The following is a 72,089-nucleotide window of genomic DNA, read 5'->3' as shown; positions in this document are numbered from 1 at the left end:
GAATAACCTCACATATCATGTGTTGTTGCTCCTCTAGATTAGTGGCGCTAGATGTAGATCGTATGACTTCTAACCAACCTACTGTTGGAATTAGGGTTGCAGGAATGCACACACAACTTCAAGAAGATAAGGAAGCTTGAGCACAACACAGTAGTGTATTATGAGTGCCAAAAATAAAAGATAACAAGCCCTAGAAGATAATGGGCGTATATACAATGCACGGGGGAAAAAACCTCCTAGTGAGGGAAAAAGTGCCCCGGCGGTCCTAAGTGTGTTCACACACATCACTACTATAATATGGTAACAAATCCCCCCTGGAGTGATGCGGTGAACAAGAGCTAGCACTCATGTATAGGGAAGTGTCTAGCTATGTGGACGAATCCACAAAAGGGAGTAAGCCCAAAGCTTTGCGAAAAGCTTCGAACTTCTCACGAGGCAGAGCCTTTGTGAAAAGGTCTGCAAGGTTATCCTGTGTTGGCACATAAGCCAAACTGATCTCTCCTGCAGAGAGTCTCTCCCTGACATAATGGTAGTGCACCTCAATGTGCTTCGTACGAGCATGGAACACTGGGTTCCGCGCAACTGCCAATGCGCTCTGACTGTCAGTGAAGATGGTGGTGGCAGATGGCTGCCCAACACCCAAATCAGCCATAAGGCGTCTGAGCCACACACACTCAACCGTAGCTGTGAAAGCTGCCCTGTACTCAGCTTCACAACTAGAAGTGGCCACAGTAGGCTGCTTCTTGCTCAACCATGATATGCATGAGCTTCCAAGCATGAAGCAAAAACCACTCGTGGACACGCGTGTGTCATAACAACCAGCCCAGTCAGAATCTGAAAAAGCATGTAAATCTGGCGGCAATGATCCCCCCTTGGGATAAAACAACCCAAGATGCCGAGTACCACTCAAATAGCGAAAGATACGCTTCACTGCCTGCCAATGCTTAATGCCTGGGCTATGCATAAATCTGCTCACCTGTGAGACTGCAAACTGAATGTCTGGCCTCGTAATGCATACATAAATGAGGCAACCAACAGCTGTCTGATAGAGTGTGACATCAAAGTGATCTCCAGCATCATGAAGACTCAACTTCAAACCTGTCTCCATTGGAGTAGCAATAGGTTTGCAGTCTTCAAGGCCAAATCTCCGCAACAATGTCTCAATATACTTTGTCTGACACAAAGCAATACCTCCATCACACTGCTTAAATTGTATTCCCAAATAATGATGCAAATGCCCCAAATCTGACATCTCAAAAGAGGCATTCAAATCAGCCTTAAAATCAGCAATATGACTCTCATTTGGTCCTGTGAGCAGCATGTCATCGACATAGAGAGCAATGATTAGATGTACACCATCCACACGTTTAACATACAAAGTGCTTTCTGTTGGACTATTCTGAAACCCATGTGCAGTCAAATATGCATGTATCTTTTCATACCAAGCTCGTGGAGCTTGCTTTAAACCATATAAAGCCTTTTTCAACCTGCACACTTTGTTTTCCTGCCCTCTTTGAACAAAACCACGAGGCTGCGATACATACACTTCCTCATGCAAATCTCCATTCAAGAACGCAGTCTTTATGTCCAACTGATGTACATTCCAACCATTATGAGCTGCCAATGCACAAATGCTACGAATGGTAGTCATACGACAAGTGGGAGCAAAGGTCTCATCAAAATCAATGCCCTTCTCTTGAGCATAACCTTTTGCAACAAGCCTAGCCTTATGGCGATCCACTGTGCCATCAGGCTTACGCTTCAATTTGTATACCCACTTAGTGCCAATGGCCTTCTTGCCAAGGGGCAAGTCACATAAAGACCATGTACCATTCTTCATAATAGCATCGTATTCTGCTTGCATAGCAGCCATCCAATTTTCTGAACTTTGTGCCTCATCAAATGAAACAGGCTCACTTTCATCGCACATACTAGAAACAGCCAATGCATAACAATCTGATGCATAAGAGGCACCATGAGAGCCAGAACGAGTGCGACTAGACAAAGGGGCATCCAACTTGCTGTCACGCAAAGTCTGCACCAGCCATCTAGGCATATTCCTAGAGCCCTCAATCTCTTGTCTTTCATCCTCAAGTGCATCATGCACATCTGCATCAGATATAGGCTGATCTGTGCCATCATTTAAAACCTGCATAGGCTGAAAAACTGCCTCATGAGGTATTGCACTTGACTGTGCACCACTGAAAAGAGGCAACAATGTATCATAGACATCACGTGAGCTGATATCTGTCTCCTTAGTACATGAAACCAAGGGCTGAACTGCATCTTCCACAAATACAACATCACGGCTAACCAAAATGCGCTTTGTCTGTGGATGATACAAACGATAGCCTTTGCTCTCAGCACTATATCCAACAAAAATACATTTGACAGCTTTGTCATCCAATTTTCTGCGATGTTGCACAGGCACTAATGCATATGCCAGGCAACCAAAAACACGTAAATGGCCAACAGATGGCTTGCGGCTATGCCAAGCCTCATATGGAGTGACAACCTGTAATGCTTTGGTGGGACACCTGTTTAGTACATAAGTGGCACACATGACAGCCTCAAGCCAAAAACCATGTGGTAGACTTTGACTCTTAACCATACATCTTGCCATTTCCATGAGAGACCTGTTTTTTCTCTCAGCCACACCATTTTGCTGTGGTGTATACAGCACTGTACATTGGTGTTTTATCCCACGCTCAGCCAGAAATGCATTAAATTCTGAAGACATATACTCCCCCCCTCGATCTGAACGGAGGGTGCCCATCTTACTTTCTGACACATTTTCAGCCATAACCAAAAACTGTTTGAAGCACAGAAACACTTCGGACTTTGCCTTCAAAGGATATACCCATGCATGCCTGGTAAAATCATCAATGAAAGTCACGAAGTAAAGGTAGTTTCCAAATGATGGAGTTTGCATGGGACCACAAACATCACTGTGAACAAGCTGCAATCTGCGTTCAGCTCTCACTGATCCATCTTTGGGAAAGGAAGCACGCTGCATTTTACCCAATATGCAGCCCTCACAAACATGCTTGACAGGTGCCTCAAGCTTAGGCAAAGAAGACACCATTTCAGATTTCTGCAGGCGCAGCAAACTTGCAAAATTCAGATGACCAAAACGTGCATGCCACAGTTTTGCATTTGAAATAGCCTGCGTATCCATAATAGCACATGCTGAATCCTCTACACATTTGCCATCCATATTGAGCTTATACAGCCCTCGACATAGTGAACCAGATGCTACAATGATGTCACCACAAGAGAGATCATGAACAGTACATCTGTCATCCACAAATTTTACAACCAAGCCTGTTTTGGCAAATGCGGAGACTGACAGCAGATTCTTTTTGATCCCTGGCACATACAATGCATCAAAAAGTGTAAAGGTGTTGCCATTTGCAACATTCAGCACAATCTGTCCAACTCCTTCAACGGGATAAGAGGAGTTATTGGCACAAGTGACAGTATTCCCTGTGGGAGCAGACTCAAGGAAAGTGAATAAACTGCGCTGCGAGGTGATATGCTTAGTGGCACCACTGTCAAAGTACCATACATCTGAATCTACTGCAGACATACATGTGTCATGCAAAGATGGGTCATAACTGCACTGCGCATTGAATGCCCATTCTGTATCTAGCACAACATTAGCAGATTCATTGTTAGAAGGAGAGGCATCTGCAACAGCCATACCAGCCTCTTTCTTCTTAGCCTCTTTCGCAGCCAGCTTAGGACACGCTTTGATGACATGATCATTTCCCTTACAGTACTTGCAAAATGTCTTCTGTTTGTCACCCTTCTTCTCATCTTTGTCTTCCTTCTTTGGTTGCGCAGCATTTGCAGATTTCTGCTTACTAGAAGAAAAGCCAGCTTTACCTTTCCCGCTTCTCTGACTAGCAACGAAAGCTTGATCTGCGACACGCATAATATTCCTGTTTTGCCTTGACTGGTCTTCTTGCAGCAAAACAGAAACTAACTCCTCAAATGATAAGGCATTGGGATTGCCTTTCATCATCAAGCGAAGAGTGGAAGCAAAACCCTGATAAGAATCTGGTAGACCATTCAAAACAGTCTGCACAAGTGAACTGTCTGACAGGATTTCATCTGCAGAAATGAGCTGCTCTTTGAAATCCTTGATCTTTGTCAAAAAGCTATCCATAGAATCACCTTCGTTCATATGCTCACTCTCCAACTGTTTTCGGAGATAAGCAACACGAGCCTCATTTCTTGCCTGATACAATGTGGCAAGTACATCCCAAGCATCCTTAGAAGTCCTGCAGGAGCGAATATGTGGGATAATGGTACGTTTGACAGACAGCGCAATCAAGGCATGAGCCTGCGCATCTCTACCATCCCAACGAATCTGCTCTGCTGAAAGTGGTGGTTCTCGAACAGCTGCTACAGCACTTGTGCCTGCACCATCATCAACAGTACCTGTTTCTGATGTGTTTGCAGCATTCCCAGCCACAATAGGACGTGCATCAATACCCTGCACAATGTTCCATAACCCCTTTGCTACCAATACATGTCGCATCATATATGCCCACAATGGATAGTTGGTGCCATCCAACTTATCCTCAGCAGCCAACATGCGGAACACATCATTGTTGTCAGCCATGGCCAATGACTGTACTACTAGATGTAAATGCTGTGTGTAAGAGGTAAACCTGTATAAAATTGACCTGTGCTATGCAGCACAGCCCAAAACAGACGAATGGGCACCTGTCCTGCAGATTTTAATCTTGACAGAAAATCTGCACAGTAGGACGATTTTGCCTGCGCAGTACTTGGAATGCAAAAACGGAGGGCGAAATGATCTCAGATCATAATTCTGAAATGACCGAGCCCTTCGGGCTTGCCCACGGCATATACTAACCTGCAGACGCTCGTGAAACCTCGTCGCAATCGGAGGAGATGAAGCGGCAGGTGCCGGTGATGCTGCCCGGGAGGAGGAAGCCTGCTCTGATACCAATTGTTGGAATTAGGGTTGCAGGAATGCACACACAACTTCAAGAAGATAAGGAAGCTTGAGCACAACACAGTAGTGTATTATGAGTGCCAAAAATAAAAGATAACAAGCCCTAGAAGATAATGGGCGTATATACAATGCACGGGGGAAAAAACCTCCTAGTGAGGGAAAAAGTGCCCCGGCGGTCCTAAGTGTGTTCACACACATCACTACTATAATATGGTAACACCTACATGGTATGTGTAACCTGTGTATAGGTCGGTTAGAGTCTCTGTGTGTAGATCATATTCCCAATTTTCATTGAGAAATATCCCATCTAGACTTGGTGTGCCAAACGGTTCTCTTGAAGTGGACGCAATGTCACTTCTTATAGATTGGCTTCTAGGGACCTCTACTTTAGGAAGAGCATCGGAAGGTGGTAGCTCAGTAGGGCCCTCATTAAACGAAGTGGGTAGAATATCCACATGGACACTCTTTGGGAGGGTAGGGTCTACATGAGATGTGAATGGCAAATCCACTACCCCTCCTTCTTCATTTACTTCGCTTGTCGCATGTTCAAAGCGTGTAGCTCTACTAAAGGTCTCTATTAGACGACTAAACATGCTAGATCCGGGTTGTGGGGCCCAAACTGGCATGTTTTGGCTTGTCTCCTCAGGGTTCTTGGTAGGGTGTCCTTCCATGGCTTCTGAGTCAGAGGACGAGTCACTAGCCGCTATTCGTGGATCTTGGGTTGCACTCCCTTGGGTTCTAGCCGAAGGCTAAGATGCCAACGTGGAGGGATGGTGTGAGCCTACGTAAACTGAAACGCTTTCTAGTGGCTCAGGCTCCAGTACCCGACCAGAGCGTAGATGCATGTGACGTGGGTACCCTACGGGCGTTGGGGACTACCTTTGAAGCCCACACAAGTGGTTTCGTAGGTGTTTCGCACCCCGTTTTTACTTGTTTTTGTATTATTTTTAACCTGTTTCTAACCCCCTTACTTATGGTCGAACCTGAACTAGGACGTGTGATAGCTCAAAACGAGCGTATCATTTAAAGGGTCCTAGCGTGCTTTACAGCACAGTGTTCGCCTATCCAGAGCTCCTGTGGTCCTCAAAACAGTCTGTTTTCTTGTGGGGGAAGGGGTGAAGGCCTATTTGCTTGTGGAGGAAAGGGTGAAGGCTTTATCCCACATGCTCACTTCACTCCTTGGGGAGTGGACTACATATAGGGCACAACTTCCCATAAGCTCTCACTTGAAAGAAAGCTATGGAGGCTCACTCTCCTATATATATATATCAAAAGACCGAGACCGAGGCCGGGGTCGAGGTCAATTGGGGGTTTTTCTTTTCAAAAAAAAATTCTCTAAATAAAAAATCTTTCCTCTCTACACGTTTGGTTTTTTTCTTTCTTCAAAAAAATTAATTTTTTATTTTTATTTTTATATTTTTTTCCCAAATTTTTTTTTTGGGATAAGTTTTCTAGGGTTTCTTTCTAGGGTTCTGACTTTGCTGCGTCGCAGTTCGCACATAGCACAAGCCTGGGGATTCAGAATTCTCCCTCACACGCAGAAGACAACAAAAGAAACAGAAATGCAGAAGACAAATTGCAGAACACGAAAACACCTCAACAACAAACACACAGTCGCCTTTCCTATAATGTAAATTTCACTTCACGCAGCAGCCCGAGCTGCAAACTAGAGCTTGGTGCAGGGCATCTCCCCGGTAGCGGTGCCAAAAATGTGCGCTTTTGCCGCATAGGTCGTAGCTGGGGACTTGCCGAACACCGTATGCGAGCCACAAATGGCTACAAGCATACAACCAGGAAAGTAAGCTCAAACAGAATGCAAAGGTGTGTCACTCACCGTGCTAAAACCGCCGCCGTGAAGGATTCCCGCGTTACAGTGAAGGAGCCGCCGTCGCCGCTCTACCACCTCGCCGCCGTCGTGCCGCTACACAGTGCTCGATCGCTCTCTCACTCTCTCTCTCTCTCTCTCTCGCACACACGCAGGAGAAGGAAACCAAGAGGATAAGGCAAGAGCACTCTTGTATTCAACACATGAGAATTAGGGTTTTAGGGTTACATTTGACTCTTATAGGTGACTTGGCCGTTCACACATGGGCGCCCATACATGGCTGACCCTAACCCTTATCCTATTGATATTCAAGGTGCGCCTCTCATCGGCGATCACCCAATCCCTTTATCCTTTGCATATGGTGCCGACAAGCCCGGCCCATGACTCAGAATAGTTAAACTAATTACATGACGTAAAACATAGTACGTCTCATTGTCCGTCATAGGTTAACATCAACATATCTTTTGTGGTCACCTCATAACTATCTTTCTTATACAAAGAGGCCCTAATGTGCAAAAGTACGTATACCTTGGAGTCACTTTTTGTCCCAAGTTCTGCATGACTATGTTTAACACTGAGAGCATGCCTCTCTAGCCTGTCTGGAGAGAGAGTGTTTCCAGGCACATTTAGAGGAGCCTAGAGCTCAGTATTGGCTCTTTGACACTTTAGTATGGCTAATAACTATGTACGGTGTAGCCTTTTGGGGGCTAGCCTAGGGAAGGATGAGTGGAGGAGCATACAGAGGCTACAAATGATTATGTTTTCATGCATGGTCAAGAGTAAGCCATCTCTACTACATGACATTATATGTGCAGAGTTTTGGGTGACCCCATTGGATATAGATGCCCTCGTTCAAACCAGCATTCATGAAGACACTTAATAGAGATCACCTCCCAAAGCTTGCACTAGAGTCTGCTGCAATTATATTTTGCAGTTATATCGTGAAAGGGAGAGGGAGAAGATGAGATGAGTTGGATAATCCTCCTACTTGTCCATATGGCCACCTCCATCAACAAACATGCATGGTATTTAGAGGCAGTTGAGTGGTTTCATGCACATGGAACATATAGATAGACCATCTCCCCCCCCCTTTCTATACATCCTAGGTTCCCCCTACCTCAACCTCTCATGATATGATGAGATCAATTGGATCATCTGTTTAGATCTACTTGGACTTTACATACATTAGACATGGGTGTCCACCAGCAGGGATTGATAAGAAGTGTTGTGTGTATTACGATTGGCCAGCTCAGGGTAGAGACTAGCAAAGCCGAGAATATCCCACAAGAGGACAAGATATGCAAAGTAGTATGCACCATGAGAGTGATAGAGGATGAGGCCTATTACATGTTCAATTATCTCGCTTAATACAAGATGCAGGGGATATTACGCTAGGGATTTGGGCCAGTTGCATGGGTGATATAGAATGAGGATCAAAGATGCCTAGGCTTGTACTTGATGTAGCTCAGAAAACACATAGATGTAGTTTTGAGAAAGCATGCTGAGAGAAATCCCCAACTCCAACAATAGGACACCTCCTAGAGAGCCATCACAGATTTCTTTGTGATACACGCATCCACATCAGAGTTCACCACACATGCTAGTGCCTCTACTTTGACTTCAAAGCCCACCACCCATACCGGCACTTTGACCCCATGCCTCGTAGTAGGAGTTCTTAGTGAGAGAAGCCAATCCATTCTACGAGCTAGACACCATCGGGCGGTTAGTGAGAGATCCCAATCCATTCTACAAGCTAGACACCCTTGACCCACAACATCAAGACCCTCCACTACACAGAGACACATCTGGGAGGTTCTTTGCCAACATGACATGCTCCAATCACAGGCACAACCCTCTTTTTGTTGTGAGATTGGTACTAGGAAAGGAAGATCATAGGATAATCACCTGCTATCTAGATGTATATTTTTCACTTTTTTTTCCCTTTCCTTTTGTTGGATATTCGGAGTTGTATGTGTGGGAACACTCACTTACATGTGGGTAAGTGTGTGTGAACCCACTCTTAGAGTGGTTAGGCTAATATCTAGATGCTACACTTGTCTAACATGAGCAATAATGTCATTCAGATGAGCCTTTAAGGCTATAAAAACATTGTACTTGGTGAGGCTTAAAATCAATCATATCAAATCATGGAGTCGTGCAATCATTGTGTTCTCTTTTGAGCATGATCATCTGTTAACCCATGGCGGACATGGCGACGTACTATATTTTACGTCATTAATTTAAATATTCTGAGTCATGGGCCGGGCTTGTCGGCACCATATGTTAAGGATGAAGGGATTGGGTGATCGCCGATGAGAGGCGCACCTTGGATATCAGTAGGATAAGGGTTAGGGTCGGCCGGCCATGTATGGGCGCCCAAGTGTGAACGGCCAAGTCACCTATATGAGTCAAATGTAACCCTAAAATCCTCATTCTCATGTGTTGTGAATACAAGAGTGCTCTTGCCTTATCTCTTGGGTTTCCTTCTCCTGCGTGAGAGAGAGAGAGAGAGAGAGAGTGAGAGAGCGATCGAGCACTGTGTAGCGGCACGGCGGCGGAGAGGCGGTAGAGCGGCGACGGCGGCTCCTCCTTCACGGCTGCGACGCGGGAATCCTTCAAGGCAGCGGTTGAGCGGTGAGTGACACACCCTTTGGCATTCTGTTTGAGCTTCCTTCCCTGGTTGTATGCTTGCAGCCATTCGTGGCTCGCATACGGTGTCCGGCAAGTCCCCAGCTACGACCTGTGCGGCAAAAGCGCACATTTTTGGCGCCGCTGCTGGGGAGTTGCCCTGCACCAAGCTCCAGTTTGCAGCTCGGCTGCTGCGTGAAGTTTAATTTACATTGTAGGAAAGCGACTGTGTGTTTGTTGTTGAGGTGTTTCTGTGTTTTGCATTCTCTGTTTTTGCAATTTGTCTTCTGCATTTTTGTTTCTTTTGTTATTTTTCCGCACCGCGTGTGGGCGCACGATCGGTTATTTGGTTTTCTGCGTGTGAGGGGGTTTCTGAATCCCCAGATCTGTGCTGTGTGCACGAACTGTGCTGCGGCCAAGGCTAGAAACCCTAGAAAACTTATAAAAAAAACAGAAAATAAAAATTCTAAAAAATAAAAAACAAAAAAATAAAAAATTAAATTTTATTTTGAAGGAAAGAACCGAACGCGTGGAGAGGAAAGATTTTCTAATCAGAGAAAAAAAATTTGAAAAGAAAGAACCCCAATTGACCCACGACCCCGGTCTCGGTCTCGGTCTTTTGATATATATATATAGGAGAGTGAGCCTCCATAGCTTTCTCTCAAGTGAGAGCTTATGGGAAGTCGTGCCCTATATGTAGCCCACTCCCCAAGGAGTAAAGTGAGCATGTGGGATAAAGCCCTCACCCTTTCCTCCACAAGCAAATAGGCTTTTGCCCCTTCCCCCCAAAGGAAACGGACTATTTTGAGGACTACAGGAGCTCTAGATAGGCGAACACGGTGCTGTAAAGCACACTAGGACCCTTTAAATGATACGCTCGTTTCGAGCTATCACACGCCCTAGTCCAAGTTCGACCGTAAGTAAGGGGGTCAAAAACGAGTTAAAAACAATCTAAAAACAAGTAAAAACGAGGTGCAAAATACCCAAGAAACCACTTGTGTGGGCTTCAAGGGTAGTTACCAACGCACCTAGGGTACCCACGTCACATGCATCTACGTTCTGGTCGGGTGCTAGAGCCTGAACCACTAGAAAGCGTTTCAGTCTACGCAGGCTCACACCATCCCTCCACGTTGGCATCTTGGCCTTCGGCTGGAACCCAAGGGAGTGCAACCCAAGATCCACGAATAGTGGATAGTGACTCATCCTCTGACTCGGAAGCCATGGAAGGGCACCTTACCAAGAACCCTGAGGAGACAAGCCAAAACATGCCAGTGTGGGCCCCACAACCTGGATCTAGCATGTTTAGTCGTCTAATAGAGACCTTTAGTAGAGCTACACGCTCTGAACATGCGACAAGCGAGGTAAATGAGGAAGGAGGGGTAGTAGATTCACCATTCACATCTTATGTAGACCCTACCCTCCCAAAGAGTGTCCATGTGGATATTCTACCCACTTCGTTTAATGAGGGCCCTACTGAGCTACCACATTCCGATGCTCTTCCTAAAGTAGAGGTCCCTAGAAGCCAACCCATAAGAAGTGACATTGCGTCCACTTCAAGAGAACCGTTTGGCACACCAAGTCTAGATGGGGTATTTCTCAATGAAAATTGGGAATATGATCTACACACAGAGACTCTAACGGACCTATACACGGGTTACACATACCATGTAGGTTGGTTAGAAGTCCTACGATCTACATCTAGTGCCACTAATCTAGAAGAGCAGCAGCAAATGATATGTGAGGTTATTCATAGAATTATCCAAATTGAGAGGCAAAATAGGGGAATGAACTTAGGTTCCACTGGCCCTATGAGATTCTTGGATACAGGCAAGGCCAAACAACCAACCCTATCACAATTGGAGACCCCCTCGGTGAGTCCCATAGACCCTTCATATGTTGTTTCGCCTAGAGTCTCAATGCAGGTTGAGCCCACGAGTAGTAACTTTAGCTTTCCAACCTTGGCTCAACTTTCCATTAGGGAATCCGTAATGCCTACCCCAATGATGAGCATAGCTGAAAGTGCACCTGTTACCGCTGTAGTTAGTACGACACCGCTACCTAGTGGAACAGTACCTGCAACAGTGCGTGCCAGTGCCTATCGACCCTATGTACCTATCGCTACTCATGCTCAGGTAGCTCCTACGCCTCTTAGTATGCCAATGGCGTATGCTCCACGACCACCTTATCATAACCATTATCCAAGAGGAGCTAGGCCTAGCCACATATCATATCCTACGTCATTTGCCAACATACTCAGACCAACGCCAACTCCTATCAGCCAGGCTATCCCAGAAGTGCCTCCACCAACTATGCCTGCTCACTTAGGTGATCTCGCAGCGTTTGCTCAGACGATCGGACGATCCATTGCGGAAAACATGCGGCGCATGCCTGAGAGAGAACCTAGAAGCAAGGCAGTACAAGTGGCTAAGCTCACTCAAAACTTCAGTGGTAACGAGGATGTTAGGAAGCACATTGAAGTCTTTGAACACGTGTGTGATTCCTTGGAAGAGCACAATGAGCTGCATAAGTGTAAAGCCTTAGGCTTAACCTTGAGTGGGAAGGCCGGAGATTGGTATCGAACCTTAAGGGTTGAAGAGCGCACTCACTACCCCACTCTCAAGAGATTGTTCTTGAAAGAATACATACGTGAGGGTGTGCTTTGGGGGGTAGCATCTCAACTTCAAAAAGCTGAACGCGAGGAAGGGGAGTCAGTGAGAGACTTTATAAGTCGATTGAAGCATCTAAATTCTCGCTGCACTCCCGATGAACGCTTCAATAACAACCAACTCCTCGATAGATTCATCTGAGGATTGCGCCACGAGGACATTTACAATGGCCTAGTCATTAGAGGTCTTACAACGTGGGAAGCAGTCACGGCCAATGCAATCCAGTTAGAAGACAACTTGATGATTGCAGGTAAAAAGGTGTCTTCAGAAACAAAATCTGTTAGTTCGCAAGTATCTGGGCACGAGCCAATGACGGTAAAACCTATTGCCAAGGAGCCCAAGATATCTGAAATGTCTGTGATCGACCTTACTAAGGCTCTCCAAGAATACTTTAGGGGTAATCGAGCTCCTCAGAATAGCCATATGTACCCAAGGAGAGAGCAACAATGGTGTTCGGTGTGCTTAGGACCACATAGCACGAGTGAATGTCCCACATTCAGAGTTAAATTCAATGGGAATTGCAATGCATGTGGTAAGTATGGCCATCAATCTAAAGATTGCCTAACACTTAAGCGAATGTTGGCAAACCAGGCACCACTAGCTTGGTCAAACACACCTCAAGTACCCGCGCTAATGCCTGCACAACCTATCGAGCAACCGTCACAGCACATAGTTCCAAGGAATCCGAATGTAGTCCAGTCTGTGCCGTTACCACCGCCAGTGCTAGGACCACAACCTCCACATCCAAGGATTACCCCTGTAAACCAGATGGGTTGTGAGTCACATAGTGCATGTGGGGATTATGAAGAGGAGATAGACCCCACTGTTCCATACGGGATTAATACGTTTGAAATGATTCCCCAGTACTACATGGAGGATCATTTCGGGCAAGTCAAGCCTGTATATCAAGCGGCTGCTCTCGCCACAAGAGGGCAAAACCTTAATACCATGGCGAGGAGACCACCTCTTCAATGTTACGAGTGTGGTGGACCACATCGTGTAGCGGAGTGCCCTAATAGGCTACAGAAGATCGCTACTCAGATGCAACCAAATCAAGGGAGCACATCAGGAATGCCGGTACTTACATGTAATCGTTGTGGCATAGATCATTTGATCGCTCAATGTCCACATAATCCTAATGCACCCAAGATTACGCCATTGAATTTGGTTGAGGTCACCAACCAAGCACGAGGAACCACACCAGTTGTACCTGCGAATGTAGTTACACGGTCAATGCTTCAAAATCAAAACTACATTCTTGAAGAGAGGGATACTGCATCAATCGCTCAGGCAAAGAAAAAGAAAACACGACCAAAGAGATCGCTTAATGCCACGAGCTCCAAGCCTAGTTCAAAGACTAACATAGGGACAGGAGACGACCCCGTGTATATGAATGATCCTGAAGATGATTCTGATTCAATAGAAACCATGGGGACCAAAGCCACTACCTTAAGGGAGGAACCCACTCGGGAGCTCAATAAAGGAGAATCAAGCGAGTACATAAATAAGGGGAAACAGAAGGAAACTTCCTCGGCCCCACAACCAAGTCAGTTAATGCCCTCTCGACCACCCAAACTGACTGAGACTCCCCAAGACAAGCCACGTGGGCCAAAAACCCTCAAGAAAAAGATTGGTACTTACCCAAACCCAGTTGAGGAGATTGAACAAGTGCAACACTTAAGGGGTTTGGTGGAAGAAACACAAAGAGAACTGGAGCCAAACCTGAGAAAAATCAAAATTCCAGACACAGTGTTTCCTACGCAAGTTCAACCTCACTGGAACCATAAACCGTTAGCTATACCGAGTATCATTCGGGAAGAAAGTGAGGATAGGACATCCGGAAGTGGGCAAACACCCTTCTTGCTGGAAAGAATGTTTAGTGAGGGAATGCCTGACCCCATCGAAGAGGAGGTGATTCCATCTTCACCAATCCCTAGTCAAGGGGCGATGTCTCGAAAAGTACCGTTGAATGTGTCTAAGCTAATGGATTTCATGTCCTCTGAGATCAGAACCACGATCATATCCAAATTATACGGAGATCCTGAGTTATTCTTAGCTCTTCGGGCATTTCTCAATGGAGAACTAAAGGCGGGGCTACCACAATTTGCAAATATGGATAGACCTGACACGCTTCAAGATGAAGGGGAGCATTGGAATCTACAACCCAACTTAGATGAAGATTCAGTCGTTGAAATACCTGTTAACAAGTTGGGACAGTACTTTGAAGGTGACGAATCTAATGCAACCCTCCCCATTACTACCAAGGGATTAACTCTAAAGGGAATCCTTGATGGTAGTGCTGGAGTGAGCATTGTGACTAAAAACTGTTGGGAATCTATGGGAAGGCCTCACCTCGAAGTCACAAACATAGTGGTTAAGATGGCAAACGGAACCATAGCTAAGCCTATTGGAATGTTAAGGGACCTTAAGATCAAGGTTCTGGGATACAAGGTAAAACATACCTTCATTGTAATGGATTTCTCCAAGCATCCTATGTCATATCAAATGATCTTAGGACGTCCTTTCATGAGGGAAGCACAAATGGTGCATGACTGGTCGAAAAACCATGTCTATCTACAATTCCAGGACTCTGTCATTCGAGTTGATCTTGAGAATGGTCGTGCACATCCTTTAGGAAGCAAGGTTATCATTGATAATCGATCGGATACCACTATTCACTCTGCCCCATTAAGGTATTGCTATACATGCAAAAATGAGACTGATGATGGGAAAGATTCTCCTTACATGGATGTCCTACCAGGTATGACTGAGTCGGATAACGTGGATTGGGTACACCTAGCGGCAACCATAGACACATGGGGAAATAGAGGCACAAGTTGGGTAACACCTGAGGGGCAAGATATGCCACCGTTAGTGCCAATAAACATGATAGGTGTTATGCACTTGACCCTTGATGGCGAGAAAGTGGCAAACTCCACCGACACTGAAAGTAGCAAAGACTCTGACCAATGCAACTCTGAGTATGAATCTCAAGAAGAAACTGACCCTGAGCCTGATGGGAAAAATGAATCAAATATTCACCCAAATGTGGAAGCAAGGTGCTCAAGGCCTGGAACAGTGGCCTCCTGCAGTTCGTCCGAAAGTGAAGATCGACCAAGTGAGTCCGAATCTGATAGAAACAAAAATCAAAGACTTGGTAAGAAGAAAACGAGACATAAGCGCCAACGCTATCGAGCTAATGTACGCACTGCAATAAACAAGGAAAGATCCACTGCAGAATGGCTTAGTTATGTAGGAGCCATTGATGCTCATCGGAAGATAGCGGATAATTGGGGACAATACCTCCAAAGTGTCATGTGGTGTATTCCGCAACCTCATGACGTCGCCCAATTAGAAATCGAAGAGAAGCCAAAACTAAGTCGTACTGCAAGAAGGCGGCAAAACCAAGAGTTGGCTCAACAACAAAAGGAAGCGGAATTGAAAGAAAAAAATCGGGCACAACAAGAACCAGTAGACTTACACCCCGCTCCCGAGCATTTCAAATCATTCACCACAGGGGAACGTAAGGTAGTCTACACAAAAGCCCAACGAACGCCTACCAATGGGAGTAGCGGTGTCTACGATGGCCCTGCGGTAGTTAAGGAGATAGACTTAGCAGATCCGGCTGAGGAGTCTAAACCAGTTTTTATTGCTCAAGACCTCACCAAGGCGGAAGAAGCTGCACTTACGAAGCTTCTTAAAGAATTCAAGGACATATTTGCTTGGACATATCATGATATGAAGGGTGTTCCACCCTCGGTGGTGCAACACACGATTCCAATGATTAGCACTGCTAAACCAGTCCAGCAACGTCCCTACCCAATGAATCCTAAGTACGCAAAGATTGTACAAGAGGAAATTGAAAAGCTTGTAAAATGTGGATTCATATACCCTATTGAGCACTCAGAATGGGTTTCTCCGATAGTCATCGTGCCAAAGAAGAATGGGAAACTCAGAGTGTGTGTTGATCTCAAAAAGGTTAATGCAGCCACCAGAAGGGATCATTACCCCTTGCCATATTCTGAACATGTGCTTGAAAGAGTGGCAGGCAAGGAGGCATATAGCTTTTTAGATGGGTACTCGGGTTACAATCAGATCACAATTGCAGTCAAGGACCAAGCTAAAACAGCATTTATCACGGAGTTTGGAGTGTTTGCCTTTCGCGTCATGGCCTTTGGCTTGACCAATGCACCTGCAACATTCCAACGATTGATAAACACGGCCTTTAAAGGAATATCTAAGGGACTTCTGTGAAGCCTTCTTAGACGATCTTTGTGTTCATTCCTCTTGGGATGAGCACTTGATGTGTTTACGAAAAATATTTGAAAGGTGTAGATTATATCGCATCTCCTTGAATCCTTTCAAATGCCAATTCTGGGTTAAACACGGAGTTATCTTAGGGCATATAGTGTCCAAAAATGGGATTTCCACTGACGAGAGTAAAATCAAGGTCATTCTGGAATTACCCCCACCCACCAACTATAAGGGAGTCCAACGCTTTATGGGCCACGTTGGTTATTATCGAAGGTTTATTCTCTTCTTCGCCGAGATAGCTCGACCATTGTATAAGCTTCTCATTGAGTTTATTTGGACCGAAGAATGTGACCGTGCCTATGAGCTATTAAAGAAGGCCTTGGCGAGTGCTCCAATCTTGAGAATGCCTAACTGGGATTTACTCTTCCATGTGCATATTGATGCATCAAACTTTGCTATTGGGTGTGTGTTAACTCAACCTGGAGAACACAAGCTAGACTACCCCATTAGAGCTTTGCCAGTCGCCAATTGAACGATGCTGAGATGAACTACACCACTACGGAGAGAGAAGGGTTGGCAATGATATATGCAGTAAGGAAATTTCGTTATTACCTCCTTGCCACCAAGTTTGTTTTCTATGTAGATCATCAAGCATTGTTGTATCTGGTAAACAAACCATGCTCCACAGGAAGAATCACACGATGGCTATTGATTCTTCTTGAGTTTGATTTCACTGTTGTTGTGAGACCTGGCAAAAAACATGTTATGGCTGATCATTTGTCTCGCATACCTAATGGTGAGGCTCCTACGGGGGTTGATGATGACTTACCGGACACTTCCCTGTTCATGGTGGAGACAATGCCTGAATGGAGTGAGAAGATTGTTAACTTTTTGGTTAATGGCTTCCCACCCAAGGAGCTTCGTAAAGATCTAGCTCGAAAGCTAATCAAAGAATGCGAACCCTATTGCTTGATAGCCGGGACTCTTTATAAAAGAGGAAAGGATGACGTTCTTAGGCGTTGTGCCCGAGAGGATGAGTATCTATACATTTTGCAAGAGGCACATATGGGCGTAGCCGGTGGTCACTTCTCAGGAGACTTAACTGCGCGAAAGATCTTACAATCAGGGTATTGGTGGCCCACTATGTTCCAAGATGCATCACTCTTTGTGAAGGGTTGCGATGAATGCCAACGATACAAGAAACCCCAGAGGAAAGATCAGATGCCCCTACATCCAATCAAAGTAAACCAACCATTTGAAAAGTGGGGTTTAGACTTTGTAGGTCCAATTAGTCCAGCGGCCCGAAACACACAATCTCGCTATATTATTGTGGCCACTGACTATATGACCAAATGGGCTGAAGCGAAAGCGACACGTAAGGCAGATGCGAGGACAACAGCCAAGTTCCTCTTTGAAAATATAATCACACGATTCGGTTGTCCTTTTGAACTTGTGAGCGACAATGGTACGCATTTTATAAATGAAGTGATTAAGGAGCTCACAACAAATTTCATGATATCGCATCATAAATCTACTCCTTACTATCCGCAAGCGAATGGCCAAGCCGAGAGTACCAACAAGACTTTAATCTCTATTTTGACAAAGACAGTTGAAGCTCATCGCACGGATTGGGATCTAAAGCTTACGACAGCTTTATGGGCCTATCGTACTGCGTACAAAGTGGCTATTAATTGCACACCATTCAAAATGGTATATAGCCAAGAAGCAATCATGCCGTGGGAATTTGTCATTCCTAGTCTTCGTGTTGCTACTCAAGAGGGTTGGGATGGTAATCCCTTAGCAGAACGTCTGTATATCCTTGAGCGGCTAAACGAAGAAAGACAATTGGCTGTATACAATGCCCTTGTGGAGAAGGATAGGAGGAAAAAATGGTTTGATCGCCATCTAAAGGACAAGGACATCAAGGTTGGGGATAAAGTCCTAATGTATGGAGTGCGAAACGAAAAGAAGAAGCTCAAATATGCTGGTAAGGGACCATATAGAGTATGTGAAATTACCCCGCAAGGTACCATCAGAGTGGAGACTCTCGACGGAGTTGAAACCATTGGATTCCTTAATGGGAGTAAATTCAAACGATACTATGACCCCCTGAGCCAGGAGGAGTTACATGCAATCCATCAAAAGAAGGCAGCTAAAGAACAAGCTGAGCTTAAAAAGATACAAGCGAGAGTCGAAGCCAAAGAACGTCAACAGCGTGCTAGGAGACAACGAGAAGCCAACTTGGGAATTACGCAAGTATTTTTCGAGGAAGCAGAAGAGGATGCACTGGAATCTGACCCACCTCTAAGATACCCAATTGAGTTACAGAGTCCTTACGGGGAGGTATTGTATAATGCATTATTGGATACAGGAGCTCAACACAATTTGCTATCATATGGCGTGTGGTGTCAACTGGGAAAACCACCTTTAACCAAGATTTCTATCCAAGTCCAAGGAATCAACAAGAAGAAAACCCCTGTCTCAGGAATTCTGCACACTCCGGTTGCTTATGACAAGGGAACCATAATTCAAAGCTTTTTGGTTATGCCTGCTGGCACCATGGAAGGGACTGTAATCTTAGGGCGCAAATGGATGATGGCCACCAAGTGCAATATCGATTGGGCAACCAGACAAGTCACAACGCAAGAACCAACACTAGGTCTGACCGCTCAAAATCCCGCACCTAAGTCATCCACTCAAATATTAGATAATAAAAAATCACAAAGTCCAGTGGCAAAACCATCTTCGATTGTAGGCCACCCCTCTAACGCTTCAACACCAAGAGTGGAAACAGGCATGGTGGTCCCTAAAGCTTCGCTTACTATGCTAAAGAGTACATACAAATGGGTCCCCAAAGCTTTGTTAACAGCTACTTCCCCTGCTCAATCTCGTTCAGCCACCAAGAAGCCTCGTAAAAGGAAAGCAGCTACCCACCCGAGAAAGGGCAATGTAACATCGCGATGGATCCCTAAAAAATTATTAATAGCCCAAGGGTACTACGAGGGAAATGACCAGATTTGGGTCCCTAAACATAAGTTGAATCCCTCTACATCACCTGTAAAACCTTGCAAACCAATTGTTGCCACCCCAATGACAATTCAAGACCGTGGTAAGGGAAAGGTAATAGAGTGCTCCGCACCACTTCTTCCAGAGTTGGTTTGGATTCCAAAACGATATCGATCATTACCACCTAGCTCAGGAAGGGGGGAGCCACATGAAGCTTCTAGCTCCTCATGCCAGGCACACACTCATATAGAAGTTTCTACATGCTCTACACCTACTCTTGTCAACACCCAACAAAAAACCGATGAGTCTACGTCTCCCCTTGTAATAGTATCATCGAAAACCATTTCCTCCATTCGTCAATGGGAGCGTACACTACCATCTCTGCAATTGGATGTGGCCACAAGGGTCATAAAAAGCTATCTTCCCACATCACAACCTATGACCCGCTGGACAAATTGGTTCCAAGAGACTGCAACATCATTGCAAATAATATGATCTGCCCAAGGAAAGGGGGAGCATGTACTCACGCTTGACATTCTAATGCTTCCTCCTTAACCTTCTCCCCTGACCATGTAATTGCCAAATTCAAGGGGATGAATATATATAACTTTATACATTTAAAAAAAAAAAACAAAGAAAAGAAAATAAAAAATAGTAAAAAGAGCAAGAGCACAAAAACAAGAGAAATATCCGTATACAATCAAGAACTAGATTGTCCTGTCATAAACCTACTGATGCTATATCTGTGTTTGCAGATATGGCAGATGCCCGATCATCATACACTTCATCCACTCATACCTTTGGTGAGAGGTATCATCTATACCTTTCTCAGATATTCCACATGTGCTATCCTGTAATTGAAACTGAATGGGATCATATAGATGTACTAGCCAGAGAAGAAAATGTTGAGGAATTAGAATGGCTAATTCGCCTATTGACCATGACTGACCCCTACTCCGTAGAGGACATATCCCCGATAGCCCAATGCTTTCCTTTTCCACAAGATGACTATCCTCGCATGGTTACATTTTTGATGAGTTTATGTGGATGGGAAAATGAAAAGGAAATATCTGACAATGATGAATGGACGGATGAAACTCATGGCACTACTGAGGTTGACTTTATTTGTTTGGATGATGCGGATAGAGGCTTAGCCTTAGGGCTAGAGCCAGGACTCTACAACATCCTCTTACCGTATCCTCAGTAGTAGTGTGGTGGCTGGTAGGTAGGTTAGCGTTTTCAAGTTTTTTCTAGTTCAGATTCCTTAAACAAGTCTTGAAATTTTCACACTGATGTGCCTCTCGAGGTATAGTGCTTGTTAGTTGATTGTACAGGTTAAAAAGTTCGAGGTGGGTTCGCTTTCAAGTCCTGAGACTGCCGCAACGTTCATCAAAATATATCTACATCAAATTGCAAGCTGTCTCATCGAATCAAGGAGATCTCCAATTACAGGTGTAATTCTTCCATACCCACTCTCTTTCGTTTTTACTATTCAATTAATTGCATAAACTATAATGCATGACCACATGGAAATTGTCAATGTACTACTTAGTTTTTGAAGTTGCTTGCATGCTAGTGTAAATCATTAATGAGCTTAACTTTATTGGAAATATTCCTAGGCAGCATGACGTCTTTAGTTAACCTTGGAATACGATTGTCTTAGGTCTAGGGTCAAACCATCTTAACGTTTGACACTTGGCCATGTGTGTGTTGACCTCTAGGACATAGCTATTACCCCTTTGTTGAAAGGATGCAAGACAAATTATAGTTCAGGAGCAAAGATCAAAAGAAATAGATTAAAAAAAAAGAGCCTCAATAAATGGCAATACAAGTCTATGATGTGCTTTAATGTTGGCCTATCGCCTTATTGATACTTGGTAGGCGAGGAGTATTCTACTCCAGACCGATGCCTTGGTTGGCAGGGGGTAGCCTTGCCTAAAGTGAGCTAATAGATTCCTGGATAATGCCTTGTGTTAAACATGGTACCAGGATCGATGTTAGTTTTGCCTTAGGAAGGTCACCATTGTGTGTAAAAATTGTCACGTGCATTAAAAAAAAAAAGAAAAAGAAAGGCTCCTGTAACTCTGATGTTTCTTGTGTCCCTAGACGCGTGGTATTAACTTGTTCTTAGAGTAGACACAGTGTGGTCATCTGTTTATTTGTTAAGCTTGGTTATTTTCCTTGACTTAGGCCAGTTATAAACCTTGATTAACCTTTGACACCTTGCTAACTCTTGAATTCCTTTCAATAATTTTAAACTCCTATTAATTTGCTACACTAGCTCACTCATGTGACCCTTAAACTAAGTTCTCCTAGCAACATCCATTGTGGTCTAACATGCTTGAATTTATACACTTTATATCTTTTGAATTCCAGCATACCTTCACTCTACTTCCCTGTTTTGCAGACGGTCTACCACAACACCCTCTCGAGCTTACCATACCATAGCTTCCGAGGACAGAATCTACATCAGGAAGGGGGGCATGTTAACCCATGGCGGACATGGCGACGTACTATATTTTACGTCATTAATTTAAATATTCTGAGTCATGGGCCGAGCTTGTCGGCACCATATGTTAAGGATGAAGGGATTGGGTGATCGCCGATGAGAGGCGCACCTTGGATATCAGTAGGATAAGGGTTAGGGTCGGCCGGCCATGTATGGGCGCCCAAGTGTGAACGGCCAAGTCACCTATATGAGTCAAATGTAACCCTAAAATCCTCATTCTCATGTGTTGTGAATACAAGAGTGCTCTTGCCTTATCTCTTGGGTTTCCTTCTCCTGCGTGTGAGAGAGAGAGAGAGAGAGTGAGAGAGCGATCGAGCACTGTGTAGCGGCACGGCGGCGGCGGAGAGGCGGTAGAGCGGCGACGGCGGCTCCTCCTTCACGGCTGCGACGCGGGAATCCTTCAAGGCAGCGGTTGAGCGGTGAGTGACACACCCTTTGGCATTCTGTTTGAGCTTCCTTCCCTGGTTGTATGCTTGCAGCCATTCGTGGCTCGCATACGGTGTCCGGCAAGTCCCCAGCTACGACCTGTGCGGCAAAAGCGCACATCATCTCTCTCTCTCTCTCTCTCTCTCTCTCTCTCTCTCTCTAACCATGGACTTCTTACATCCTCCATAGACTAGCCACCTCTCTCTAATGTTATTACCTTAAGCTAACAATTGGTATCAGAGCTATTTAGGTTAGGGTTTCACTAATTTAGGGTTAGGTGTTCAACACCTTACCCACTTGTCTGTTGACTGACTCTAGCCCTTAGCCCTTGGCCACCACTGTCACTTCACTAGTTCCGCCCCTCTACTGCCCATTGCAAAGTACACATCCCCGAATGGGATCAATAGACAATTAGTCAAAAACACTCTATAATCTTTTAAACTACAAAGAATGGGAAGCAAAGTGGAGAGAGATTCATTGTGGGAGAGACTGACTAGAATACCTTAAGTCAATGCTAATAACTTTTTTTTTTCGTAGCAACTTTGAAGCACTTTGCTAGAGGAAAAGAGGACGATACAACTCAAATGAGTCTCACAAGCCCAAAAGTAGATGTTGACCCAATAAAGGAGTAGATAATGTAGCTCAAGCATGTATCACGCATTTCAACTCAAAACCGAATGGCCCTGAATTTGTTCCAAGACCAAGTGGACACATTGACCCAATAGAGGAACATATAAGGTTGCTCAAGCATGTATCACATTTCAAAAACTCAAAACTAAATGGCCACCCATGTGTAGGCGCAATCCTAACACACTAAATTTTACACAATCACAACCTACCCTCATGAGGGGGTCTAATTGCAAAGGATCATGACTAGAGAGTATGGTCATGGGTAGGAGGTACCCTTGCACAATATAGGTATATTTTCACCTCCAACTTTGCCACACGAATTGTACCTCTCTCTCTCTCTCTCTCTCTCTCTCTAAGAAACTTGCAGCAAGACAAGACATCCACATAAATGCAACTCTCTGACTTTGTTTTTGGGAAAATGAGACTTCTATTAAGTATGAACAGAGCTATACAAGACCATTGCAAAAGGCCACTCAGCCATTACTCAAGAAGCCTTGATGTGCACTTTGAGTCTAAGATTTGCTAGTTCCAAAAGAGTCTTGAGAGAGTGGAGAAAAAGCATGAAAACAATGTGCACATTTCAAAGGTCCCTAGATGCATGCTCATGTCATATGTATACCTTCCAAAATGATGCATATCAATTGGCTCTTCCTTTTTCATTTTCTTTTGTAGATGAGTACTTGCATGATTGAGTCTCATACCACCACCTCCCACCACCCCACACCACACACACACACACACACACACACACACACACACACACACACACACACACACACACACACTCACACACACACATGCATGGACACATGCATACACATTGAGAACCAATTTTCAAAAAAAAAGTACAATAAATTAGGAACACGACAATTTTTATGACTAGTGAACTTATGACCATACAACACGGATAGAGATGTATCCTAAACAAAAGAAGGATTTCCCTCTAAGAGGCCTATCTATGTTGGAGAGAGAGACAAGGTTAAAGAAAGTGAAGGGGGGTAATTGATGCCCCATAAAATAGGGAGTCCTATATTCACTCAAGTGATATATTCATTAATTAGTGCCGCCAAGCAGGCACTAATTAATGAATATACCAACGTTCAAACCAAAGGTTTGAACCTTAGCACCTTAGACTTCCTCACTGCTCTGAGCGACTACGCCATGCGTGAGAGAGAGAGAGAGAGAGAGAGCTTGCTCTGAGTGAATACGTCGGGCGCGCGAGAGAGATAGCTTGCTTTGAGCGAATATGCCAGGCACACAAGAGAGACAGCTTGTGCACGATATATATATATATATATATATATATATATCACACACACACACACACACACACACACACACACACACACACACACACACACACATGCATGGACACATGCATACACATTGAGAACCAATTTTCAAAAAAAAAGTACAATAAATTTGGAACACGACATAATTTATGACTAATGAACTTATGACCATACAACACGGATAGAGATGTATCCTAAACAAAAGAAGGATTTCCCTCTAAGAGGCCTATCTATGTTGGAGAGAGAGACAACGTTAAAGAAAGTGAAGGGGAGTAATTGATGCCCCATAAAATAGGGAGTCCTATATTCACTCAAGTGATATATTCATTAATTAGTGCCGCCAAGCGGGCACTAATTAATGAATATACCAACGTTCAAACCAAAGGTTTGAACCTTAGCACCTTAGACTTCCTCACTGCTCTGAGCAACTACGTCATGCGTGAGAGAGAGAGAGAGCTTGCTCTGAGTGAATACGTCGGGCGCGCGAGAGAGAGAGCTTGCTTTGAGAGCGAATACGCCAAGCACACAAGAGAGATAGCCTGTGCACGATATATATATATATATATATATATATATATATATATATATATATATAGAGAGAGAGAGAGAGAGAGAGAGAGAGAGAGAGAGAGAGAGAGAGAGAGAGAGAGAGAGAGAGAGTCTACTCTCTCCATGATGTGTGGCGCATGAGAGAGCAAGAGAGAGCTTGCTCTTCGCATCATAAACCCTGCAATTAGAAAAACTAGTGGGCAACCCGTGCTTCGCACGTCTTTTGAGACTCCAAATTCAAATTCTACCCAAACCTCCTCCTCCCCTTCCCGAACCTCCAAATTGTTGCCACAGAGAGGCGGCACAGGAACTCTTCCTTAAGATAATATAAAGAAGACGAAAGCCACAGAGAGGCGGCAAAGCTACGAATTCTCTAGAGAAATCCAACCGCCTTTCGAAAGCATGGTAAGGTTTTAAAAAAATAAACCTCAAAGGTTAGAGCCTTGTCACTAATTAATTAATAGTGACAAGAATTTGGTGCCCATATTCAAACTTATTTTTGAAATGTTGAATACTTGGACAAAAATCAAATACATTGATTGGACCATGCTTTTACAAAGGCAAAACAGTTTATAGACACACTTATATACTCAAACAGTGCTACACCCTTCGAAGAGTGGTATAAGTTATAACACACTTATTCAAACAGTTGGTACAATACACTTTATATACTGACACCTCGTTACCATTCAAAACAGTGGTATCCCTCTGATGTTCCCACTAAGGCAGTGAGTTAGTAGTATGCTTGTTGAGCCCTGAAATAGATGATGCTAATGTGTTGAGAACTTCCGTGAAAGCCTCTGTCTTCTGCTTTTCCACCTGTGACAAGATTTTGAGGGATTCTTTGGCTATTTGAAGTTGCTCTTTTTCCAATGTAACCTGGCGTTCAAGGAGCTGTGCATTCCTTTCCTCTATATCAACCATGCGAAGCTGCATCTTGTCTTTTGTCTTGAAGTGTTCTAAAATGGCATCAAAACTGTTCAAAAGTTTTGTAAGTATCTCCTCTGTGTGTGTATCTCGTAGATCCGCGCTTCCTTTCACATAACCTTTATTTATGTTCACAAATTAGTACTGCATCGCAAATGTCGAACAATTTGCACACATTCTTTAAAAATAGATACATTTGTTTGAAATGGAACTCAGAAAAGGCACGCAGAGCAATGTAAGAGGCAAAAAATGTACATAAGATTTATAACATGGATGCAATGCAAGAGGCAAGGCATGCCAATTTGCATAATTTGACCATCAAATTCTTGACCTGCAGTCAAAAACCATCAGGATGATCTGTTGTAAATTCCAGTTGTGTGAATGGGACTGTCACCTCCAATGGAATGGGACCCACCCATTCTGCTGGCCTCCTGGCTATGCCAATCAGCCACAGGCAGGAGTGGACCTCCCAACGCCCATGCCACCCTTGTGAACCCACACACTTTTTGTTTAATTATCAATGTTGATGCCATGGTACACCCATAAAATTTTGTTTACATATCAAGGTAGCCGAGTGGTTAGGGGGTACAGGTCCCAATGCAGAGGCCAGAGACCGTGTGTTTGGCCCTCGGGAGCGGCACATTGAATAAAATGTGAGGCCGAGTGGTTAGGGGATACAGGTCCCAATGCAGAGGCCAGAGACCGTGTTTGACCCTCAGGAACGACACATTGAATAAAATGTGAGGGCCGGCTATGGTGAAAACCCTCCGAATTTTTTTCCCTCTATAACTCTAAAAGTACATTGACTACTCACTCAAAGGGAAATCCAAGCATATAAACTCAGAAAGACAATTCAAAACGGTTTAACTTCATTTAACATAATTGAATTAAGCATAGAAGGATAATCAGCCAAGGCTCAACGACGTTAATCTTTAATGATGTGTAAGGGTAGATCTTTAGCATGCTTCCCAACGAAACTTTCCATAGACTAGACATGTTCTGTATGAGTAGCACTTTTATTAGGGGGTTCACTCAAACAAATGTGAATGTATCACGTGAGTTCAAAAGATGGTATTTCAGACATGTACTTACATAAGGGATTTTTTAAAAGCCCTTGTGCATGTCGCCATCCTTCCTTGCGCATCCCTTACGCACCCCCCCCCCCCCCCCCGGCGACCCCTGCACACGCGTGCGCGCACCCACTTTCTCCTGAGCCCCCACCTTGCCTGCCTTTTTCGCGCCATTGCTCCCTACGCCCTACCCACCCATTGGCCCTCCTCTCCCACCCGTCTACTGCCTTCCTCCTGACCGCCTCTCCTTCACCCCACCCACCCTCTTTCTCCCGCCTCTTCTTCATCCATCAATCCTTTGTCCTTTTTGCCAGCCCCCTTTCCTCTCCCGTTCTTTTTCCTCATCTTTCTGCCTCCCCGCCCTTCCTCCATCCCTTGGCACCTTGTTCTCGCGGCTGTTCTCTCCCGTCTCTCCATCTTCATGTTCTAGCACTAGGGTTGCAGTTCTTTTGGTGAGTGTTGGCTTAGTCTAGTCTTCACCCCCTCCTAAAGAGGATGTCATGGAAGCCACTTCGTCATCCCCGACCGAGCCCACCACCCCTTTCCTATTCTCCAAAGAAGACCTCTAGCTCTTGGCATCGGCAGTATCCTCCCTCGTGGCCTCTTCATTGGTTATGAACAATTTTTTGTCCACTCAGGGGTCACGATTACATGGTCTTTGTCTCCCCATCATATCTTAGGAGGGGCTTCTAGGCTCACAGCTCTCGGGAGACGAGGGAAATCTTCAGAGGTTTGCACAGGCAATTGAGGTCTTTTGCTTGTGCAGATCAAACTGGCACAAGTCGTGTGGTTTTGGATCCTCACCCACCTTGGCTTGGAGTCCAGTAGAGTCTTTTCAATGCATACCCAGCGGCCCTAGTCAAATGTTAGGCTGGATTGATATCTTGCCAGAGCAGCAGCTTGCCCCTCTTCTTCTGAGCATTCGGAAGAAGCTCCTCTACCCAGCTCTCCCTCTCCCCCTCGCTAGTCGTATGATGGTGGTGGTGGCCAACCAGGTACTCATCGCCACCATGTGATACATTACTTCTTGCTGGACGTTTTCCCAGGCATGCCTCGAACACGTGCAAAGGCTGATCCGGAATTTCCTTTGAAAAAAGATAACCACATGGTCAGCCTGCAAGGGCCAAGGTGGCTTGGAGGATTATTATTCAGCCTCAACATCGTTGAGGATTGGGCATCATTGATCTTTGGGCTAGGGTTTGCAACAACACACATACAAGCAAGCCAATACACAATCATGGAGAGAAAAAGCACACAACTCCATATGGATTGCACTTGATAGTGAGTGGTGCAAGTACAATGTGATAAGTACACCCAATAATATGAAATAAAAGGTCGTTCACATGATGGGAGAAAAAACCTCCTAGTTAGGGAAAAAGTGTCCTAGCTATTAAGTGTGTTCACACATATCACTGTCCATATGGTATATGTATACAAACCCCCCATGGAGTGATGATGTGAACATGTACAAGGATTGGTTGATCAATCTCCGAAAGGCAATAAGCCCAAAGATTTACGGAAAGCTTTGAACTTTTCATGAGAAGAGCCTTCGTGAACAAATCTGCCATGTTGTCATGTGTCGACACATAGACCAAGCTGATCTCTCCTACCGAGAGCCTCTACGTGACATAATGATAGTGAACCTTAATGTGCTTAGTGCGAGCATGAAACGTTGCACTTGACTATTAGTAAAGATATAAGTTGCGGACAGCTGTCCAACACTCAAATCAACCAATAGGTGTCCAAGCCACACACTTAACTATCGCTGTAAAAGCTACCCTAGACTCAACTTCACAGCTTGAAGTGGCTGCTGTTGGTTGTTTCTTGCCACGCCATGATATACATGAATCACCAAGACGAAAGCAAAAGTTGCTAATGGACATCCTATCCGCTCCGAATCACTGAAGGCATGGAGCTGCTACTCATCTCCCTGGGATAGAACAATCCAAGGAACTGAGTACCCTATAAGTAGGGGAAAACCCGCTTGACAATCTACGAATGCCTAGTACCTAGGCAATACATAAATCTACTCAACTAAAACATTCCATAATATATGTACGACCTCACGTTGCATAGATAAATTAAGCATCCAACAATCTACTGATATAATGTTTGATCAAAAAGGCTCTCCAAAATCCTGAATGCTAAGCTTGGGACCTATCTCAACTAGTGCAACCAGAAGCTTACAATCTTCAAGACCAAACCTTTTTCAACAGTCTCTGTATTTGCTTTGACTCCATCATGACAATCCCATCATCACGTTGTAAAAACTGAATGCCCAGCAACGGGCCCAAGTTTGACATCTCAAAAGAAGTCTATAATTGAGCCTTAAAGGCTGAAATCTTCTCAACATTGGGACTTGTGAGTAGCATGTCATCAATTTTGTGAGGTGATGAGCAACAATCAGTCTTTGCCTCTAGAGCTCCTCTTGTCAACTCTTAATCCTTAGAACATTTAAAAGGAACACCCTATGATTCTTTGTTGAACCCCAAAACAACCATGACCAACCCTTACTAAACAAAAATGAACTTCCCAAGAAGATTTCACAATGACTTTTATCCCAAAAAAGCAGATATGGTATAATGCTAGATATTGGGTAAGTGTACACCCAACTGACAAGCAAGCCACTGACACACTTGAATGGAATAAAACTCACGACTCTTATCCTCACAAATGAAGTCCCATGAGAATGATAAACAACTAACCCATCACCATAGCCATCCCAAGGAAGATAAACATTGTTGATACACAGCAAGAAAACTTGACTTTATACAAAAGACCACTTCTGGTATATCCATGAGACAGATACATGACTTTGCTTTACCAGAAGATACAAGATATCCACATAAAGTTAGTTACTATCCACATCTGCTTCTTCTTCCACTATTTCTGCATCAATTATCCGGTCTGGTAGATCCTGAGCAATACGTACATTACTCAACCCTGCTGGTAATTGAAGTAGAACAAACCATTCATAGTTAGTGCGGAAAGAAACTATGATGTTTAGTGGAAAGCCCATAGTTAAGATGTGTTGTAGCCATGGTTCTAGCACTAGAGACAGAATCATGATGTTAATCTTTTGACCATCTCCACACACGTAACACAGCATATAAGATTTTGATAGTTACAAGTTGTGAGTGGTCAATAAGATGTGACTCTAGCTTATGTTAAATCCTTCTCTCCTTGAGAATGACTTTGCCTTACTAGCTCAAAACCTAGCTCTTATGATGCCCATTAGTGGATACATTAAGAGAATGCACTCACACAATACTCAACACATCCCACATCCAAGTATTTCCAAATTGAAGAGACAAGCTAAACACAGAACCCACCAACCATCAAATGAGCAAAGAAAAAACTTTTAAAACTCTTGCTTATGTTGACCCTTGAAGTAATGAGAAGGAGTAGGAGTATTCTTCACGTGAACACAACACTAGAAAGTGTGTGGCTAGCAAGAATCAAGGACTCTCTTTCATGAACTGTAGTGAAGTACGGCTTAATTCTGATTTTGAACCTTTAAGATCTTCATCCTTCATAAGGCGGCCTTCATACTTGAATCATCCAACAACAACTCATCACCAACTATCTCCAGTATTGCATTGTCTACCAAACTTGAGTGAGGATCTTCATTTGAATAGCAACTGACAGCCTCAAAGTATGCATTAACCCGTGCATCTATGGAAACCTCAACAAGCATCCTCAACACTCTCTAGAGCAACCCCGACAGCCTCTTCATACTAGCTTCAGTGTGGGTAGCGTGAGAACAGAACTAAAGCTAGGCAAATCTCCACTATAAAGTACACTTGGCTTTCTCGAATCAAACTAGCAACATCTCCTTACAGTTTCCGGCAAAAATCTCTCAATCATTCACCCACCACATTAAACTATAGCATTTCAGGTTTGAGCACCTTCTGAGGCGGTTGAGTCTCCCCTTGCTGTTTTTGATGCCAACGGTGCTGGCCATCTTCACATGCTTGCTATTCTGCTTCTTCACAGTCTCAGTCAGTGGCCTTGCCCTTTGTATACTGCTCCCATGCACCTGCTAAATTCGTCTTTCTCGCTCCTCGTGGTCCAGACGATTCTGGTAACCAACTCCTTAGCAGACTTCTTCTTGCTCCCGTCACCTTTGACGTGTTGATTCCATTAAGCAATGGCCACTAAGGTGTAAGAGCTTGCCAAAAACTTTTGTTTAATACCTTTATATACAAGATATAAAAAAACCCTATTACCACCATTGGCCAACACCTTAATGCTACCAAACTTTGGTCATCTCTCAACCTAATCACATCAGAAAACCCCCCCAAAAAAAACCTTTGTAATGACAAGCTCCTAAAGTGATGAACCACCCATACAATTCATGAAGTACAATGCTATAAATTTACAAAATGTAACGATACATTTCAAAGCGCAACCCCCTCTACTCTGATGAAACATACTATAATACCTACCCCAAGTACAAACCAGCCATCATTGCTTGATACACAAACGCTAGGTTCTATACATATATACATGTTTTTTTTAGTTTGTTTTTCTAGCCTCACAACGTATAGAATGATGATCAACAAATCCTCTCTAGTATTCCTCACATAGAGGCTCTTTGATGGACTATTACAAAACCCATGTGCAACTAAGTATGCATGTATCTTCTCGTACCATGCTCTGGGAGCTTGCTTAAGGCCATACAAAGCTTTCTTTAACCTGCACACTTTCGCTTCTTGACCTTTTTGAACAAAACCATGAGGTTGAGATACATAAACCTCCTCATGCAAATCACCATTCAAGAGGGCGGTTTTAATGTCCAACTGATGCACATTCCATCCATGATGTGCAATAAGACACCTAATGGTGGTCATACAAGTGGGATCAAAGGTCTCATCATAGTCTATGCCCTTCTGCTGAGCATAACCCTTTGCAACAAGCCTCACTTTGTAGCGATCAACACTACCATCTGCTTTACACTTAAGCTTGTAAACCCACTTTGTGTCCATGGCTTTCTTGCCATGAGGATTGAGTCATCCTGCATGGCACCCAATCACTGATCATCTTCCTGTGCTTCCTCAAAGGAAACACGTTCCTCGTCATTGCAAGTGCTGGTAATGAGAGCATGATCCACATAATAACGAGATGCGTAATGAGAACCTGTACATGTATGGCTAGGCAAAGGAGCTGCGAATCTGTTGTCATGTAATGTATCCAACAGCCATCTAGGCACCTTTTTGGACTCTTGAAGGTCTATCTGTTCCTCATCCACTTCATCTCCACAATAGCCTATCTATGGGCTGATCTGTGGACTGTAAATTGGGCTGAATCTCAGCCAAAGAGGAATGATTTACAGCCGTTAGGGACTGAATTCCAGCACCTCGTTGAGCACCGAAATGCTCCACGTGTGGCTGTCCCAAATTGTACAAGGGAAGTAGTGTATCAAATGAATGGGAGAGAGAAGAATTAGGGTTAGGTTATTCATGTGGGAGACATACACAGAGAAAACAACAAGGGAGAGAGAGAGAGAGTTGTGGGGATAAGTCAACTCAATGGGAATGAGTGTGTGACTCCCCTATCACACATGTATATTGCACTAGTACACATAGTGCACTTAGTACATTAAAAGTACTAAGTGTACTATGTACTATAACTTATGGGCTTGTACACACTATAAGGGTAGGCATAATGCCTTTACCCCAACTGGGAGAGAGAAGAATTAGGGTTAGGTTATTCATGTAGGAGACATACACAGAGAAAACAACAAGGGAGAGAGAGAGAGAGTTGTGGGGATAAGTCAACTCAATGGGAATGAGTGTGTGACTCCCCTATCACACATGTATATTGCACTAGTACACATAGTGCACTTAGTACATTAAAAGTACTAAGTGTACTATGTACTATAACTTATGGGCTTGTACACACTATAAGGGTGGGCATAATGCCTTTACCCCAACAACCTCCCACTTAAAGGCAAAGTGCCCTTAAATGAAGGAAAAGAAAAATCAGCATGTACATGATAATATACAAGGCCATATCAAGGCTGAAACTGGCCTCATCCAATGCCCATCAAGTGTCTGCAATGAGCAAACCGATCCGGAGGCAAACTCTTTGTCAACAGATCAGCCGGGTTGTCATCCGTATGAATCTTAACAAGCTGAATTTGCTTGTTCTCTATCACCTCTCTGATGAAGTGATACTTCACATCCACATGCTTCGTCTTTGCATGAAAGACAGGGTTCTTTGCCAACTGGATGGCACTCTGACTGTCACAATGCAACAATGGAATATCCCCTGTATAGCCCAAATCAACCACTAACCGAGATAGCCATAATGCCTCCTTGCAAGCCTCTGTGGCTGCAATATACTCGGCCTCTGTAGTAGATAAGGTTGTGCACTTCTGCATCCTGGATATCCATGACACAGCACCTCCTTTGAATGTAAATACATAACCGGTAGTAGACTTCCGGTTATCTGGATGACTGGCATAATCCGAATCCGTGTAACTATGCACTAATGCATCCTGTTTGCCAAAACAAATGCACATATCCTGTGTGCCCTTCAGGTATCTCATGACACCTTTCACTGCTTCCCAATGCTTCTTGCCAGGGTTGGCCATGTATCTAGAAACCACTCCCACTGCAAATGCAATGTCCGGCCTAGTAGCAACCATGGCATACATGAGACTGCCACAAGCTGAAGCATACGGAATCTTGGCCATATCAGCCCTGTCACTATCCGACTGTGGGCTGTCCATAGCACTGAGTTTCACATATGGAGGCAAAGGAGTACTAGTCTTCTTCCCCCTGTCCATATTGAACCTCTGCAAGACTTTGCCAATGTATTCCTTCTGAGACAAATACAACACATGCTGATTTCTGTCCCGAAGTATCCACATACCCAAAATGTGATTTGCATCACCCAAATCCTTCATATCAAAGGTTTGATGCAGCCTCTGCTTCAAGGCATCCATCTCTTTACGAGATTTCCCGGCAATCAACATATCATCAACATACAAGATGAGGATCAATAGACTGCCATCCAAAGCTTTCTTGGTGTATAAGCAGTGATCTATGTCACTTCTCCTGAATTTCTGGGATTTCATGAATGTATCAAATTTATGATACCATTCTCTTGGTGCCTGTTTAAGCCCATAAAGACTCTTTTTCAGCTTGCATACAAGCTTCTCCTTTCCACTTACTGCACAACCCTCTGGCTGTTGCATATATATCTCCTCATGGAGATCACCGTGAAGAAAAGCAGTCTTCACATCCATCTGAATCAAGTCCAGATCATCATGTGCAACCAAAGCTAACACAGCTCTAAGTGTGGTCATTTTGACCACTGGAGAGAAGATCTCCTCAAAGTCCACACCATATTCCTGCTTGAAGCCCTTAGCCACTAACCTGGCTTTGTATCTTGGCTTTGCATCAGGTGCAACTTTGAGCCTGTAAACCCATTTGCATGGCAAAATCTTCTTGCCTGCAGGCAAATGCACCAACTTCCATGTTCCATTTTTGTGCAGAGAATCCATCTCTGACTTCATGGCACGCTCCCAAAGAGCCTTGTCTGCCCTCTGTAAAGCCTCCTTATAACATGAGGGCTCCCCACAGTCAGTAAGCATCAAGTAGTCAACCCCTGGAACAAACCTGTCAGGGGCTCTGGAGGGTCTTGTGGACCTCCGTACCCAATGACCATCATTTGCAGGTTGCTGTCCAGCCTGCATATCACCCATTGGTGGCTCCTGTTCCATGCCATAAGGCTGAAATATCATGCCCGGTATCTCCTCTAACTGTGGTATATCCATAGGGATATCTTCTGCCATCTCTGGCTGTCCATTTGGACCATTTTCAGCACCATTTAAGGGCTGGTTTTGCTGCTGTAATGGCTGATTTACAGCCCTTGGTTGTTGTCCATGATGTCCATCATCATCAAAGATGACTCTGCCAGGCTCCTGTTGCCTTGCAGGCTCCTTATACATGCATGTTTCATCAAAAATGACATCATTGCTGCGTATAATCTTTCTATTCATGGGATCCCAAAGTCTATACCCCATTTCACCTCTGTCACCATATCCTAGGAATATGCATTTGTGAGACTTAGGATCAAGTTTGGTGCGCATTTCCCTGCGTATGTGCACGTACGCAACGCAACCAAACACTCTCAAGTGCTTGTATGACGGAGGCTTCCCTGTCCATACTTCTTCTGGCACTTTCCCACCAAGCCTCGTGTTAGGTGACCTGTTTATAAGATGAACGGCTGTCATAACAGCTTCAGCCCAAAAACCATGAGGTAACGCAGCATGTGACAACATAGAACGGACCTTCTCCTGAATGGTCCTGTTCATCCTCTCTGCTGTCCCATTTTGTGGAGGATCATAAGGAGTAGAGAGCTCCCTCTTGATGCCTTTAGCATCACAAAAGTCCTGAAACTGTTTGGACATATACTCTCCCCCATTGTCGGAACGCAAAGCCTTCAGTGTTTTGCCAGTTTGATTCTCAACATGAGCAACAAACTTCTGAAACACTGAGAATGTATCACTCTTCAAACGAAGAGGATAAACCCACACCTTGCGTGTGGCATCATCAATAAAAGACACAAAATATTTTGCCCCTCCCAAAGAAAGCTGAGGCATCTCACATACATCTGTATGCACAAGCTCTAACTGAGCATCTTTCTGTCCAAGAGCTTTCTTGTGGGGGCACTGTAGTTGCCTACCATATATACAATGCTCACAAAACTGAAAACTTGAAAACTTTAGAGAAGGCAAGTAACCCAAACGAGACAATTGCTCCATTCCTTTGACACTCATGTGTCCCAACCGGCTATGCCACATAGAGATTTCCGGCAGCTCGGTTGCATTTACATTAGCATGGTGACAAACACCTGCATGCATAAAGTAAAGAGTGTCCACCTTAGAGCCTCTGGCAACAACCAGTGAGCCCTTACTAATTTTCCACTTTCCACGACCAAATGTGGTAACATAATCAGCATCATCAAGTTGTCCAGTAGAAAGCAGATTCTTCTTGATCTCAGGCACATGCCTGACATCATGGAGCATAAGCTGTGAGCCATCTGAAAACACAAGCCTCACATCACCTCTGCCAAGAATCTTGCATGCATGGTTATCACCCAAATAAACCATTCCTTCATTGCCAGCAGTATACCTGACAAACAAGTCTCTGCAACCTGTGACATGAAAGGAGGCACCTGAATCAATGATCCATGAGTGCATACCATGACCACCTGTAAGAAGTAAATGGGCATCAAGTGAAGACGTAAATAGGACCTCATCCTCACTGTCACCTGCATGTGACACATTGATTTCTTCAATCTTGACTCCACTTTTGCCCTTTGGCTTTACATCTTTGGCTTCATCCTTGTCTTTGTCTTTGCCTTTTCCCTTTTCTTTTTGATCATTTTTCCATTTGTAGCATTGCTTTTTAATGTGTCCCTTCTTGCCACAATAATGGCATTCCAAGTCCTTTTTGGAGCGGGACTTGCTCCTTCCCCTTTCTTGGCTTTTACCCTTTTGCTGGGATCTCCCACGTGCATTCATTGCATTGGACTTTCCAACAGAGTTGTTTTTCTTATTCATCTCTTCTTGAAGAAGAGCACCCTCAACATCTGCATATGACAGCATAGCATGCGAATTGCTAGTGGCTGTCCTGAATGTGTCCCAACTCTTTGGCAAAGTGCATAACAGAAAAGTGGCTTTGAACTCATCGTCCATTGCCAACTTTTGATTAATGACCTGGCTGACAATACCATTAAACTCATTTAGATGGGCTGTCATAGACGCCCCTTCCTTCATCTGAAGACCTATGAGTTTCTTCAACCAATACACTTTGCTTGAGGCACTTTCTTGGGCATACAAGTCCTGCAATCTCTGCCACATTCCCCAAGCTGTCTTCTCTTCACGAATGCTGAAAAGTAATGAGTCTGACACAGACAACATGATAGTAGATCTTGTACTCCTTTGCCTCCATATGTGAAACTCAGTGCTATGGACAGCCCACAGTCGGATAGTGACAGGGCTGATATGGCCAAGATTCCGTATGCTTGTTGAGCTTGAGAAAGCAGCAGGCAAGACATTTATGCCTTGAATCCTCAAAAATCAGCTTGCAGTCAAGGGGCTTTTGCCCAATTTCTGTTCGCGACTGTTGTATGCAGTGTTCGGGACTGTAAAAGTCTGATTTTCACTCATTTGGACAGCCAGGAGAGCATTTATTGCTACTGTACCTGCTGGTACAGATTTGGTACAGCTTTGTACAAGTTTTGGCATGGCTGCACATTGATTTGAGTGAGCAAAAATCTCAATTTCAGCTGCTGTACTTGCCGGTACAGGTTTGGTACATCATTGGTGAGCACTTAGTACTGCTGTACAGTACTTTGGAAGGGGAACAGAGCACATTTAAGGTGCTGTCCTAAATCTGCAGCAACTAGATTTTGCTGATTTCATCACATAAAGTGGGAGTAGAGTTGCATTTGTGCTTCCGCAGTGGGAGATAAAGCTTGGGAGAACAACTGTGAGCACTTTGTGTGCTTTTGGTGCAGTGTTTGCACATTTTGCAGGGAGTCAGGCATTGACAGGTTGCATATTGCTATGGCAACCACCACAGGTGAGAGCTCTTCATTGCTTCACATCAAGAAGCTTGAAGGCGCGCATAATTATGATATTTGGCAAACCCAGTGCTACAATGTGTTGCTCCAGAAAAAGCAGCACAAGCCTATCAAAGAAAGGGGTGTAATGCCCGCTTCTCTTACTACTGAAGAGTGGGAAGATATGGATGAGCTGGCAAGATCTACTATCATGTTGTCTGTGTCAGACTCATTACTTTTCAGCATTCGTGAAGAGAAGACAGCTTGGGGAATGTGGCAGAGATTGCAGGACTTGTATGCCCAACATCAAAGAGATCCTGTGAGCATACAACTTGTTGTCTTTTGCATGAAAGCATGGCTGTAACGAGTTCTCCACAAAATCCACATCTCTACTCACCAAATCCGCTTTGTAGCCAGATGGTAGAAATCTATACCCCTTGCTTTCCAAATTGTATCCCACAAAAATGCATTTTACCACCTTATCATCAAGCTTAATGCAGTGTTGCTAAGGCACAAGAGCATAAGCAAGACATGCAAACACATGCATGTGAACCACTGAGGGCTTTTTGCCATTCCAAACTTCATAAGGTGTCAATGTTTGTAGGGCTTTGGTGGGGCACCCTCTGGTGCACATAACGGCGTCCATAACTGTAGACAAATCTTGTCTCTTAACCATGCAACCTACCATTTCCACATGATATTTGTTCTTCCTCTCTGCCACATCATTCTGCCAAGGTGTGTAAGACACCATGCATTGATATTTTATGCCTCTCGTCGCAGACATGTAAGCATTTAACTCTTTCAACATGTACTCTGTGAAGAAACAACACTGCTTCCAGCCCTAAAAAGGGACTTTTTGGATATTTTATATTTTATTTTTGGGGTTTTTTTGTCTTGGCTGCTGGCCTACACCTTTATGGTGACCAACCATCACCCCCCCTTCACTATATATAGCATTGCCTACACCTCACCATCCATGTACCACTTCATCGCCATATCTAGTACCATCTGGCCACCTATGGGGCTCACATCAGCGTTTTCCTCTGCTGGTCCAGGCCACCTTCTGTAGGGCTCACATCAGCCTTACATCAGGCTGTTTTTTGGTGCTTACATCAGGCTTACTTCTGCACCATATCTGCGTTTTACTTCTGCATATGTCAGCGCCTACATCAGAAGATACATCAGCTTACATCTGCGTTTTGGTTCAGTAGACATCTGCGCTTTGCTTCAGCAGTCATCTGCGTTTTGCTGCAGCATACATCAGCGTTATACATTAGCCCACATTTGCGCTTACATCATGTCACATGCACTCTGCACTGTAGTGCATGGTGACAAGCTGGCTCATCATCAGCAGTGCGACATTTGTATAGTATTAGTTCCGTTCAGGATGATATTTGTCATACGTTGTGACCCCATTGTATATCCTTAGTCCAGGATAAGTCAGGCACGAGCTACGTAGGTCATTCTCAGCCATAGTCAGTCAGTCAGTCAGTCAGTCTAAGTCCCTTAACCCACTTAAAGAGACGCATTCATGCATATACAGTCAGTAGAAACCTTAGGGTGTGCATCAGAAAGCATCCTGCATATTGCACATCATTCATGCATAGCATCTAGACCATTGTAAGAACCTCAGATAGCATCTAGGAATCATCCAGGATTTTTCTGGTATTTTTTCCCATCATTTTCAGCATTTATGCATCATCATTAAAGCATTTAATGTTTATATAGCAGTCGGCCAGCATCTAGTGCCAACCGACTAGCAACATCACTAGTATAAATAGAGGCTTTGCACAATCATCTATTCATTCATCATATTCAATAACAGAGCCATCAAGCGCTTGTCATCCTCAGCATAAGGAGCATAGGCGATTGCAGTTTCAGCCATCTCTCTTCAGCGTTTGTCTCCTACAGCCCTAGGCGCCTCAAACGCATGAGCATTCAGCCATCGACATCAGTAAAACGCAACAGTTCAGCATTCAGCCTTCAGTCCATCTTGCGTTTTTTGCATCCATGCAGTTTTCAGCATTCATTCATTCATCGTTTTGCTCCAGTCACTTGGTGAAGGTAGAACGCAGCATTCTCATTCATTTACAGCATTCATATACAGTCTAGAACAGTCCCAAACAGCCCCTCTCAGCCCTAGCTTTACATCCTTCCCTCATACCATTGGGAAGAGTGCATAGGCTCGAGATTGGACATCTTTGGTGCTTCTACAACAGTGCACAGTTCAGCCCAACACTTGGTCTTCAGAGGTCTTGCGTTTGGCTTATCGCCAATCACACTGTCAGTCTCTTTCAAGATAATAAAGCAAATACTATCTCGATAACGGGATAGGGGGCCCTTCAGTGGGTAATTCGGGACCCCATACGGTGTACAGTTCTCATCTCTCTCTCTCATATCTCTCTAAAGTTTGAAGTATTAAAGTGGATTGCTAAACTCGCGAAACTCAAGATACAGAAGACGGTGTGAGCATTTGTGTGACAGGATCCTCCAATACGAAGACTTCCGCTGCATGTTACACATCAGGCTTACGTCAGGGCTTATATCAGTGTTTATCTCAGCCCTACATCAGCTCATACATCAGGGCTCACATCCGTGCTTACCTTCAGCATATCTTGTGCATTTTGCCACAGCCCTCTCTACTGCACTCGGGACGGCAGCCCTCTCTACTACACTTCGGGACAGCAGCCCTCGTTGGGGGGGTGGGGGGGGGGGGGAGATGGGGACTGGTCATCATGCGATGGGGGGGGGGTGGGTCCACGGACATGGGGGAGCATTGGGTGATCCTAAGGAATCCGATCCTAGAGTGGTTCCGAGGAAATCTCCAAGGCAAGCAGCTCGAACGGTTCACTAAGTGATTGTTGCCTTGGGGTCTGGGCCCTATGCCATGTGCGGGAAGGCGGGGGGGGGGGGGGGGGGGGGTGAACGCTGGTGTTGGCTCTAAGGCTGGGCTTGGGCATGCTGGTGGTTGCAGCCGCCAGCCACCAACAGTCTGCCACTCCTGGGCTTACTCCTCCTCGGGGTAAGGTGCCGCCGGAGGGGTGGGGGTCTGTCCATGGTGACGAGCAAGCATGGGCAAGGTGTCATATCTGGCAATAGATGAAGCACTGGCCGGGGAGCCAGGACAACTCCACCCGCTGAAGAAAATATGAGCAGTGAGGTAGGGGATCACCAACCGATGGGGTAGGTTCTCTGGAGAAGCTCCAGGGATCCAATTCCCACCGCCTGAGCTACTCTATCGGCCGATAGAGCTGCCAAGGGGGGAGGACGTACCTAGTCCAAGGTGCTCCCAACTGTTGGAAGGAGCACCAAATAATTATCGGGGAGCTCGAGGAAGAAAACGGCCGAGAAGCTGGTGACGCCGGCCAAAGGGTGTGCATCAAGAGAGAAGTAGTAGTCCCACCTGGCAAACAAAGACTGTGCCTCCTGAATAGATCTTGGGCTCCACGACAGGGTGTTGTCTGCCAGGGCCGTCGAGTCAAAAGCTATCGTGATGTATTTGTTGCCCAAGAAATGGATGTTGGTTATCCGTCCTTGGACCCCAATGAGGACTGCCGAGATCTCAGAGTTGCCCACGTGCTTGCCAGGTTGCCTACCCGCTTGCAGACAAGTGGTTGCTTCCAATGATTGAATTGAAGAGGCCAGGAGCTGGAGGTCAGCATGAGAAAATGTGCAGTTGGGGGGGGGCCTCAGATCGGGAAGTTGGAGCAGCTGGAGGAGCCAAAGACATGCCGGGGATAAGTGGGGACCAAGAGGCACTGCGCTCCGCCATGAGGTGAGCATTCTCCAGTTGTGTAGCTCTATCTTGGAAGTCTTACAGGGTACCTTGGGGTGGAAGGTCTCTCTCATCTTCATCAAGCACCCACTGTTGCAACATGTAGTTTCTAGGATCTTGGGGTGCCATGAGAGTCCTCCGAGGGGTAAGAGCAGGGCTGGGGCTCCAACTGCGAAAAGGACAGGACGTGTGACCAGGTGAAGTAGCTGAGGGAGTGGAGGAGAAGTGGTGGCAGGAAGGTTGTGCTATTGTACACTCTCTTCGAGGGAGATGGGAGCGCCTTATAATCGATTCTGGCAGGATGCTGCAGAAGCGTGATGGTGCTCTCCACTTACCATGGCCCCGGAGGATCCATCTTGGCATTAAAGTCCCCCCCCTTTTCCCTTTTTTTCTGTCACACCTCCTTTGAGGGTTATACATATCGCTCCACTTGAGAGCTGCTCTGTAATTTTCTTTTGCAGATATTCTCTCTTTAATGACTCATAGATAGATCTTTTTTGGAAAAAAGAAAAATCTAGATGAAGCAAGGTTAGGTTCTGATACCAACTGTAAGATTATTGGTGCAATGTGAGTGTGAAACAAATATAGAATGAACAACGGAAAACTTCAACACACAAGCATTCACATGTATCCTACTCTGATCCTTGCATTATTATGTACAATGAAAAGAAATACAACTGAATGTTTCTCTATATAAAAGGTAACCAAAATCTTGATCTCCCTAGATCTCAGCCACAGCCACATCTGCTGTAGACGGCAGTCCATTACCAAAACACTGGTTGCAGATCAATTCCGAGCTCTCCAATCACCTGTTGTTTTGTGCATCAGAAGATGGCAAAGCTCCAAGATGATCAAAATGATGAATAAGTTAACGCCCTATTTTTTAGGGTGGGACTGAGCTGGTCGGCATGGGCAACCTATGTTACGACCTACCCCAGGAGCTGTCCAAATCGTGGGTACTGCTACCTGGCCTTTACCAGGCTGCCCAGACCATGTGTGTTTCTATCCAGGCTGCTTTGCCCAGCATTTTCCCACGTGGGCCGTCACACGTGACTGTACAGCTTGTCCTGGTTGCCCTGCCCTATAATACCTGCACATGTATGTGTCACATCCCCCCCTTCTCCCCAAAAAAAGAAGTTTGTACATTTCACCTCCATAGAGAGTTGTAATCTGCTCTTGAGCAGATGTTTTCTTCTTTTTACTTATGGAAGGGGGAGGGGGTGGGGGACTTTTCTTCTCTTTTCTAATTTCCTAGTCTGGAATTCAAGACTAATAAAAAGTCATCAAGCTACTTTAAAGCTTTATTTGCATCTGTTTAAATCGACATTTTTACTAGATACATTATTATCTGACACACCCTTTGTTATAAAGGGTGATAGATGCATGCTACCCTCCATCAGTTTCATAGTTTCTAGCAATTGTGCCTCCTATTACGGAAATCACCATTGAACCATTTACCTTACCCACGAAATTCTAATGACTCAAATGTATGACAAGAATTAACATAAAGTCACACTGCGGCAGCAAATGGCATCTAGGTAGTCCTATCCTTTGTTTCCTGTTCTACTTTCCTTCAATAAACTCTAAGATCTACCAAATTACTTTGCTACTAATGATACCCATTGACAAGAGCCCAACATATCCGTGTATAGATGATCACTTTGAATAGTGAACATAATCTTAAAAGTACCCATTAGTGCACCATACAGATCTTCACCCAGTTATGAAAATGCATCACTAAGAGGGGGAAAAACCAATTAATATACCCAAGTTATGGGCCAAAGAAAAATAATCATTATTTACTGCACAAGAAATTTCATCATCTTGGGCATCTTTGAAATCTCACTTACTTGACTTGGCCTTAATCAAGGTTTGCTTAGCAGACTCATCAGGAATAATCTCAACAATGAGTGTCTTTACCATCTCCAAACCATATGGTGACATTTCCTACATGAGAATTAAAAAAGTCACATTTAAAAAAGCTCAAGCTCTCTCTCTTTCCTACATGAGAATTGAAAAAAGTCACATTTAACTGTAAGATAGTCACTTTATTGTACTTTTCAGTTTCATTTGGTTGTCCTCTTTGATGAGACACCAACTTCAGATGTACTCTCAGTTTTGGTCTCATAGGCCATCATGGCCTCTTAGAGACGTTAATATATCATTTCATTTCTCTCTCTCTCTCTCTCTCTCTCTCTCTCTCTCTCTCTCTCTCTCTCCCGCAGCACTGCCCTACAAAACAGTTGGTATGATGAGTGTCGTGAGACATGGGCACAACTACAGCGTGAGATTGCCATTGGGACTCACACACATAGATAGGCCAGGATGATCTTTCGGCGCCTTGTGCAGAGGAAGAAACGAGCCTACCTGGCTAAGTTAGAGGAGGAGATCTACCAACTCTTCCTAGGGAAGGACAGCAAGAGGGCATGGAAGATGTTTCAAGAGAGACAGCTTGGTACTCTGATTACTACACCTAAGGCATGGCATGCTTATGCTAGAGAGTTGTATGATGCACCAGGACAGCCCCCCACCCCCCCTCCATTGGGAGCTAGACCGGCTAGCAGCACCTTTTTTACTATGCGGATGGTGCTAGATGTGATGGATGGTGCTAGATGTGATAGACATGTTACACAATGTAAAGGCACAGGATCATGGTGGGCTAGTTGGAGAGCACTTCTCATATGCGCGTGATACTTTGGCTCCGCTGATTGTACATGTGTTTAATCGTGCCATTTGTGAGGGTTTCCCCGCAAGCTGGACAGAGCATACCATTGTACCACTCTTTAAGAGTGGGGACCCCGTGGTATCAAGCAACTACAGACGATCATGATTGGTCATTACTTGGCCAAACTATATGGCTCTATATTGGAGTCGGAGCTGAGCGCCGCTGGGCAGAGAGGCATGGTCACCGAGCACAGGGACAGGCCGGCTTCAGGAGAGGATTTACTACCTTGGATCACATACTTACACTTCGGGCACTTATTGATGAGGGCAGGGCACATAAGAGAAGGATATACTGCTGCCTTGTGGACTTACGCAAAGCCTTCGATACCATACCACGTGCTAGGCTTATGCACAGATTGCAGGACATTGAGGTACCTGAGGATATGCAATGGGGGATATATGCTTTGTATGAGTTTGTGATAGGCGAAGTCCGAGCTCCAGGCTGACTATCCGATATCGTGACCAGCACAATAGGGGTGAAGCAGGGATGCCTGCCATCACCCACCCTCTTTGGGCTGTACATGGATGTGGTCTCCGATTATGTAGACAGATTGGGAGGCCCAGGGGCATGCCTGGCAGGGGTGTTGATACCCATCTTGTTATATGCAGATGATATTGTTCTAATCCCAGACTCTCCGGAGGGATTACAGAGACATTTGGATGCATTACAGGCGTTCTGTGCAGATAGAGATCTGACAGTGAACCTTGGGAAAACCAAGGTTATGGTGTTTAACACCACACAAGCATGGGTAACGAGATCAGAGTATCAGTTCACTTTCCGATGGGAGCCGGTTGAGTACGTCAAGTCATATGTCTATTTGGGAGTTACTTTCACAGGACCACGTTTCTCCCTGAAGGAGGCAGCAACAACTAGATTAGCTCGAGGGCATGCAGCCGTGGGGTTACTTGAGAGGTAGTGTGCACACATACAGTTTTAGGAGCCGCGCACCAAATTGTGGCTATTTGATACACTTGTCACACCGATCCTCCTATACGGAGCTCCAATTTGGGGGCCTAGCATACATCACAGATCTCAGAGATGGACGGATGAGGGATGGAGGCATATGGAGAGACCACTGATAATGATGATTGTCCGCATGATTCGGAGAAAATTATTGGTACCACATGAGATTGTTCGGGCTGAGTTGGGTGCTGCACAAGTAGTGACCAAGGCCCCATTCAAGGTAGTTATCTTTTTTTTCTTTTTTTTTTTCAGAAAGGAGACTTCTATCAAGTATGAATTTTTTTTACAAAATGGAGATTTCACACCAAGCAAGGTGGAGATCTCAACCAATCAGGAACCCTGTGCTGCCAATAGGGTCCCAAATGAGAGGATGTGAAAAAGATACCAATGTCCCACTCTCTCATAAACTGGCCGCGCTTCCTCTCTGCAGCCCTCGAAGATCCCTAGATTCTGGCCTAGGTAGCCATAATGGTGTGAATAATATCACTCCAAATCCTGCAAAGACACCGAGAAACAAGAACGGGAGTACCCTCAATGGCCTCAGTGCATCTAGCCTTCCAGATATTCCAGGCTGAGATGCTAGCAATAATCTCCCAAGAACTATCTAACCTCTGTGCCGCCAGAGGGACAAAGTGTGAAAGTGGCAAATCCTAAAGACAACACTACCGAGCAACTCCTTGCCTAACCATAATAGCCAAGCTCCTGTCAGTCCCCTTGAATCTCAGCTGAGGCTCAGACTGTGTCAACCAAATGATAGAACCAAAAGAAATGATAGCATCCCTCTTAATCCTACCAAAGAGGTGTGCAATCGTAGACCAAACCCTCTGTGCTTCCCTGCATTCCCATAAACAATGGTAAACTGACTCATCTAGGGCATGCTAGGCAAGCACCAGTAACAGACCTCCACTGATTGGTGGCCAGACCACCATGAAGGGAGGGAAGGAGGAAATTTGTGGCTTCCTATAAGAATGCCACAATCTCCGCCAAAATACCCTCTGAATGTCAATCGAAATGCCGTAAGACTCCCAATGGGGTCTAAGAGTAGGGACACTTTGAATGTGTCCCAAGATAAGCTGTCTGGCATTCCGCACTGTATAACTGAAAAAAGGCATGCTTTTCAAAGGGTTACAAGCATCCTTCCACTCCCACTCACCGGGGTCCCAATGCAAATGTCTGATAGGGCAGTCACCATACAACCAAAGGCTAACACTCTCTGTGATCATCCCTGGGGGGGGGGTGGGGGGGGTGGGGGGGGGCGGTGGGGGGTCAACAAAGACGTGCTTCCCTAACCTGCCAACAACTCTGACTGGACGAATCTGGGGACCCTCAATAAGGTCCTGCACATCACATCTCTCCAACTGCCATCCATCCTGTACAGAAAAAAAGACCGGTACATCATCCTCCCTAGGCAAGGAGAGACCCATAACCTGAAGAGGTACACCTGTCCCAGAAAAAACCCCAAACCAAGAATGATGATGACCTTCCAAAAAAGATCCAGTAATCCAGTGGTTGGGAATGGCTGCATCAATCTGTGCAATCCTCTGGCTAGAGCCTCTCAAATGCTACGTGAACTCCAATCTCTGCACCTCGGTGAGGTTCTGAAGCCTCTTCCAAGCCAGCACTGTGGGGCATAGGGTCTCCCAGCCAGCCCAAAGAATATGCATAACTGCCCCAAGAGGCCTACCATGCACATCTAAGATCAAATCATTCCACAGAATGGACTGCTGGTTAGCTTCCTCCACTGAACACGGGGGGATGTGTACCAAAAACTCTTCAGGCAGTCCCAGGCCTATTGGAGGGACCTAACCAGGGGGGACGAAGGGGAGCGGTGAATTGCATCCGAAAAAATAAAGCGTGAGCTGAAAGTCCAGTCACCTCCGCGAGCAGGGACACACTTCGTGATCTGCTGCATGAGAAAGTCCTTCCACAGCTCAGTGCCTGGAAGAAAGCCCCTAACAACAAGCTTACAGAGCAAAGCCTTACATTGCACCTCAGGGTCAATGATATTCAATCCCCCTTCCTACTTAGGCCTGATAATGGTTTCCCAAGCAACTCTGGCCCTGGTGTGTGCATTTCCATCAAGCCATGACCAAAGAAAGTTCCGAATAAGGCGACGAAGCTGGCCAATGCAGCCCTTTTGAAAAATCCAGCACGAATCAATAAACCAAGCCGTGGCTAGCAAAACTTGGTTAACCACCAAAGCTCTAGAGGCCAAGTCGAGCTTCCTCCTACTCCAGTGATGAAGTTTGCTTTTAATGCTTAAGAGCACTGGAGCAAACTGTTGTGCAGGGGAGATGTCAACGCCCACCTGACAACCAAGGTATCTGGCAGAGCATCCTCTCTCAATCCAAGTAAAACCAACATCTGTACCCCACTCTGCAAGAGGAGAATCACTGATCCAAAAACCAACTGATTTATGCCAATTGATAGTACCTCTTGCTGCCAAACAAAAGGCCTCCAAGGCTGTCCAGAAAGCACATAAACAAGCATGTGAATCCTTAAGGAACAACGCCGTATCATCTGCTGCTAACTCAGAGTCCAAAAAACTCTTCCTCCATGCATAAAGGCAGCCTGAGACCCACAACACCAGGGGCAGCCCGAAGAAACCTGCTCATAGCCTTAGTTACAATGAGGTACAATAAAGGGGCGAGGGGACAGCCCTACCTCACCGAACGGGAAATCTGAAAACGCTCGCCGCGCCCCCCACAAGCTAAAACAGTGCTATGAGCCTCCTTGTATAGGTAGGACACCCCTCTGATCCAGTTTTGGGAAAACCCCATGTGTGCCATAGTGCCCTCCAAAAAATCCCAATCCACTTTGTCATAGGCTTTTTCAAAATCAAGAAAAAGAATGGCAAGAGGCTACTGACTAGACTTTACCCACTCGACAACTTCCCAGAAAGAAAAGATGTTATCAAATATACTCCTTCCTTGGAGGAACCCATTCTGTGTATCATGGATAGTCCTTTGGAGAATCGGCTGCAACCTTATACTCAAGGCTTTAGCTAAGATCTTATATGCAGATCCAAGGAGAGTGATGGGCCTCCATTGCTTGATGTTAGTCTTGTCCCCACTCTTGGGGATAAGGTGAATCAGTCCCTCCGTGAGGTATGGCGGCATCATACCCGACAGCCACATTTCCTGAAGGGTAACAGTGATAGCATCTCCAATATGATCCCAAAAAAGAATAAAGAAGGTGGGAGAAAGACCATCATCCCCTGGGCATGAACCACTGGAAGAGGCACCCAGGGAAGAACACATAGCATCTGTAATGAGCCTGGGCATGCACTCCCAAACTTTCTGCCGTGCCACATCTCTTGGAGGAGAGGGCATCTCTGCAGTCAACAAAGACCGATAAAAATATGAAGCAATACCCCTTACCTTATCAGGCTCAATCTGAACCTCACCCTGTGAATCCTGCAAGTACCTCACAGAATCCCTGCTATGGGAAGGCCTGTGCACTGAAAAAAAACTCTTTGTTGCATCTGCCACCCATCTAAGTCCAAAAAGCCTCGTTCGCATGAAACGCAAACTCAGCCCTCCTATCCATGGCCAACTGCAACTCTGCTCTAACTGTGGTCAAGAGGTTTGTAATCCAGGACGCATGTGGATGCTTTTCATGTTCCCTCTGAAGAGCAGCAATCCTACGCCTAATAGCCTCCTCCTTCTTGGACAAGGCAACGCTATGATAATGATGGCTAGTCCTCTCAAGAGCCAGCGCAATATTATGACGAGGATCAGCATCGTCACAAGATTTCCATATCTCTTTGATCTCAAGGGAGATGTCAGCATCTAGATAAAGAGAGTCAGGGATACGGACACGGGGAGAGGCCGAGCGAGCCCCAGGCTCCCTGAGACACAAAACGACGGGGCAATGATCGGATTTGGCGGTGCCAAGCATAATAGCAATGGTGCCTCCTCTATCCAGGGACCAATCATCCACATAAAATCTGTCCAGACATGCAAAGATGCTCTCATCCCCGCTCCTGCAGTTATGCCAAGAGAAAGATAAAGAGTTTGGCCTTCTCTGGAAGTCATCCTCAGTCCAGCAATCCCTGCCAAAAAAAGAAAGCGTGAACCTCTCCCATGAGGTTCACTCCAAAGGGTGTAAACCCCCTTCGCGTCCACCCTTCTTGTCAGAAGGTTGCTCAACCATATTGAAGTCTCCTCCCACTATCCAATGATCAACCTGGGGTGCAAGCTTGACTCACCTCCCAACCATGACAGCCGTGGGCGAGCCCACAATCTGGGCTGTCCCCACCGAGCCACGAGCTGAGCTAACTAGGTTGATGTACCGACCAATCTCCTCCTCGCGACGTCCCATACCGCCACGAAGCTGCCCTCGCGGGCCTCGAGATTGCTGCCGGCCTCGGCTGCATAAAGCAGGTGCACGTCTGCACTAGATCCAGGCTCTAAGACCATAGAGCTCTCACAAACTCGCGAGACTCTCTATATCTCAATAACTAACCATGGCCACCTTTTTATAGGCTCTTGGCCAGTCATCGGGCGTCCACACTTGGACGCCCGCCCGTCCATACTTGGGTGCCCGCCCGTTAGTTTATCCCTAACTCAGCTCGTCAATCAGCCTGCCTAGTTCCAAGCTTCCCCAAGCCTCGAAACTAGTCTTGCGTGCGTGTAGCACACGGTGGATACACACTGTGCACATGACATACTCCCCTTCCTCTAAGAGCTCACTCCTGAGCTCACTAAAAAGCCAGGGTAATCTCTCTGAAGAGTAGTCAATGTCTCCTATGTAGCGTCCTCCTCAACACGATCCTTCCACTTGATCTTGTATTCCGTGATAAGCATATTACGCAATCTTCTTTCACGAAATCCAAGAATCTTTTCAGGTTCGTGCGGAACAAATGTCATGTTCTCGACATCTATAATTTCTTGAGGAGTACTAACTGATCTGGTCCACCCAGTACTTCCTTAAGTCTACTGACATGAAATACAGGATGAACTTTCACATGAGAAGGCAAATCCAATTCATATGCAACTGAACCAATCCGTCGTGTAACACGAAACGATCCACGGTATCTAGGGGATAATTTCGGAGATCGACCTGTCCGTAAAGTCTCGGAATCTTTCGGAACTCGCAAATACACCATCGCTCCTTCAGAGAACTCTCTGGGTGAACGATGTCTATTAGAATAAAACCTGTCTTGGTCTTGAGCACTTCTAAAAGATTCCTTCGCAACTTGTAACATTTCCTGCATATCTTGCAAAAAATTACATGCTGCATCATGCTGAAGTCCTGAGAATCCTACTGTAACACGTGATCTAGGTTGAAAACCATACATAAGCATAAAAGGACTAAAACCTGTACTCGTATGCTTAGTACTGTTATATGCAAATTCTAACATAGGAAGATAATCCTCCCATGAACTCTGTCTTTTGGATACATATGCTCGAAGCATATCCTCCAAAATTTAATTCACTCTTTCAGTCTGGCCATCAGATTGAGGATGATCTGAGGAACTCAAATTCAAAGTTGTTTCCAACTTCTCAAAAACAAGTTTCCAAAAATCACTCGTAAACTTAGAGTCCCTATCACTAACTATGTTCTGCGGTAACCCGTACAGTCTAAACAATTGCTCGATAAACTGCCATGCTAATTGCGTAGCTGTAATAGTCTTTTGAGTCGGTAAAAATCTAGCCATTTTTGTCAAGCGATCTACCACAACCCAAATAGAATCGTGGCCTTGATGTGTTCTTGGCAATCCGGTAATAAAATCCATGGAAATACTTTCCCATTTATTACCTGGGATTTGCAAAGGATGCAACAACCTAGCCTGTCTAAAGCGTTCAGCTTTATTTGCCCGACAAATTTGACACTTGAGAACATAATCTTCTACATACCCTTTCATCTTTGGCCAATAAAAAGTGTGTTTCACTAACGATAGTGTCCCGTGTATCCGAGGGTGTCCAGCAAAAGGGGCATCGTGACACTCCTTAAGAATCTTGGACCTAATGTCCGGGATCTGTGGTACACAAATTTTGTCATTACGGAATAGTAAACCATTCCGAATCATCCACTGGCCTCCTGCAGCCTGAATAGTAGACTGCTTCAGTCATTGAGTCTTCGTCAATCAATGAGCTCCCGTCCTGGATCTTATGCCAAAATGGACCAAAATAACTATTAGTCCTGCAAAGCCCTCCCAATGACTAAAATAAGTCAGTAGAAATCTCGGTGAACGACAAAGTATTCACCTCTCTAATCCGACTAAGCGCATCTGCAATACTATTCATGGACCCTTTCTGATAACGGATCTCAAAATCAAAATCTTGCATTAACTCCGCCCAACGAGCTTTCCTGCCTCTCAAATCATCCGCATCACACACATACTTGATTGACTGATGATCAGTCAATACCACAAACTTGGAGCCATATAAATAATGTCTCCAAACCTTGAGAGTATGAATCACAGCATAAAGCTCCTTCTCAAGGGTTGGCCAACGAGATTGAGTGTCGTCTAGCTTTTTACTTTCAAAAGCAACCGGTCTACCATCTTGAAATAAAGCAGCCCCGATAGCATAGTCACTAGCATCAGTTTCAAGAACATAAGGCCGACTAGGATCAGGTAATGCTAAGATAGGTGCTTCCTTGACTTTATCTTTCAAAAGTCTGAAGGCCATATCCAAATCGTTATTCCAAGTGATAGGCTGATTTGACTTACGTCCACGACCTTTCAATAAGTCGGTCATCGGTAGTGTGAGCTGAGAGAACTCCCTTACAGATTTCCGAAGAAAAACTACAAAACCGAGAAAAGAACGAAGTTGTTTCACTGTTCGCGGTATAGGCCAGTCCAGAACCTTCTGAACTTGGTCATATACCCGAGAAAGTAGAGAGGGTAGTGGTCAATCGAGCAATGGAGTTCTGCAAAGCTTGCATCTGGGATGCAATTTGTGCCTGACGTTCCGTCGAAGAAGCTTCGAGAGCTACTTTGAACTCTTGAAAATCTGATTTTGACACAAAATCGTCAAAAAGATCGGCATCGGTACCTTCCGTCGGCAAGCCTTCGCGTTCCACAAGGGGCTCCAACTCTGATTCTTGGGTCGACATCGTGAAGAGGATAAGTGGAGAGAAAATTTAATCTTTGCACAAGGAAAGTGCAAGGGAACTTGAGAGCTTGAGAGCTTGAAAACGTGAGAGATGTGTGGCAAGAAGCCCACTTGAGGGGGTTTATAAAGGTTTCCACAAAAACTAAAAGCCCCCAAAAGCTATCTTTAGCTTTTGCTTTTGTGTTTTTTTCTTCTTTTATATATATATATATATATATATATATATATCCATATATATTTTCTTATATATATGGATATTTTCTTATATATATATATATACACAAAAGCTATCTTTAGCTTTTGCTTTTGTGTTTTTTTCTTCTTTTATATATATATATATATATGGATATATATATTCTAGGTTCTTAAAAAAATAAAACACCTTTGAAACCTTGGAGGAGGGGTCTTTTAAACTTTTTTTTTTTTTAAACGAAAGCTCTAAAAAAAACGTGGACTTTCCTTGTTTTTTTTTCCTCCTCCTGGATTAACCGCCGGCGTGCTGGCTGCCGTCACCTGCGTTAGCCGGTGCTTTCTTGCGCCAACCTGCGCCTGCGCCTGCGTCTGCGCTAGCCTGCGTGGGCCTGGGCGCCTGCCTTGCCTGGCCTGAGCGCTGGCCTGGACTGGCACCTGCGCGCCTGGCCTAGGCGCTGTCCTGGCTGACTACGCAGGCCTAGCCGCCTCGCTTGGCAGGCCTGGTCGCCTGGTCATGCAGGCCTGGCCGCCTGGCTATGTAGGCCCATGCGCCCGCCAGCCAGCCTCCGATAGCCAACCAACATCACCCGCCAGCGCACAAACCTGCCAGCGTATCCACCTTCTCACACGTGCTCTCTCTCTCATTCGAACCAAAAGCAAACTTGCTTTTTCTGTTTTCTCTCTCTACGTTGATGCGACTGCACAAACGAGTCTCTCCTCTTCTTTGCAAAGCAAACGACCCTACCATCTACTATCCCCATCAACATGGGTTTCTTTGATGAAAAAAAACACATACTATTTACATACTATTTCTGAAAACAGCAATATGCACAGAAAAACAGCAAGCTTTTTTTTTTTAACACATACCTTTCTTCAACCTCATCTTCTCTACCTACCGACTTGCACGTTCACGAGGTATGCTCTGATACCGCTGTCAAATCCCCATGGATCTCCTCGTGATCGCTCTTGGTTCGAGACTCGAAACCTGCAAACGAACAAACAAACAAACAAGCAAGGGGGTGCAGGCTTGACTCACCTCCCAACCATGACAGCCATGGGCGAGGCCACAGTCTTGGCTGCCCCCACCGAGCCACGAGCTGAGCTAACTAGGTTGACGTACCGACCAATCTCCTCCTTGCGACGTCCCATACCGCCACGAAGCTGCCCTCGCGGGCCTCGAGATTGCTGCCGACCTCGGCTACATAAAGCAGGTGCACGTTTGCACTAGATCCAGGCTCCAAGACCATAGAGCTCTCACAAACTCGCGAGACTCTCTATATCTCAATAACTAACCTTGGCCACCCTTTTATAGGCTCTTGGCCGGTCATCGGGCGTCCACACTTGGACGCCCGCCCGTCCATACTTGGGTGCCCGCCCGTTAGTTTATCCCTAACTCAGCTCGTCAATCAGCCTGCCTAGTTCCAAGCTTCCCCAAGCCTCGAAACTAGTCTTGCGTGCGTGTAGCACACGGTAGATACACACTGTGCACATGGCACTGTCCTCCCAGGGTGTCCTCTCAGCTCTCCTTATCTCTATCCAAAGGCGGTGTGAAGGTACCCATAGCTAGCAAACCACAATCCGCATGGTGTGTTGACATGTATATATATCAAGGTACCCCGACATCAGGATGAAGCCGTCATCTGTGAGTCTCAAGAAATGGTCCATTTAGTACCGCATCTTCATGTGCAATGGATCTAACAGTGTAATCCGGAAGGGGGTATCTAGACTGTACTGAAGTGGTGGGAGCCGTTCCACTTGGAGTCTATGAGCCTCAAACCATGCACATACAATAGCATACCATGAGGGTTGTCCCTGGGCTGCTATCTGTTGGGATGACTGTAAAGCAAGCCTCGGAAGTCATGAGGGATGCACCCAATCTAAAGATTCTTTGCATGGCTAACATGAAGGGAGCAGCAATGGGACTCATTTATGAGCTTCCAGAAGATGGAGAGTGTCAACACTGACAAGCTTAGAATGTCCCAGATGCGGTGGATGTAAGTGACCATTTGGAAGAGTGCCTCCACTACCATAGGAGGCGCATCAAACTATGCTTGAATAATTTTGATGTGGGATCCATCGATGGTTTGTTGCGGATCATGCAGGAGAGCATCATGACCTCAAGCCGCTCTAGTCGCTACTAGGAGTTTGTTGAAAGATCTGGTGCTTGGAAGGGTGCTCCATACATCAATGCTGGGGTGATTAGGGTGTGTCAAAAAGCCAACCCTTCGCCTCAGCTCTATTCTGGGCCTAGAAACATTCTCTCTCCATGAGGGCTAGGGCTGCGTATCCTCGGATCAATCTAGCTTTTGTTGCGTGTTGCATGGCGAATTGTGGGCTGGAAAAGGTGACCCCGAGGTATACATAGGATCAGACAATCTCCACCGGACTGCCCATGTAGGTGAACCTCATCCTGGATGCAACCGGGTAGAATGTATTGAAGACCATAGCCTTGGTTTTTCCAAGGTCAACTGAGAGGTCCCATTGCATAGAGCATCCAAGTGCCTCTAGAGAGCCTCCATCAACATATAGTAAAATGGAGTTGATAGTTATATAGTCTTGTGGGTTGACTTAGACTACCATGAGTATATAACATGCACGTTCCTAAAAGGTTAATTTGGGCATGTTCTTGGATTCATCTAGGTATATATAGTCTTGTGGGTTGACTACCATGAGTATATAACACGCACGTTCTTAAAAGGTGAGTTTGGGCATGTTCTTGGATTCATCTAGGTATATATAGTCTTGTGGGTTGACTACCATGAGTATATAACACGCACGTTCTTAAAAGGTGAGTTTGGGCATGTTCTTGGATTCATCTAGGTATATAATTCAATCGTATAAGCGAACATGCAGATTTCACATTGTGAAGTTTTCGTCCGAGTTGCGGCCATTGATATTGTGCTTATTCTTTCTATCTTTAGTGGTGCATTTGTCCTATCAACTACTTATTTACTGTATTAATTCTTTCTATTTGCTACTTCCCTTAGTGCTAGGCTTCATTATGACTGAGTCTACCCTGCATCTCCGGTGGTTTGACATAAACTCAGTACGAAGGGCTTTGTGTGAATATATGCTCTTATGTGTGTGCGTGTGTGTGTGTGTGTGGAGTGCGTGTGTGAGAGCATATCTTGATACAGAGTTCTACACCCACTATTGGGCACTGATGACGTGAGTGGGGATGTCGTAGTATCTAGTCTATACTATGCATAATGGAGTTGATAGTTATATAGTCTTGTGGGTTGACTACCATGAGTATATAACATGCACGTTCCTAAAAGGTGAATTTGGGCATGTTCCTAGATTCATCTAGGTATATATAGTCTTGTGGGTTGACTACATTGAGTATATAACATGCACGTTCTTAAAAGGTGAGTTTGGACATGTTCTTGGATTCATCTAGGTATATATATATATAAAATGGAGACTAGTATGATGGCTAGTGATGCTCCTTCTCCTGCCCTGTGAATGAAGTCTTAGATCTCGTCTATGTAAAGGATGAAGAGGCAGGACCAATGATGCTGAAGATCTCCTTTGATAATCCTCTTGGGCATCTCACTCGTCCAATGACTTACTCACATAAGGCGATGCTACCCCAAAGCATGCTAGATGGGACCCCTACATCAGGCACTGTGGAAATCCACAAAGCAGCAGTAAATCCGGCGCCTACGGGCTCTAGCCTCCTTGATGATGGCATGGAGGGTAAAGATGTGGTCCACAGTGGATAAGGTCCTTGGAAATCTTGCCTATCCAGTTCTCTATGTAACTTGGTTGAAAACAATGCTAATCAATACACAGCACATGGATTGCACCTTCAGAGCTTCCACCAAAGATGCACTTCTCCAGAGATCATTTCCTCACGCTCACAGAGGATGGCTTCATCCCACAGCTAGGCTACCTAAGTTTTCACATGTCACATGCCATGCACATCGTGATTGGCCAGCTATTGGTATCCTCCCAACGACTATGGGTGGAGACAGGGCAAGCAAAGCACATATTCAAAGATAGAGAGCTCATACGAAGACCTCGGGAGGAGAGGATCTGCAGAATATGCCACAGAGGGGTTGAGACAGAGGAGCACTATACATACCATTGCCCAATGTACTATGAGATCCGAAGGAGGTACCACTGTCTCTTCCATGAGGATTTTGGCCCATTATCCAAGATCATGGACTTCCCAGACTAGCGCATGCCTAGAACTCTTCCTATTGGAGCTTCATAGACACAGAGATACACTCCTAAGAGTGTCGGCCACAGCCACCACCTCCTCCTCGCCAGCCAACCATCATCAGTTTCTTCCCGGCCCAGGGAGAGGATATCGGCGTAGTGGACCCCGAGGGTCCACCACAGGATACTTCAGCTCCGCCCTGTCCCTCAGGATTGGAATGGGCTTGCGCGCTTCGACATACCCGACGTCCGAGACCATGGGACACCAACCATGATCCTCCCATTAGCTACAGATTCAGAACATGCTCCACCGCCATCACACCACCTTCCCACGCACCGTGACAGAAGAGGACCTCTCAGCCATTGTCACCAGCCTGGACATTTCCCAGTCTGAAAAGGGGTCTGGTGGACTCCAGGATGCTTAAATATTTGGAAAGTACAAGCTTTGGGAATGGGGGATTATCCTAGAATACAAAGAACCACACTCCTAAAATTTAGGAGAGTTGCTATTTTTGGCCCGACTCCGATGGAAATTCTGTTCGCGTCATTACATCTGGAATTGAGCAGATACCAAGAGTTGGCAAAGTGCCTATGACAGAATGTCTACCATTTGGGATATTTTTAGAGGTAAAGATTATGGAAGGACCCATCTCTTAGATTGGGACATGTGGCAAGAAAGTGGACCAAAGTGAGACAAGTGGCCTGACACTTGTTAGAAAAAGGATCAAAGTGAGACAAGTGGCCTCACACTTGTCATTGTAGCCTTCTCTTGCCATTTTAGCTCATGGGAGGCCTAAATCTATAAATTGGAGCCCTCTCTCTTCATTAATGGAGGCTTTCTTGCTGCACACTAGCCTCTACCACCGTTGAAGGCTTCTCTAATGATGGCTACTCTCTTTCTCTCTCACTTGAAGGCTGCCCATGAAGAATACCGGCTGTATGGGACTGTTTTGGAGGCTTCCATCGCGAAGAAATAGTGAAGGCAAGGGTATTCAATCATTTATTATGATTTCTAGCCATTGTATGTGTTGTACCAGCATTTGTACTTGCTGTACCTGCTGTACCAGCCACCATACCGGCTGTACCAGCCACTGTACTTGCTGTACCTGCTTCTGTACTTGCTATACCTGCTGTACCAGCCACCGTACCGGTTGTACCAGCCACTGTACTTGCTGTACTTGCTGTACCAGCCACCGTACCGGCTGTACCAGCCACTGTACCTGCTGTACCAGCCATTGTACCTGCTGTACCGACTGAATGGAGAGTTGTACTTGCTGTACTAGCTCTATTGCATGAAGACCCGTGGTTTTTGGGGAAGAATCAGTACCCACACGGAGGTATATGGATTATATTATTGGCTCGGCATTTCTACAGCCTATGTTCCGGCTTGGTTGCCTCGTGTTAGGCTGTGTTATGGCATTTGTATATGGATAATCCGGCATCTCCCGTGGGGAGAGTAAGGCCCTCAAAGCTTGTACATGATATTATTCTCCTTGGGTAATAAAATACTCCAAGGGGGGGGTCGGCCCATTCCGGCCTCTATGCGGTGTCACGTGTGCAAGCTCCATTTTCAGCATTTGTGGATGTTTTGTCCAGCTTTTATGCAAAGTGATGATGGATATGTGTTAAGGCTGTGGCCATGTTTAAATGTTTTAATATGCATTGATGGTATCAACAAGTGTGTCAAAGGCCCTAGTCCCCCGGGCACCCGCCCCCCGCGAGTTTCATTGGTATCAGAGCATAGGCTTTCTTGGAAGCGAAGGCTTCCTTCTATCAATAAGGAAGAGAAAAGATCTGGAGTGGGGACCACACTTACCATCATTGCTATTAAGCATGGCCAGCCACTTCAGAGCCTATGAAGCAAGAGCATGAGCAATAGACAGCTTGGTCTAAGGATTTATGAATTCACAAAATTTATCTTGGAAGTATGGAGTTGGCTTTATGTGCACACGTTTAGCACTCTTTCCATATGGATATTGTGGATTATATTATCAAGCTTACAGGCAAGCTATATGGAGATATATCTCAAGATATCTTAAGGATATGGTGACGAGATATTTTTGTTGGCTTCATGACCAACCTGGCAAAGAACAGCTAAGTATACTTTGAGTTTGCAAAGTTGGTGCTTTTGCTATTTACTATGAAGTGTTTTTGATGTTCACTAACCCTTGTATAGCTATGCAAGGAGAAAGGTGTTGTTGTTTGCCTTGAGATGGTTTCAGGGAAACATTGTTTATGGCTCCCTTTAATGGGATGAATTCTTTTCATGGCTCCCTTTATTGGGATGGATTATATCTATGGAGATTTCTTTCTTGGACGAGATTTATATAGATATTGGGCTTCACAAGCAATTTCTATGGACGAATCTGTCCGAGTTTATAGAGAAGCAATCTTTGGATATCTCATGGATATGATGCTTTTATGGATAAAGTCCACCTCTACTCCAAGGTGTGTGGTTAGCACGGAGTATGTGGTAAGAGTTATGGTATACAAGGATTATGATATACAGGTGTATGGATTCCTGGACTTCTTTTCTAGGAATTTGGATCCATCCTCAGGTTTATGGATTATTCTTTTTGGCTCCCTTTATTTGGGATGCATTGATTTTATGGAAGTCGTGGTTATCTCATGGATCGAGGATTTCTATTGGCGGCCGAAATGCATGTAAAACTACTGGTGGTCGAAATGCCTATGAACTATGTGTAGCAGATATGCCTATAAACTATCTATGCCTGTGAGTGATTCTTATTTTATGTTACACACTTGAGTCCACCTCTCCTCCAAGGTGTGTGTTCAGAGTACCAACACGGAGTGCAAGTGGTAAGAGTGGACATGATGCCTAGTTGGTAGGGGACTTATGTCTATACCAAGGGTCATGTGGACTGACACCTTCTTGGCAGGAGACTATGTCTACGCCAAGTGTCAGTAGACTGGAATGTGGTATGCTGGGGACTTGACGTCTGCGCTCAGATCCAGTGGACGTTCTACATCCGCGTGCACGGTCAATCGGTCTTCTATTTCTCTGCCTGGTCTTTGCATATGTAAGCATGGAAGCCAGTGGAGAGTAGCATGCGTTTGACGTGACACTGGGGATTGGGGAACGAGTAATTGCTTCTTGGAGTTGGATTCAACTTAGAGTATGGACAGAGAGACATGATTATGATACCTGGCCTTATGGGACTTTTTTGTCTCACCCATTTATTTTGGGACATGATTATGGTATCTTGACTTATGGGACTGTTTTCTCTCGCCCATTTATTTGGGACATGGATTATTTCAGTCATATTGGATTTTTGAGACTGTCTAGTCTCGCCCACTTGATGGGACATGATTATATCTTGAATATATGGCTTAAAGCTTAAAGTTGCGGACAACTTTTAAGAAGTTGGGGAGGATGTCACCAGCCTGGACATTTCCCAGTCTGAAAAGGGGTCTGGTGGACTCCAGGATGCTTAAATATTTGGAAAGTACAAGCTTTGGGAATGGGGGATTATCCTAGAATACAAAGAACCACACTCCTAAAATTTAGGAGAGTTGCTATTTTTGGCCCGACTCCGATGGAAATTCTGTTCGCGTCATTACATCTGGAATTGAGCAGATACCAAGAGTTGGCAAAGTGCCTATGACAGAATGTCTACCATTTGGGATATTTTTAGAGGTAAAGATTATGGAAGGACCCATCTCTTAGATTGGGACATGTGGCAAGAAAGTGGACCAAAGTGAGACAAGTGGCCTGACACTTGTTAGAAAAAGGATCAAAGTGAGACAAGTGGCCTCACACTTGTCATTGTAGCCTTCTCTTGCCATTTTAGCTCATGGGAGGCCTAAATCTATAAATTGGAGCCCTCTCTCTTCATTAATGGAGGCTTTCTTGCTGCACACTAGCCTCTACCACCGTTGAAGGCTTCTCTAATGATGGCTACTCTCTTTCTCTCTCACTTGAAGGCTGCCCATGAAGAATACCGGCTGTATGGGACTGTTTTGGAGGCTTCCATCGCGAAGAAATAGTGAAGGCAAGGGTATTCAATCATTTATTATGATTTCTAGCCATTGTATGTGTTGTACCAGCATTTGTACTTGCTGTACCTGCTGTACCAGCCACCATACCGGCTGTACCAGCCACTGTACTTGCTGTACCTGCTTCTGTACTTGCTATACCTGCTGTACCAGCCACCGTACCGGTTGTACCAGCCACTGTACTTGCTGTACTTGCTGTACCAGCCACCGTACCGGCTGTACCAGCCACTGTACCTGCTGTACCAGCCATTGTACCTGCTGTACCGACTGAATGGAGAGTTGTACTTGCTGTACTAGCTCTATTGCATGAAGACCCGTGGTTTTTGGGGAAGAATCAGTACCCACACGGAGGTATATGGATTATATTATTGGCTCGGCATTTCTACAGCCTATGTTCCGGCTTGGTTGCCTCGTGTTAGGCTGTGTTATGGCATTTGTATATGGATAATCCGGCATCTCCCGTGGGGAGAGTAAGGCCCTCAAAGCTTGTACATGATATTATTCTCCTTGGGTAATAAAATACTCCAAGGGGGGGGTCGGCCCATTCCGGCCTCTATGCGGTGTCACGTGTGCAAGCTCCATTTTCAGCATTTGTGGATGTTTTGTCCAGCTTTTATGCAAAGTGATGATGGATATGTGTTAAGGCTGTGGCCATGTTTAAATGTTTTAATATGCATTGATGGTATCAACAAGTGTGTCAAAGGCCCTAGTCCCCTGGGCACCCGCCGCCGCGAGTTTCAGCCATACTCAGTAATCCCGTGCTCGACATGCTTGAGAGAGGTGTACCCTCTCCTTGAGGATGATGACAGTCTCTTGTACTAGTGCTTATACCCCATATACTTCCCCATGATGATCATTATATCCTCTACTTTCAGAGAGCTATGTTATTTGTACTTTTTTTTTCCCTCTACTTAATCACTTTGGTGTCATAAACCCATTGACTCTTTAGGAGGCATTTAATATAAATCTCTCTCTCTCTCGGCCATACTCATCAGCCCCATGCTTGATATTTTGGAGAGTGGTATACCATCAACTCAGAGCTGATGTTGCTCTCATGTTTCTATGTTCTTAGTATTCCATGATGAGTTTCCATGGACAATTTTGTATCACCCTAGTGAGATAGCTATGTTTACGTTTTCTTTCTGTTTTATTTTCCATTCCATGATGAGATATGCCATGGACATTATTGTATCACTTTGGTCTCATAGGCCCATTGGGTCTTTAGTAGACACTTAATATATCTTTCTTTCTTTCTTTCTTTCTCTCTCATATCTTTACTTTCTGAGCCATTATTGAGAAGGCAAAGACAAAGAAGCAACATGTATACTGTTGTTTTGTGGATTTCCAGAATGCTTTTGACTCCGTCGCTTGATCACAACTTCTTAAGAGCTTGCAGGTGCTTCAGTTTTCATTAGACATGCTATGGGGAGTGATACCCTTATATGAGGCTGTGACAGGAAGGGTTCAGGCACCAAGAGGGCTCTCTGGGGACAGCAGCAACACTATTGGCGTTAAACAGGGCTGGCCACTCTCTCCTACATTGTTTGGGCTGTATATAGATGAGATCTCATCATTTGTGGACAAGTTTGGGGGAATAGGCTCACGGTTTGGCTTAGGCAGTGGTGCCCATTTTGCTTTATGCTGATGACATAGTACTGATTTCTGATTCTGTGGAGGGGTTACAGAGACATCTTAATGCATTACAGAGGTTTTGTGACAAGAGAGACCACACAACAAATCTCGGAAAAACCATGATCATGGTCTTAACACTTCATATGAGAAAGGGTATGTTGGTCTTTCCTTTACAGAAGAGCCGAGGTGGAGATCGTCCCAATCTTATGTTTACCGTGAAGTGACCTTTATAGGCCCGATCTTTTGCATGAGACCAACCACCGAGGCTTACCTTGCGAGATGGTATGCAGCTCTAGGCCATCTCAAGAGACACTGTTTCCATGCCCACTTCCAGGAGCCTTGCAGAGCAAATGTTGGCCTTTTGACACTTTGGTGCACCCTGCAGCGAAGTACAGTGCCCCCTTTTGGAGGCCAGATCTAGGAGAGGAAGATTGGAGGAGGACAAACAGACAGCAGATGCTGATGCTCTCATAGCAAATAAGCAATCAGTCTACACGAGATCATCTTAGCTGAGTTTGGAGCATCCCCCTGCTATAGATGCACTTTTTCAGACCATCTACATACACGATGTAGATGCAGATCAACTTCCATGGTTGGCCCTGGCTATAGATGCACTTTTCCAGACCATCTACATACACAATGTGTATACACTAAATGCAAACCAACTTCCATGGTTGGCCCTTGAGTCCTCCATGCAACTTACATGAAAGGGACAGAGAAGGTCTTGGTACTCACAGGTGGTGGTTGATTTGACCAACATGGCCTTCGGATGGGGACTGCCTCCCCCCCTTCCAGTATAGCCTTGGAACTATCTTTTTTGGATCTCTCCTGTCAGATGAACTTGGCAGTGAGTCCCTCGTGATCACGTGCCTGCCCATTACATAGTCTACGAATGGCCTTGAGGACCAGACCCTTTGTGAAGCAGGTGGAGGGCGTGAGGGGCGGGGATCTGGAGGTGGGGGCAGAGGTGGCTGATGGGGGATATGATAAGAGGGAGCGCACATAGGAGTGCCATGTGTCTGGGCATGTGATAGGTGTGGGGGGGCGATGTTCTCGGAGGCTGAATATGGCCTACGAGACCCAATCATGCAAGTAAATGGTATACAAGAGAATAAAAAAGTTAAATCAAAAGGTCCTAGCCTTGGACTGTGTAGAAATCATGTCCTCTGAGTACTTTGCAGTGGTGTAACATTTCCTCTGCCACCAGTCAATCCTTTTAAAGATGAGCTGCAGCAGTCTTAGTTATTTCATGGTTGGCCCTGACTATAGATGCACTTTTCCAGATTATCTACATACACGATGTGTATACATTAGATGCAAACCAACTTCCATGGTTGGCCCTTGAGTCCTCCATGCAACTTACATGAAAGGGACAGAGAAGGTCTTGGTACTCAGAGGTGGTTGGTTGATTTGACTTGGAACTGCCTTTTTTGGATCTCTCCCATCAGATGAACTCGGCAGTGAGTCCCTCGTGATCATGGGCCCGCCCATTATGTAGTCTATGGATGGCCTCGAGGACCACACCCTTTGTGAAGAAGGTGGAAGTGGTGGGGCAGGGATCCGGAGGTGGGGCAGAGGTGGCTGATGAGGAGCGTGCATAGGAGTGCCATGTCTTCGGGCATGTGATGGTGTGGGGGGAGATGTTCTCGGAGGCTGAATATGGCCTATGAGACCCAATCTTGCAAGTAATTGTTACACAAGAAAATAAAAAAGGTAAATCAAAAGGTCGTAGCCTTGAACTGTGTAGAAATCATGTGCTCTGAGTACTTCACAGTGGTGTAACATTTCCTCTGCCGCCAGTCAATCCTTTTAAAGATGGGCTGCAGTAGTCTTAGTTATTTCATCTTTCTTCTCATAAACATCGTCAAGAACAAATATATATATACACACACACATACATACATACATACTGTGTATGTATTTATGTGTGTGTGTGTGTGTGGAGAGAGAGAGAGAGAGAGAGAGAGAGAGAGAGAGAAAGTATGCCAACATAATTGTGCAAACAAGGGTTGGGTTCTAACCTTTTCAAGGTAAGCTGCCGCAGACTTAGTTATTTCATCTTTCTTCTCATAAACATCGTTGATATTCATCTTTGGCACGGTAGATGTTATTACTAAACAAGTGATGCGAACAATCTTATCAGTTTGAGCCACATGTAAAAATCTTCTATGCTCACTTGCTTCCCAATTCAAAAAAGCAAAAGAATACAACACATTGACAAAACATTTCTTACTATCTAAAATAAAAGATCTGATCTGCAGCCTTGGATCCGTAAGCTTGTAGAATGCATGGTCTGCCATTTTTGGAGCAACCCGGTACTGAAGTGAAGCCGCCACAATCAGGAACACATTGTCCTGCCAACACATAGAACTTCAAAACCTGCAGCTACTTCAAATTGAGTTGGCAACGGACACAACAGCAAACCTTTGTTTTAGTTTGGCACTTAACATCAAGCTGCTGAAGGCGCAAATTTACGACTCTTTTGACCTTCTTCCCAATGCACCAGTTCACACAATGGACCCCTGGCTCGAGCACTTCATCAAACTTTCCCCATCTTTCTTTGATGCCTACTTTAGGCTGACTAATTTGCAGACAACAGCAAATCTGCCCCATAGGTTGTGTCCGTGTACCTTGGAAGTAACTAAGACAGATATCTGCACAAACAAAAGAAATTCTTGTGAAAGAACGAACTTGATCACAGGGTCATGGATCCGTTTAACATGACGAAAAAGTAGCCCTACGATGACCAGTGTAGAGGGTAGAAAAATGCAAATGTATGTGAAGAGAGGTTAATGGAATGGCCAAGCATGCTACATGATGGTGATTAAATCACTACTACTTGCAGAGCATCGATAAACCTTGTAGCCTAAGGCTTATACATGCCCCAACAAGATGCACTTTACACCATCACCATGAGCGCAATCAGCCATACAGCAATAGGAACTGAATAAAGATTACAACCTTCAAATTTCAAATACGAATGCAGCACCACACCCAGGCTAAAGCACCGATCTATGCTGCATGGGCTGTATGAACTTGCACATGAACGAGGCAGAAAGTATAGAAAGACCATATCCTCCAAAACAAAAGCTTCGTTTATAAAAGTCCTGCCCCAACAGAGATAAACTTTCTCATTTGTTCAGGACTTGGGGAGAGGTTTCTTCCGGATTCAATTTTATTCTCCAATTTCTTGTCCAAAAATGAGGATGGTCTAGCCTCAAACTTATTTTTGGTGACAGATGTTCCTTTACAAGTCATTGGACTTAACCAAAGTCCATACCCTGGAAAAATGTGTCCCTTTACAAGTTATTGGACTTAACCATATTCATGTTGAGGGCCTTCCATGTTTATAGAGTGACTAGAGGTTGAGGAGATTGTCAAAGCAAAAGACCATTCTTGATGTAGAGCTTATAATAGTCAAGATTCTTGCCCAATAAAGTAGCATTTGTATGTTCAGCTCTGCGGTGAAGTCCAAAGAAACCCAAATCTTTGATGTGTAGCGCCAGGTCTTAGATAGATTTCCAGCCCCTCTCTTTGTCGTTAGAGACCCATGCAGGGGCCACCATGAGTGGAGACCTTAACAATCAAGAGATTTTGATGATACACTCTCTTTCGCATACCTAGCACTTTTACACTTGAATTTCTTCTAAGTCCACACATTCTTTCCCCGGCAATCTGGAAGTTTTGCTGATACACACACTTTCGCATACTTTGCACATAAGTCCTTGAGGCCAATAATTGTAAGAATTTCTTCTTAGTCCTATCAGCAATATCCATGGATGTAAGAGATAATTCTCATGCTGCCTTGCTAGGTTCTCGGCCTCGTCTAGCCTGGGACCTTTGGCGGCAGGCCCAGCACGTAGCTTTGGAGACTGGCAGGCCTTTTGCAGTCTTCCAGAGGAGAGGCTGAGTCACTTCAGAGAGGGGTTGATTATGAGGGATGACATTCAGGAGGCACTCACAGAGGAGTGGTTCACGCCTCTCGAGCTAGTGGCCCCACGTTGGATGGGAGCCTCTAAACAGTTGGAGATCCTGATTGCTGTCAGAGCTTGCACTGAGGATGGCAGATGCCTCTACTATGAGATTCAGGATGAGGGCAGACTTCAGAGAGTGGAGGTGGAGTCGCCTTTGGTTGCAAAGTGCACCTTTCAGAGGATACGAGTAGTGGCCGCCGCTTCTCGGAAGTGGCATATTGACCCAGGCCCTGCAGATGTGCTCCCGGATTGGCGCATATGGGCATATGCAGCGCGCCCCTTGGCCCGGCTACAGTGGGACCCTGGGGAGTACGAGTGGCATGATCCTTATGCATCCCTTGAGGCCACAGAGATCACCTTTTTTCAGTATACTGTTCGGCTGGGGCGGCATATTTTGACGGCGAGGAGGATGGTCTCTCCAGCTGCAGTGGGGCACTGGCGGCTACAGGGGCTCTCACAGGAGTTCCTGGAGGATTTTTGGGCCCGGCTCTGGGCTAGTCGACAGGCCCGCAGGATCTCGACTTTCTAGTGGCTGGTCGCCCACAGGGGCTCAGCAGTTGGCACCTGGCTTGTCTACAGCGGTCTTCCGGCGGCCTGCGTCCGATGCGGCCACCCTATGGAGACACAGAGACATTGCCCTCAGGCGCAGCAGATTTGGCTGCGGATGCTGCGTATTCTGGCCCCCCTCTCTCCAGAGGGTATGTTTACGTGGGGTGCCGCTGCTTGGTTGACTTCGTCAGGGCCTGCTATGGGCTATGAGACGGAGCAGGACAGTCAGGCCATCAGATTCATTAGGGGCCAGCCTCGCCTTGTTCCTTCACCGGATTTCTCATCCGCCAGCTGGACACAGGAGAGGGATCTACGATGGGAGCTCCTCAGCAGCCTCACCATCTGGTTCACCTGGAGGGCCCGGTGTTTCAGGGCCTTTGAGGGGAGACTGGAGCCACCAGCAGAGACTGTACGGGGGATTTGGCAGGAGTTGATCCACACCCTGCGAGGACAGTATGACCGCATCCGGGGTGACTCGGATGAGGCGATCTTGCGGCGCCAGGCCTTTCACACCTCCTGGCGCAGCGGCCCCTTCTATACTCTACACGCGGGGTCCCCCCGTTGGCATTACAGGCCACCTGTTTGGCTTTTCCCCCCTCCTATTGTATGATTTAGCCCCTCAGTTCTTTGTACCGATGCTTGTACTTTTCAGCACCTAGGGAGAGTCTCCCGGGCTGCCTTGTTTTGTTCACTGCTCTGTTTTTCTTGTGAGCAGGAGAGGATCTTTTGTAGCCCTACGGGCGTTTTTATATAACTAATGAAAGGATCTTTTCTCGATTTTTTTTTTTCTCATGCTGCCTCTTATAGTGTAAAGGACAAAGCCTTATATATTTGTGTATGTGTAGGGAGAGGCAATGTTTAAAAGAGTGTTTAGAGGGGAGTAAAGGTTGCAAGGATTGAACCTTACATCCTAGGCTATCCACACCATTAACCACCGCACCCACGAATGCTTGTTGCTATACACTTTTTTGAAACTGTACACACCTGGAGCACTCCGGCTGCGTGGGGTCCACCTCGTGTTACAGACTTTCAGTTTGACTATGTAGGAGATACTGAGATAATTCTTCCTCTATGAAGGTCACTCTATACAAGTGTATGATAGCACATGAGTTAATCAGTAGGCTATAATTCAATCTTGCATCATACAGTGTATACAAGGAGTGTATTTATAAGAGTATGTATGCATGTAGGGTGTCTAAATTACAGGAGGATGGACATACATTTGACCCTCTAATTAAGAGGAGATTTTATACATTATGAGGTCCTGAAGGAATGACCATATGAGTATTTCTTAAGAGCATTTCTTAAGGAATGACCATATGAGTATTTCTTAATGGGATCAAGGGCAACACCTTGTCTCCTCTATGGTCTCTAAGCTAAGTGACCAAAGAGTAGCCCTTCCTTGAAAAGCAATCTGAGGGAGGTGGTGTTTGCTCATATTTCAAGCAGATTACGGAATTGTAATTGAACATGCATGCAAAGTATGAATCATTAAATGAATGCGTGATACCTACATGCGTACTATTGCCATAGCCACAAAATAGGAACCCTGTGTGTGAGTGCATTCATAATAACAGCTCAAATGACAAGATCACGCACAGCAGTAAGAGATGAGCATTAAACATTTGTAGGTTGCAGAAAGGCTCACCTTCTCAAACACTGTGCAGAAGCACTCGGGAGTGCGTAAGGGAGCTTGCTGACTTCGCAATCTCTTGTGTGCAGAGAAGCTTCGATGTCAAACCTCCTTCCCGGTACATTTTTAGTAACCTTCCATACACTCTTTGAATATATCCTGTAACGTGCAAGCACCGGAAAGGTGACGCTCCAAGAGCGCTCTTTCACACCCATACCTCTTTGTTGCTTTCACAGCACGCCTTTTGCACACTCTTGTTGCCTCTCCCGTGTGAAACGGCACGCCATATTAGCATTGGCTTAGGGAGGAGATATATATATATATATATATATATAGAGAGAGAGAGAGAGAGAGAGAGAGAGAGAGAGGAGGATAAAATAGTGGAAACTAGTTTGGTTGGGTAGGTGTTTTGTGTTACTCGAAATAGAAGTGTAGTATACAAACACTACAAAAGATCACTTCACTAACTAGCATAGTAGGTTGTCATGTATCAATAGAGCAAAAGGAACACTTAGTCTTGTGGAAAACTTGCACATAAACTGCCAACCACTATGCATCCTATTTTTACACCACTACAGGCTGCCTAAATTTCGACGTTTAGTCCGATGCGAAAATGAATTGCAATGAAAATACAGGAACGTCCATATGCATGTCGACACTTCCGTCGATATCAAATCGTCGGTATAATCGTCGAAATAACCATCGAAAATACCATCTATATATCTATTGGAATAAATGTCTTTATATCAATTTGAAAACTAGTTGAAAAAATGTTTTAGTTACTACAGATATTTCGACGCTTTTTTAGACGTGTAATCCGACGATTTTTAGATGTGTAATCCGATGACTTTTTCGACGCTATTAGAGACGGATGCAGGTTTTAAAGTTTTTTGGCATAATGGTGCATCCAGGTGCAGATGTGTACCTGGTTGCACCATTATGGTGCATCCAAGTGTAGAAGTGTACCTGGTTTTTTTTTGGCATAATGGTGCATCCAGGTGCTAATGTGTACCTGGATGTACCATTATGGCAAATGTATAGAGACCTTGCTTCAACTGGTCTCAAATGAAGAATTTGACACAATTAAACATTTAAGACAAAGATTCATTGATACAAAGATATGAGTAATTGTCGACTGGATATCAAACATTAAATACGAAAATTGTTGCATATATAAATGTTGTCGTATAGGTGAGCAAATTATACACGACCAAAAAGAGTGCAAAATGGATCTATATAACCCCAAAATGGATCTATACAACTTCATCTACATATCTAAGCAAAAAGAAGCCCGTAGATGCAAGCTACTAAGTGGTATCCATCCGCGAGCTAGTCTCCTCTGGGGGGCTCAAGTATTGCTCTCTACAAAGACAATGCAATGCCCACAAGCTAGCCCCTGCAAACTAAAATGATCTACAAGCTCATAACATATATTCAAAAGAGACTTACCGAAACCACAACTGCTCAATTCACATTCTCGCCATCGTGCTCCATTTGCTCAAGCAAGTCATAGCGCTCCTCCAACTCAGTAGGTCACCGTCTCTTGCATGCATGGAAACAGCACGTAAAGACATACAAGTATACACTTTACATACACATGAGAGGCCACGAGAAGCATGGATACTTCCAAAATACTCATAGAATGAGTCCCAATTCATCGCTCCCAGGGTGTGAGCTCCCTATGCTCTCCATCCGCTTCACCATCGCGCTGCCACTGCTTCCTCTTGTTACGCGTACCGTCAAGGGTTTCGGCGTGCTTTCTCACCTCCTCGTCCCATTTCTCTTGGTCCACGTGCCAAGGCTTTTATCTTCCTCTTTTCATTGCTTGGGTGATATCGAACCGCTTATGCTTTATACAATCTCTCATGAGATCGTAGATCCATCTTTTTGGTACCTCCTCTGCTACCTGCCGGAGCTGGCTTGAACTCATTCTTGATTTGATTGCATATACGGGTTTTTTTCTCTAATGAGAGGTGGGGAAATGTGGTCATAGTGTTGTGGGCGAACACTATGCCACCTAGTTGCCTTATGCAACTCCACATCTCTTGTCCTACCTCATCAAGAACTACACGCTCTTCCCGCACCGTGTAGTAAAGATATTGATTTGCATCGAGAGAAGGACTACTACCAAAATGCCAACTAGAGCAATGTGATGAGATGGGGGAGTCAACCACACTATGTATGGGTGGCCTCTCTCATGGAGTGGTAATTGCATCTATGGAACCACGATTAAACCAACCACCACCACCACTATGACATGAGCACCTACTATGGTTAGAGGAATGGCCCGAGGGTGGGGTGTGAGTAGGGGATGTCACGGGTGTGACCGTACGTGTGATTTACTCTACGATGGGCTAGTCGGCTCATCTCGATTAAAGTAGGCTAGAGCCATGGCTTGTTGCTCAGGAGTGGCTTGTGCAATGAAAGAGAAAAATAGTTGGGTCTCGTAATACGTAGAGTAAGCGGGACAGTTGGTTAGGGGGTACTGCCAGGGGTCAGCCGGGTTATATCCCTCCATGATCTACATACATGCATGCATGGACATGGTTTAGGGTTTGCATATGTACTTGTAACATAACACCCAAGGCCATGTGGCCATATATTTACAAAAAGAAATAAGGAAAAAAATATAAGATAAGAGGGCTTGTGCAATGAAAGAGAAAAATAGTTGGGTCTCATAATACGTAGAGTAAGCGGGACAGTTGGTTAGGGGGTACTACCAGGGGTCAGCCGGGTTATATCCCTCCTTCATGATCTACATACATGCATGCATGGACATGGTTTAGGGTTTGCATATGTACTTGTAACATAACACCCAAGGCCATGTGGCCATATATTTACAAAAAGAAATAAGGAAAAAAATATAAGATAAGAGGGCTTATCTCTAATAATGGATGGGGAAAGTTATAGAGTACCTGCATGATAAAATTAAGAAAATAAACAAGGATAAGGGGGAGGTTAAAAGAGCTTGATATACATGGACATGGTTTAAAGTTTGCATATGTACCTGTAACATAACACCCAAGGCCATGTGGCTATATATTTGCTAAAGGAAGTAAGGAAAAAAAAAGCATAAGCTAAGAGGGCTTACCCAGCAGATGGGGAAAGCTGCAGAGTACCTGCTGCTGCATAACAAAATCAAACAAATAAATAAGGATTAGGGAGAGGTGAAAAGGGCTTGATATGACAAAATTAAGCAAATAAACAAAGATTAAGGGCTAAAAAGGGCTTACCTTTGCAAGAATCAAAGTAGATGGTTGTGAGCTAAGACCTGCAAAAAAACCCCCAAAAAATAGGTTAGACCTACATGCAACAATTTGTACATGAGTAGAAAAGAGGAAAATAGTAGACTGTAGAAACCCGGAGGGGAGAAGGAAGAGTGTGGGGGGTGATTCCATCACAATGTCGAGGGGGGCGGGGGGAGGTGCAAGTGTAACTCATCTTCACCATAGAGCTTCCAACAAGTACCTACAAGAAAGCGAACCAATATGCAGGTTTTCAGCACTATAAAATTTTAATGCCATCAAAAAAAGCATCAAAAATAACCTAGGAAAATAAGTCTAAAATAATATTGTTAAAAACGTCAAAAAAATGTCCATAAATATTATATTTTGATGCCTTTTTAAAGTAATTTTTGACGTTGTTTCCAACGATTATATAGACGACAGGGATTTTATATTCAAAAAATAAATAAAAGGCATTTGAAATTCAAATGTGTTTCGCACCCTGACACCTTTTCCATTTGAATGTAAACTTTGGTCGACTAGACCAGTGCCTAATATATAAGGAGCCATTCCCCCCTCTCAAAAAAACACAAATTTGGCCATTCCCCCCTCCTAAATTGATCATGGACCTCGAAAACACTACTGTAAACATGTCATCTTGTCAAACAATGAGAAGAAATGCTTGTTCTCTTGCAACTAAGCAAGTATCAAATCTCTTGACGGCGGTGAATTTGTGACGACCATGTAAAAAAGAACAATATATTTCTAGTTGAGTGTCTAAATACCTTACTTGCTGTTGTGAATATGCACCCTCGCAATGATGA

The 72,089-nt window shown here is 44.9% G+C and overlaps 1 protein-coding gene across 3 annotated transcripts; it reads right to left on the bottom strand.

The window, feature by feature from the left end:
• Positions 1–25,397: 25,397 nt before the first annotated feature.
• On the bottom strand, positions 25,398–68,312 carry LOC147613723 (hypersensitive-induced reaction 1 protein-like). Of its 3 annotated transcripts, none has more exons than XM_086781689.1 (6): positions 68,057–68,312; positions 64,310–64,539; positions 64,119–64,239; positions 63,907–63,998; positions 42,979–43,075; positions 25,398–25,821 (listed from the first exon to the last, which is right to left on the bottom strand). In XM_086781689.1, exons 2-6 carry the CDS (start codon positions 64,496–64,498, stop codon positions 25,496–25,498), a joined length of 825 nt encoding a protein of 274 aa, XP_086637815.1. In that variant the 5' UTR covers positions 64,499–64,539; positions 68,057–68,312; the 3' UTR covers positions 25,398–25,495. The 3 variants fall into 3 exon arrangements, with proteins under 3 accessions (XP_086637815.1, XP_086637817.1, XP_086637816.1); XM_086781691.1 differs by having other exon boundaries at positions 64,334–64,539; XM_086781690.1 differs by lacking the exon at positions 68,057–68,312 and adding an exon at positions 67,923–67,990.
• Between the last annotated feature and the right edge of the window lie 3,777 nt (positions 68,313–72,089).

Source organism: Cibotium barometz, chromosome 43 (assembly GCF_041138505.1).
Source record: "Cibotium barometz isolate CiBa-2024 chromosome 43, ASM4113850v1, whole genome shotgun sequence".
In the NCBI taxonomy this organism is placed as follows: Eukaryota; Viridiplantae; Streptophyta; class Polypodiopsida; order Cyatheales; family Cibotiaceae; genus Cibotium; species Cibotium barometz.
This window is presented reverse-complemented; position numbering and strand designations above follow the sequence as displayed.

Excerpts from the sequence above, each read along its gene's own strand:
- LOC147613723 (XM_086781689.1), bottom strand. The coding sequence starts at position 64,498 with ATGGGGCAGATTTGCTGTTGTCTGCAAATTAGTCAGCCTAAAGTAGGC. Across the intron at positions 64,240-64,309 it reads AGTGCCAAACTAAAACAAAG|GACAATGTGTTCCTGATTGT; the intron begins GTTTGCTGTTGT and ends ATGTGTTGGCAG. Across the intron at positions 43,076-63,906 it reads CGGCAGCTTACCTTGAAAAG|GAAATGTCACCATATGGTTT; the intron begins GTTAGAACCCAA and ends ATTCTCATGTAG.